Source organism: Dasypus novemcinctus, chromosome 22 (genome assembly GCF_030445035.2).
Source record: "Dasypus novemcinctus isolate mDasNov1 chromosome 22, mDasNov1.1.hap2, whole genome shotgun sequence".
NCBI lineage: Eukaryota > Metazoa > Chordata > Mammalia > Cingulata > Dasypodidae > Dasypus > Dasypus novemcinctus.
Window position 1 is genome coordinate 58957540 of NC_080694.1, and position 61069 is coordinate 59018608.

The following is a 61069-nucleotide window of genomic DNA, read 5'->3' on the forward strand; positions in this document are numbered from 1 at the left end:
AAAGAAAACTCCAGGATCAGATGGCTTCACAGGTAAATTCTTCCAAACATTTCAGAAGAAGAATTAATATTAATGCTGTTTAAACTCTTTCAAAAAATTGAAGCAGGAAAATTAGCCAACATGTTATGAAGCCAACATCACCATAGTACCAAAGCCAGATGAAGATACTACAAGAAAAGAAAATTACAGACCAATCTCTCTAATGACCATAGATGCAAAAATTCTCAAAAAATACTTGCAAATCAACAAGATGTCAATATCAGGAGGAAAAAAAAAACCACTTTACGATAAATGAAAGAAACCAAACACAAAGTACTACATACTGTATCATCTGTTTATACAAAATGTATATATAAATCAATATATAAAGATGGAATTAGATTAATGGTTATGTAGGGTTAGGGAAGGAGAGGGATTGAGTGGCAATTGCTAAGGGGTGTGGAGTTTTTCTTTTTGGAGTAATGAAAGATTTCTTAAATTTTTGGTGGTGCTGAAGGCACAACCCTATCATTATACTAAGATCCATTGCTTACACACTTCGGATAAATTGTATGTAATGTGAATATATCTCAATAAAACTGCTTTAAAAATACTGCAAATAGAATCCAAGAGCATATTAAAGGGATTATACAACACAAACAAGTGGGATTTATTCCTGGTATGCAAGGATGGTTTAACATAAGAAGATCAATTAACAAATTATGTCACATTAATAAAATGAAGGAATAAAACCACGTGATTATCTTGATTGACACAGAAAAGGAAATCAACAAAATCCAGCATCCTTTCTTGATAAAAGATAGGAATAGAAGGAAAGTTTCAATATGATAAAGGACATATATGAAATAGCCATAGCCAATATTGTACACTTTTATGAACTAAATATATTGTGTAAACTCATGGAGTTAATAACTAGAATTTAGGTCACCAGAAAATAGAATGAGGTTAGAGAATAGAAAGCTTAGGATTAACCTGTGCAGAATTGGTAAAAAGATTGTTGGTGAATCTTTGGAAATGAATAGAAATGGTGAAAGTACACTATAGTGTTTATAACAAGCAGTGCTAATATATGGGTATGGTGGTTGAAAGGGAAAGTCTAAGGTCATGTATATTACTAGAAGGAAGCTAAAAATGTATGATGGGACTGTATAGCATAGGAAGACCTCATATGAAATACGAGTATGGGTAATATTGCATATATAAGACTTTTTATTTGAAACAGAATGCAAGCTGATGTTACAAGAAGTTAATATAAGGCAAAATGACAACCTATGCAAACTATGGTCCATAGTGTAGAGTAATATACTAATAAATTTCCATTATGGGTAAAAAAAAAAAAGGAAATATACTAAGTGAAAGAAACTAGACAAAAGGTACTATGTATTGTTTGACTCCATCTATACAAAATATAAATACAAATGATTAGTAGGAAACAGAATAGCTGCTATATATGGCAGGGGAAGGATAGGGAGACTGAGAGGTGTTTAATAAGGTATAGAGTTTTTTTCTTGTCTGTTTTTTGTTTTTTACTACTATTATTGGACTAATGAAAATGCTCTAATATTGATTGAAATGATGACTACACAATTCTGTGATTATACCAAATATCATCGATTGAATATGTTGGATGGATTGTTGCTTTATGAATATGTACCAACAAAATAGATTTTTTTAAAACTCCATGGATTAATTTAAAGGCATATTATATTTAGTCGAAGAGATTTAGTGAAGTGAAATAGAGGTCAGAAGAAACTATCTGAGGTAAAGTTCAGAGAGACAAAGAAAAAGAAACAATAAAACAGAAGTGAAAAAACATGGAGAGTAGAAATAGTTTTAACATAATTGGGGTTTTAAAAAGAGAAGAGAAAGGAAATAAAAACGGTATTTGAAGTTTTCCAAAACACTTAAAAGTCATCAAACTATAGATTCAAGAAACCCAATAAATTCCAATAAGTAAATATACACCTTTAAGAGTCAGCCAGATTTTCTGGTATCCTTGCCAAATGTACCTGAGTCTGATCATGAAAACGTAGTAAGGCAATTTCAGGTTGTCTGTGTTCTATTTTATACAACTAGCCAGAACTCAACATGAGAACTGCTTAAAGGTAAAAGGAGTCTAAGAAGACATAATAACCAAATGAATGTCTGAGCCTGGATTGAATTGGAAACAACAAAACAAAGCAAAACATAAACAACAACATAAAAAGATAAAGGGCATGATTGGGACACTTAGGGATGTTTGGTTATAGGTGTGTATGTCATAATAACATTGTATGAATATTAACTATTGAATGGGGTTTTGTGGGATAATGTCTCTGTTCTTAGGAGGTAAATGTTGAAGTATTTAGGAAGGAAGTGGTTTGATGTCTACAACTTCTAAATGGTTCAGAAGAGAGAGAGACGGAGAGGGAGAGGGGCAAATAGAATAAAATATTTGCAAATTAATTCAGATGGGGTACATAAATATTCATTGTACTATTCTTTAAGCTTTTTCATGGAATTGAAATTTTTCAAAATAAAAAGTAAGGGAAAACAAAATAAAGTAAGGAAACAAACAAAAAGATGAGCAAGACTTCCTCACTGAAATCTACAAAATATAATAGTTAGAAATTTAAATCCTAAATATATATAGGGATGCAACTGTGAATAAGATTGTAAAATTATTCTTTCAAATCAGTGTGATCAAAAATTTAAAAACAAGCAATTTTTAAAAGATTATTTTTTGAGCAGTATTAGGTTTACAGGAAGTGTACAAAAGGTACAGAGGGGAGGGATTTTTTATTTTTCACACCCCCACAAACACACACCCCCACTTTCAATATTATCATCTTGAATTAGTGTGGTACATTTAATACAACTGATGAATTGATATTGATACATTAACTAAAGGCCATAGTTTACATTAGATCTCACTCTTTGTGTTGTACACATTTTGGCAAATGCCACCATGCCATGTATCCACCATTACAGTATCATAAAAAATAGCTTTTACTGCCCTAAAAATGTCCTCCACCTTCTCCCTCCTCCCCTTCACTCACCTCTCTTCCCTTCCCTTTGAGCCCCAGGCAACCACTGTACTTTTTACTGATGCTATAGTTTTGCCTTTTCAAGATGGCATAGAATCAGAATCATACAGCATATAGCTTTTTTCAGACAGGATTCCTTCACTTAGCAGTATGCATTTAAGGCTCTTCCGTAACTTTTCATTGCTTTAAAGCTCTTTTTTTTTTATCACTGAATAACACACCATTGTCTGGATGTACGATAGTTTGTTTATCCATTCACCTGTTGTAGAACGTCTTGTTTGCTTCCAATTTTTGGCAATTATGAATACAGCTGCTATAAACATTACTGTGCAGGTTTTTGGGTGGACATCAGTTCTCAAGTCATTTGGATAGAAGCATGATTACTGGATCGCACAGTGAGCTATGTTTAACTTTGTAAACAACCAGACTGTCTTCGAAAGTTGCTGTACCATTTTGCATTCCCACTAGCAATGAATGAGAGTTCCTGCCCGCACTCACCAATATTTAATGTTGTCAGTATTTTGGATTTTAGCCATTCTAATAGGAGTGTAGTGGTATCTCATTATTCTAATTTGCAATTCTCTAATGATATGTAATGCCAAGCATTTCTTCATACGCTTATTTGCCATCTGTGTAATTTCTTTGGTGAGCTGTCCATTCAGATCTTTTGCCCATTTTGTAATTGTGCTGCTTATTTTCTATTATTGAAAGAGTTCCTTGTATATTTGGATACAAATTGTCTATCCGGTATGTGTTCTACAAATATTTTCTTCTAATCTGTGCCTTACCTTTTCATTCTCTTAACAGGGTTGTTTGCAATGCAAACTTCTTTTCAAATGAAACTCAATTTATCATTTTTTTCCTTTCGTGGATCATGCATTCACTATTGAATCTAAAGAAGTCATTGCCAAACCCAAGGCACCTATGTTATCCTATAGAAGTCGTACAGTTCTGCATTTTACATTTAGGTCATTTTTTTCAAAAAAAATAAAATCTTATGTAACATATAGATAACATAAAATTTGCCATTATAATCTTTTTAAGTGTACGATTCAGTGGAATTATTTACATTTACAATGTTGTGCTACCATCACTACCACCGGTTACCAAAACCTTACCATCACCCCCAAACATAAATTCTGTACACATCAAGCAATAACTCCTCATTTCTGCCTTCCCCAGCTCCTGGTAACCTCTAATCTACTTTCTGTCTCTCTGAATGTGCTTATTCTACATATGATGGACCATTTGGACTTAATTTTTGTGAAAGAAGTAAGGTGTCTGGATTCATTTTCTTGCATGTGGATGTCTAGCTAATCTAGCACCATTTGATGAAAAGACTACCCTTTGTCCACAGAATTACCTTTGCTTTCTTGTCAAAAATCAGTTGATTATATTTGCCTTGGTCTATTTCTGAGCTCTCTACTCAGTTCCATTGATCTATTTGTCTGTTCTTTCATAAATACCACACTGTCTTGATCACTGTGGCTTTATAGTAAGTCTTGAGGTTGGGCAGTGTCAGACTTCTGATTTGCTCTTCTTCAGTATTAGGTTGGCTGTTCTGGATCTTTTGTCTTACCGTATAAACTTTAGAATCAGTTTATCAATATCTGCAAAATAATTTGCTGGGATTTTGATAGGGATTGCCTTGACTCTCTAGATAAAGTTGGGTAGAATTGACATCTTAATAGTGTTGAGTTTTCTTTTCCATGAACGTGAAATAAACCTCCATTTATTTGGATCTTCTTTGAATTCTTTCGTAAGAAGTCTGTGGTTTTCTCATATGGACCTTATTCATATTTGTTAGATTTATACCTAAATATTTCATTATTTTAGGTGCTAATGTAAATAATGTGGTATTTTCATTTCTGATTCCAATTGTTCATTGCTGGTATACAGGAAAGCAACTTACTTTTGTATATTAACCTTATATTCTACAATCTTGCCAACCTTGCTATAATCTGTTTGAATTTCCAGGAGATTTTGCCAACTTTGGGATTTTCTGTATAGACAATTATATAACACCTGTGAACAAAGACAATTTTATTTCTTCCTTCCTAATCTGTATACCTTTTATTTCCTTTTCTTGTCCTATTGAATTAGCTAGAACTTCCAGTATGATGTTGAATCGGACTATATGAGGTGAACGGCTCTGTAATCAAAAATTTAAAAATAAAAGGACAACCTTGTCTTGTTCCTGATCTTAGGAGGAAAGCATCTAGTTTCCCATCATTAAGTACGATGCTAGCTGGAAGGTTTTTTGTTGTTCTTTAACAAGATGAAGATGTTCTCCTGTCTTCCTAGTTTGCTGAGAGTTTGTATCACGAATGCATGTTGACGGGACAGTATTTTGCTTTCATTTTAGAACCACAGAAGCCAGAGCTGAGTCCCTAAGCTCTTGACCCCGACTCCAACTTCTCCAGAGTGCGGAGCCGGACAGCTGTCACGGCCCCAAGCCGAGGCTGCTCACTGTGGGCCATGGGAGCTATTTTCCCTGTCCGGGGCTGTGGTCTCTGGATTCTGAAGTGCGTCTGAGCCCCACAGAGGGCACTGAGGAGGAAGGGGTTGCATTTTGTGGCGCAGAGAAGCTGCCACCACCTTCTTGTCAGCCACAAACTTCAGAGCAGTCACAAAACAAGAAGCAACCTAAAGCAGCCAACCATAACCTCCTCCAGGAAGGCGCCTGCACTCCCCGTGGGGCTGGCTGTGCGCTGACCTCTGCAAGCTCCCCACTTTTAGATACTCTGTGCCAGCGTTGGCCAGGCGAGGTCCTGGGCGATTCACCTGCCCCTTCTTTGTATTGCTGCAAAAGAAGGCTATTTTTTCCTGCTGCCTTTCCTTCCTTCCAGAATGAGCTGAATACAGAAAATTGGGATCCCTCCTGCCTCCACTGCTGAGTGAAGAGGCCTTTGTGGAGACCCGGGGTTAAAAGGCAAAGGGCGGGCACCTCTGAGTGGCACAGGAGGGGACTGAGGACAGGAGGAAGTACTTGGCCTGAGGACCTCGCTGTTCTTGTTTTTCAGGAGTGGTAGAAATCCTGGTCCTGCCCTGGCCCCAGCGTGGAGCAGAGAGGGTGTCCGAAGTTCCTGGCAAAGGGTCAGGTCTGGGCTGTGCCTCATGGGCACTGGAGGTGGGGGCGAAGCCCTCTGCCTTGGAGGGGCCGCGCTGGCCTCAAGCTTCTCAGAAGAGTCCGTGCCCGTCAGAAGACATGACCCCAGATCAAGATGGGAGGCAGGTCCTCCAAACCTAAGCAAGATTGGTTTTATCCTCTTCAAAAAAAATTGTACATACTTACGGTTGCCAGATGAAATACGGGACACCCAGTTAAACTTGAGTTTCAGACAAACGATGAGTAATAGCACACGTGTGTCCCATGCAATATTTGGGACATCTACTAAAAAACTTATTTGTCATGATATTCGAATTCAACTGGGCCTCCTGTATGTTTGGGTGCCAAATCTGTCAATCCTATGTCTATTGAGCACTGCTGTATTCCAGGAATCTTCTAGGCATAGTGGTGCAGCCGTGAATAAGACATAGTACCCCTGGACAGAGCAGACTGCCAAGGTAAGTCAGGGAGTCAGGCAGGTGTGTGCTGGGCAGCAGGTGGGATGATGCTTTCAGCATCTCTAACAAGGTACAAGGTGGCATTTAAACAGAAATCTAAGGGAACTGAGGGAACCAGCTGGGCAAATACTCGGTGTTTGGGGGGTGGGGAGGTTGAGGGAGGGAAGCACCCCAGGCAGACAGAGGGCCAAGTGCAGAGGCCCTGGAGGAAGAGTTTAATTGGTCAGTTCCAGAACAGCAGGGAGAGGCCAGGGCGCCAGGGACAGAGTGAGCGAGCGGACAGGTGGAGGCCTGGCCTTCCGAGACCTCGGGTCAGAAGAACTGAAACTGCTCAGGAGCGCAGCTGTTTTCCCGCAGTTTTCTGAGAGCTGGTCTGAGTTTCAGGATGAAAAGGCAGGGACTGCGCCAAGCTGGACTCTAGTTTCTCAGGGGAAACTCTTTCCTGTCTCATCCCCTGGAAACTGGCCCTAGCCGCGTGGGCTCGTCCCACCTAAGTTCAGGAACCTGCAGGAGGAAATCGAGACCGCTGATGGAAGAAGCTGCTGGGATTCGGATGCTCCAGACGAAACAGCTCAGCGCTGCCTCCGAGGACGAGCTGCACTTTGGGCTGCCTTCTGGAACAGCCGGTGCCAGTGCGAGGGCCGGCGGCGCCGCCTCTGGGGCCCCGCGCGCACCCAGCCCCCCTGCGGCCGCCTGGGAAGCGTTCGGAGGCACTGACTCTGAAACCAGCTGCCGTCAGCCCTCCAGCTGCCCCGGCACCCCCGACCCCGAGCCCCACAGGCCGCCTCGCACGCACTTTCGCTTTTGAGTTCTCAGTTCACTTCCTGCCCCGCGCATCAGGAAGTGGCCGCTCAGGCGCGGGCTGGCGGCGCGCCCGTGGCTGCGTGGAAAGGGCCAGGTCCCGGCCCGCGGGTGCTCCCTGCGCGTGCAGGTGTGTGACGGCGGGGCAGGGGTGCTTCCCGGGGAGCCCACGCCGCCAGCTGGCAGCCGCCGCCGGACTCCGCCCGAGGCCGCTCGGCCCGGCTGCCTCCTCTCGCACCCGCAGGCGCTCCAGGGCGCCAGGTGAGTAGACGCCCAGGTCGGGGAGGCCCTTCTCCCGGGAGCTCAGCAGGTGCAAAATAACCTGCCACCCAACAGAAGTCTCCAGACGATTTAAAAGCCAGGGCACGCCGCAGCCTTCCCCCTCCTCCCTCCAGCCAGACCCCCAAGGTGGGAAGCGGGTTCCGGAAGGAGCCGCGGCTGGTGGCGCCCCCACCGCCGCTACCGCCCCTCTCCCCTTCCCACCCCCAACCTGCCAGCCGGGTTTGCCCCCGACTTCTGCCACCTCCCTACGTTCCTGTCACCATGGACTTCGGAGAGACTGGTCCTGGCCTGGGGAAGTGTGACTCCCTTGCCTGCTTCTGCTTTGGCTCCCCATAGCTCCTGCCGCCCACGCCCACCCTTCTTTCCAGTTATTTCTTCTGCCAAGTATGAAAAGGACAAACAGGTTATTGGGGGTCCTTTCACGCATCCTGGTTGGGTCTCCATTGAGGCTTTATTTATTTATTTTTTTAAGTATTTATTTATTTCTCTCCCTTCCCCCGCCCCCAGCCGTCTGTTCTCTGTCCACTTCTGTTGTCAGCCGCAGGGGAATCTGTGTTTCTTTTTTGTTGTTGTTGCATCATCTTGTTGTGTCAGCTCTCCTTGTGCGTGGCACCATTCCTGGGCAGGCTGCACTTTCTTTCACACTGGGCGGCTCCCCTTACGGGGTGCACTCCTTGTGCGTGGGGCTCCCCCACGCGGGGGCACCCCTGCGTAGTACAGCACTCCTTGTGCGCATCAGCGCTGCACACGGGCCAGCTGCACACAGGTCAAAGAGGCCCCGGGTTTGAACCGCGGGCCTCCCATGTGGTAGACGGACGCCCTAACCACTGGACCAAGTCTGCTGCTTCCATTGAGGCTTTATTAACCTGGTGTTTGTTCTTCACGGTTGGGGGTGGAGAGTCAAATTTGATTGTCTTGATGACAATCAAGATTATCTGATGCTTGGTAGGCCAAAGATCATCTGGTGCTGCCACCAGTTAGAGAGAGCTGTTCTGGTAATAGTTACCCTCAGTGTTCCTTAGAACATGAAAGAATTTTATACTCCGTCAAGAGTTTTCTCTCTTGGGACATCTTGGAAGACACCTACCTTGCTCCTATCTCCTCCAAAACAGCTTTCTGTGGTGATGCAATGCTCTATATCTGCGCTGTCGTGTAGTCACATGTGGCTAGAGGGATTAAGGAATTTAAATAGCCACATGTGCTAGTAGGTACCACATCAGACGACACAGCTAGATGTTTGTGCATCTTCTAGATTCCAGTCCATTTATTCTTCCTTGAGAGAGGACTTCAAGACCTGTGGGGGCCAGTAGCAGCCAACTCATACCACGGAGGTGCTGGTCACTTCCTCTTGGCCTCTAGATCCAATAGTGAAACCTTCCCCCAAACAACCATGGCCTCAGCCACACCCTCCAAGATGATGCGGGAGGAAGCCACCTGCTCCATCTGCCTGAACCTGATGGTGGACCCCATGAGCATCAGCTGCGGACACAGCTACTGCCACCTGTGCCTACTGAGCTTCATCAAGAACATGACCCCCCCCCAGCCGGAGGCTTTTGCCTGCCCCCAGTGCCGGGTCCCATTTCAGGTAGCCAGCATCCGGCCCAACAGGCAGCTAGGAGGCCTCATTGACATCATCAAGAACCTGCACCATGACATGTCATGTGAGGAGCACGGAGAGCAGCTGCAGCTGTTCTGCGAGGATGACGGCCAGCTCATCTGCTGGCGCTGTGAGCGGGCACCACGGCACAAGGGACACACTACGACTCCTGTCGAAGATGCATGTCCAGCCTACAAGGTGAGTGGAGTGGGTGGGGGGCAGAGGGACTGGTCTCTGCTGCTCCCCAAGACCTGAGATTGTTTCACCTGAAACCCAAGATTATGGTCCTGAAAGAGAGCTTTCATCACAGCTTCTACAAAGTAGTTGTATTGGGTTCTTGCTGAATTGATCCCAGACTGTCCTTCCTGACCTTCGGTGGGCTGGCTGGACCCTGGGCCCTTCCACTCTGGTTCTGACGGGCTTCTCTCTGTCCTAGAACACAGCGTGTTCAAACCCACATCTCCGTGTCTTATTGCTTCACACCACATCAGACTTCAAAAACCCACAATGAGACACTCATGTGGTAGAAGAAGAAAGACCTGCCCCCTCTTGGGTGCCCTGCAGTCCAGTAGGGAAGGCAATCCAGAAAAAAGACAGACTGTCTGGACCCTTGTGTTACGAGTGGGGAGAGGAGGGCAGCCAGGGGCTCGGGAGGGACACTGGAGAAGCCAATCCCAAAGTCGTGGCTCCTGGAGGACTCACAGGGAGTAGCACACAGAGATAGGCAGTAAGGGGGCATTCCAGGCAGAGGGGCTCCACGTTCAAGGCTCGGCTGGGAGAGCTTCCCTGAATCTGAGTGACCGGCCAGGGATTGTGTACAGGGAAAGGCAGGTGGTGGCCTGAGAAGGAGGCTGGAGCCCAGAACATTTGTGTCAGCTTGTGGCTCCAGCCTAGCCTCTAGCGGTAAAGGACCCGGGTACATTTCACTTGGGGGGTGTTATGTCAGGTTTATGTTGAAAGGATCACCCCAGGACCTGTAAAATGAATATCAAAGAATAAAATTCAAATGATCCCAGGAGTGGGTACAGCTCGAGCGGTTGAGCTCCCGCCTCCCATGTGGGAGGTCCTGGCTTCGGTTCCCAGTGTCTCCTAAAACAACAAAAATGAACGACAAGCAAAAGAAGCAAAAAAACCAACTCAGGGAAGCTGATGCGGCTCAGTGGTTGAGAACTGGCTTCCTACATACGAGGTGCCAGGTTCAATCCCTGGCCCCCAGTACCTTTAAAAAAAAATTCAAATGATCCCAACAAGAAGAGGGCAGAGGGGACAGTCTCAAGCAAGACTCCAGAAGAGTCATAGGTATTTGGAAATAATTGGCTACAGAGGATTAAGGGGAGGGAGAAGTTTTAGAAGGAGTGGCAGGAAGAGTCCTGCCCTGCCTGGATTTGAAGAAAACGATATTTCCACTGCGGGGCTCTTTGCCCCCTCCTTGGTGGCGGAAATGACCGTCCTCAAGACCGGTGAATCCTGCTACGACGCACCAGGCAGCCGCCCTCCTTCAACTCGCGGAGCAGCTATTCCTGTTTTCATAACAGTTGCAGCACAGGGTCGTGGTTACGGTGACAGCTCCAGGAGCCAGGCAGGCAGGCTGGAATCCTGGTTCTGCCCTTACTAGAGGGGGAATCTGGGGCAGGGTCTTTAAAGTCTTCTAGCCCCGGTTTCCCCATCTGGGCAAGGTGTGAAATAGCAGTTCCCATGCTCTCCCCCAACACACACACACACACCAGAGGGTTGTTGTGAGCCTGAAGGAGTTAATATATCTAAGGTTTAGGGGGGCACTTGGCATCTCGCAAGTGCAACACAGGCTTTTGCTAAACAGTTACGTAGCACCCCTCCTTGAGAGCACGTGAGAGTTAACATGTATGCTTGTTGGGTATTGGGTTAGTTTTCCAGAACTCTGCTCAGTTTGGCTCAGCTTCAAATGCTGTCTGTAAAAATAAGAGAAACGATTTTTTGAAAAATAACCTAAAAGCTTGATGTGGATATTATTTTAAATTGGTTTCAAGACACCATCCTTCAAAATGTACCAGGAGGGAGCAGATTGTGGATCAAGTGGTTGAGCTCCCACCTCCTATACGGGAAGGTCCTGGGTTCAGTTCCCAGTGCTTCCTGAAAAAGCAAAAACAAAGAACAAGTAAAACAAGCAAAACCAACAACTCAGGAAGCTAATGTGGCTCAGTGGTTGAGCGCCGGCATCCCACACACAAGGTCCCAGGTTCAATCCCCGGTTCCTGGTGCCTCAAAAATAAATAAATAAATATATGTATTTAATCTCAGGACTCCCCTCCTCCATTAACATTTTCTAATAACTCCAGTTGGCACCCACATCTTTCCTTCTTGACTCCCTCATAACACCTACAGAGTTCCACGCGTGCCAAACACTCTGGCACTGGTTATGTTTGGTTTAGCACATGATTTTGTAAAATCATCTTTTAGATGGTTATTATCTCGTCCCACATGCTGCACACCCCTGGCCAACTACAGGACAGTGGTGGATATAGCCTACACTCTTGAGTCAGCAAAGGGAGGTTGGAATCAGTTTTAGCCCCTTGGGCAAGTTCCTTAGCCTGTCCCTAAACCTCAGCTTCTACAGCACAGAGATGGCCTTAGGAACCCACCCGCCCCCTGCTCAGTACCTGCATATAGAGCCCCTGGCACGCTCCCTGCCAAAACATAAGGATTCAGTAAATACCCACTCTTAATCTAGTGCTTTGGGAGCACTGGGATTCCCCATGGGAATGGACACAATGAAGTGCCTACAGAAGAGCTGTCAAACTGAATCGACTTTACACACCCAATTTTGCTTTCAGGAAAAACTCCAGAAAGCTGTGACAAGATTGAAGCAAGTTGAAGCAGAATATAAGAATCTGATAGAGCTCACAACAAAGCAAGTAACCAAATGGAAGGTAAGAATCTTCAGTGAGCTCAACTTATTTTCGATCCTACAGCTTAGGCCCAAGGGAGGTTTGGGGCAAAGTACAATGATGGCTTATTCTCACTAAGCCACACCAAATAACTGACACCCGAAGAAGAAACCAGTATTTGTTTTTTATGTCTAGTGCCCCCCATTTGTCCATGTCAATCCTTCCACAGTAACTGGCTAGGATTCGTGATACCTCTTTCTGCAGAAGCAGAATTAGAGGGTCCATTTACACAGAACAGCCTGAACCGGGTTTCAAAGTTTATCTTTGCCAGCATACCTTTCACGGGTTCAGGCACCAACCTCCAGGAGCCCTCTAAAGCAGATGTACTTAACTGGCAATTCATAGTACTCAGGCCCATGAGACTGATAAAGAAAACCCACTTGATTTACAAAGAGGACATAAACAGTTTTAAGAACCTACAAATTGCAGCTGCAGAACTATTGGGTCTCCAGACCTTTTTCATGGTTCGCCATGTACCTCAGATACATTCCTTTATGGAAATGTGTGTGTAATCCTTTAGCTTATGCTCAGATCCCATGGACCTCAGAGCTGTTTTGCCTCTCTCAGGGGTCTTTTGTGATAGGAAAGTGCCTTGGAGGACCCTCTTACTTCCGTCCTTTCCAGGATCTTGGGCAGTGGGGAAAGGCTTCAGTGTAACTAACCTATCCAGGAACCCCCTCAGTGGAGGTGTTACAGCTACGTCTGTCTCATACGAAAGAGATCCTCTTCATCCTAAATCAGTGACCCTTTTCCCCAGCATCAAGGTCATTGAAACCTTGTAGGAATTGAGGAAGGGCTATTGGAAGTGACAGTTGCATATTCCCCACAATGAAAATGGAGCCCCATGTGCTATGTCGTTGAATTCCTGCCAGTCTTCCCCTGGATGGTTAAGTTGACAGTGGGCTGGTGGATGACCACTTTTCAGTGAACCCATGTGAAAAGCTTGCCAGGGCTATACCTTCCTTCTGGGAATTGTGGACTCTACTATCAGCCCCACTGTTTAAAAATCCAATCCTAGGGAGCAGATGTGGCTCAAGTGGTAGAGCACCTGCCTCCCACACAGGAGGCCCGGAATCTCCTAAAAACGAAGGAAAACAAGTAACAAACAAATGAGAAAACCAACTCAGGGGAGCCGATGTGCCTCGGTGCTTGACCACCAGCTTCCCATGTACGAGGTCCCACATTCACTCCCTGGTACCTCCTAAAGACAAACAGGTGAAAACCCCAGCTCTCATTGTGGGGCAGATGTGGCTCAGTGGTTGAGTACCTGCTTCCCATGTATGAGGTCTTAGGTTCAATTTCCGGTACCTCCTAAAAAAAAAATCCAGTCTTTATTGATGTTCAAGAAATTCCCTCAGATTCAGAGCTGGCTTGTTTTGTTTTGTTTTGCTTTCCAAATAAAATCTGTTTTTTAATCATCATAAGTAAGAAAGTGCTTGAACTGCACTCTAGTTCCACGATAAAATTATCTAGCACCCGCCCCGCCTTCTCCTGCATCTTGGCTGGAGAAGGTAGAAATTAGGTGTTAATGTGGAATCAGGATGTGTTCTCATTCCCCTGCATGCTGCCTCCCCAGCATGACTTGGCAGCTGGGAACCGGGGAATTCATGGGAAAATAATGCCACAATTGCTGAGCATATTTTCTTCTCTCTAGACGAAAATAAGGAATCAGAAGGAAAAAATCGATTCCGACTTTCAGAATCTCCACAACTTCCTGCATGAGGAGGAGAAGTCTTATCTGTGGAGGCTGGAAAAAGAAGAGGAACAGACTCTGAAGAAGCTGGGAGTCAATGAGGAAAATCTGCTCCAGAAGAGCTGTGCCCTCAGGAGCCACATCCTGGAGCTGGAGGAAAGGTGCCAGGGCTCAGACCAGGAAGTGCTACAGGTGGGGCCATAGCTCGGAGCAGGGAAGAGAGGGTCCATTACTGAGCTGTTAAAAAAAGAAATAACAAAAAAAGACCAAAAAAAAAAAAAAGAAGACTGCAAAGGGGGTGCTGGTGGGGCACAGTGGTTGAGCGCCTGCTTCCCATGTATGAGGTCCTGGGTTCAATGCCCGGTACCTCCTAAAAAAACGTGTGAAGGACGCATGGGAGGGTTGGCAAGGCCTTTGCTTGAAATGGGCACATTAGGCTAAAATAATGTTTCTTTTAGATATGCATCAATATCTTCTGGGTGGACTTCACTAGTCTTGGGGTGTCTTTGTGCTAATTAGACAAATATACCTTCCTCTGGGTGGACATAGCTCGGGGAGTCACACAGAGCCATGGGTGACTTTTGCCACCGTTTGCCCAATGGTGCTCTGCGCAAAATCCTGACTTTCTCGGAAATATTCTTCCAGGTGAGTAGTGGCTGACAAAGTGGGGCAGCCAACGTGAGTGAAGAGCTCTTCCTGGGATTGCTTGGCCTTGGAGAGCTCTTTTCATGACTGCAGGAAGGGTCCAGTCCGTGGAGGGGAACACCTCGGGCTGCTACCTTTGGCTCCCCCAGCAGAGTTGGCGCTAACTGTCAAGGTCAGGAGCGGACTTTGACTGATACCTGCTCCCACCACCTTAGCAGCCCGTGGAAGCGCCACAAAGGACCATGTGATAAGTGATCTCGGTGAGGGTTGCTCTGAAGGAAATGGTCAAAGGGGGCAGGGAACAGCTCCCGGCCCCTTGCCCAAGCAGCCCCCAGGGCTGTGCTTCATGAGCCCTGCAGGGGCCCACAGGCTCCACCAGGGAAGACAAGGGACTCAGCGGCTGAGAGCCCTGCGCAGACCCCGCGATACCCCAGGCTGGGGTCCTTCTCGGTCCCTCTTGGGAAGGAGGGATGTTAGAGAACGGCCCTGCAGGCCATGCCTCTTGGAAGATGATTGTTCCACTCTCACGTTTTGTCTTGTTTCTCTACAGGACGTGAAAGACGCTTTGAGCAAGTAAGTCTTGTTTGAATGCTGGAGGGAAGAGGTGGGCATGGAGAGCCGAAGGGGAGGCACCACTGAGGGCGTCTCTGGCTTCTGCTTATTCCAGGGTTTCGGCTGTGAAGCTGGAGACACCGGAGGCGGAGCCCTTGGAGCTTCAAACTGCGTGCAATGTTCCTGAACTTTACCTCGACGTGAAGAAAATGCTAAGGCGCTATCAAGGTGTGTAAACTCGAGAATTGCTGAATACCACTTACTGCCTGTGAGTCATGCTCAGATTTCAGCTGAGCAGATTGGTCCACTCATGTTTTTTTGCAGAAGGCATTATGACATGGTTCGGGCTAATCTGTTTCTTAAATGAGCTTATATTGTAACTGGAGGTTTCTCCTACTTCTTTTTTAAGCCTTCTTGCTTAAAAATGTTCTGATTACAAAAGTGATGCAAACAGGTTGTAAATAGCCAAACAATGTAGATGGACATAAAAGGAAAATGTTTCTTTCCCTCTTCTCCATTTCTACTTCTCCAGGAAGTGTGGCCAATATCTTTCTCTAAGCTTGTACACGTGTGTCAGACATTGAATGCCTCTTCCTGTGTCACTCACAGACACATTTTCCTTTACCGTTTGACTTTTTTACCTTTGGTGAGAAGCCTCTCTGCCCCAAGGTCGTACAAAGTTTTTCACTAAACGTTCTTTTAGAGTTTTAAAATATTACTTTTCAGTCTGTCTAAACTGCTAAATAAAAGGCTTAACTACAAAAAATAAAATAAAAAATAAAATAAAATATTATTTTTCACATTAGGACTTTAGTCCACCTTGATCAATTTGTGTTTTTGGTGGGAAGTATGGATAACCAATTTGTCCTGGCCCCACTTAAAGTTCGTCCTTTCCCCAGTGATTATTCCCCTATGTCACAGATTTATTTTCAAAATGTGTGTAGGTCCTATTTCTCGAGTGTCTCTTCAGTTTCATTGGTCCATGTGTTGATTCCTGTGCTAATACCACAATGTCATAAATTACTGACATTTTATAATAAATTATCATCCTGTTAGGACAAATTTCCTCATCTTTACTGGTCCCCTTTAAAGTTGTCTTGGCCTTTACACTTTCATGTAAATTTTCACATTGGCTTATCAATTTCTATGAAAAACTCTGTTGAGGTTGAGAGTGTAAGTGTATTAATTTTCAAAGTAATTGAGTGAGAATTGCATCTATCTCTCCATGAATATGAAATAGTTCTTCTTTTATTTAGATCTTTAACATCTTTCATGAAATAACTGCATTTAAAGATTTATCTTGGGAAAGGGACTTTGGCCCAGTGGTTAGGGCGTCCGTCTACCATATGGGAGGTCCGCGGTTCAAACCCCGGGCCTCCTTGACCCGTGTGGAGCTGGCCATGCGCAGTGCTGATGCGCGCAAGGAGTGCCGTGCCACGCAAGGGTGTCCCCCGCGTGAGAGCCCCACGCGCAAGGAGTGCGCCCGTGAGGAAAGCCGCCCAGCGTGAAAAGAAAGAGCAGCCTGCTGAGGAATGGCGCCGCCCATACTTCCCGAGCCGCTGACGACAACAGAAGCGGACAAAGAAACAAGACGCAGCAAATAGACACCAAGAAGAGACAACCAGGGGAGGGGGGGAAATTAAATAAATAAATAAATCTTTAAAAAAAAAAAAAAAAAAGATCTTAAATTTTGTATTGACATTGTAAATATAAAATATATATAATTTGGTCTGTTATTTATACCATTTTGTGCAGGATTTTTCCATTTATGTCCCTAAGTAAGAGAGATATGTAATTTCCTATTCTTTGGAAGATTTGCTATGAGATTTGCATTATCTAATGTCTCTCAGAAATATTCTTCCAGGTGAGTAGTGGCTGATAAAGTGGGGCAGCCAACATGAGTGAAGAGCTTTTCCCGGAATTACTTGGACTTGGAAAGCTCTTTTCACAGCTGTACCAAGGGTCCAGTCCATGTGGCCCCTGTTCCTTGACTATTTAATAGAACTTCCTGAAAAAGTTGATGAGATATATTTTTGTTGATTATGCATGTTTCGCTTTCTGTGGGGGAGATTGTTAAACTACTGAGTTCATTGTTTCTAATGCTAGGCCTACTCATGTTTTCTTTTTCTTTTGAATCCATTTTACTAAGAAATATTTTTCTAACAAACAATACATTTTGTCTAACTTATAAGTTAGTATAAGTTAATTAAATTCTCTTAATATTTAAAAAAATTCGATATTCATTGCAGTTTTACCTTCTCTCTCTTTTTTTTCCTTAGTAAACCTTGTCAGAGGTATGTCTATTTTATTAGCCTTTCAAAAAAGCTACTTTTGGCTATTTCTTCTCTATTACAATCTGGTTTTCTTTCATTTCATTGACTTAATGTTTAATTTTTATTTTCCCTTTTTAAAAATGTCTTTAGGGTTCTCTGTTCTCTGCTTGGCTCATTAAGTTTTAGCCTTTCTCCTTTTATAAAATAAGCATTTAAAGACCATAAATATTCCTCAAAATTCTGTTTTAGAGTCATTGTATAATTTTTATATGTAGCATTTTTTATTGTTTCATTCTATATACCTACTAATATTATGATTTAGAGGTGTTTTCTATTTCCTGATATTTAGTATATTTTAATTATTTTTAAATTATTGATTTCTAACCTAATTGTATTGAAGTCAGAGAAAATGGTCTGTGTGATGCAGATTCATTGAAATTTGTTTAGACTTACTTTCTGACTAGTGTTTACTTAATTTGTAAATGTCCCATCTATGCCTGAGAAAAGTGCTTATTCTCTGCATATTAATTGCTGGGCTTTATATATGACTAATGGATTGGGCTGTTAGGTTCAAAAGTTCAAATCTCCTATATCTTCACATTTTTTTTTGCCTGATCTTTCAATTATGGAAAGAAGAATGTTAAGATCTCTGATCATTATAGAGTTGTCTATTTCTCCTTATAATTCTGTAATTTTTGCTTTGCATGTCTTAAGGCTATTAATGCATGTATGTTGTGATCTCTTCTTAGTGAATTGTACTATTTGTCTTTATGAGGTGACTTCATCCATAATAACACTTTGACTTAATATCTTTTGATGTAATTACACAATTATATTATCCATCCTTCAACTTTCAACCTTTCTGCATCTTTTTGTAATATGTCACTTATCATTAATATATAGGTGGAATTTTAAAAATCCAATTGACATTTTATCTTTTAAGTGGCATTACCAACCTATAAACACTTTAATTTCTCAACTTGGATTATCCTAGATCATTCAGGTAATATATGCTGAAACCCCAAACTTTGGTGAGGGCAGGCTCATGATAAAAGTGACTGGCAAGAGTTTAATAAACAGGTCGTTTGCAAAGGCGAGGAGCAGGGTAGTCATCAAGGAGCCGTGGGGCCCCTGGGATTAAGAGCCGGTGGGCAGCCTTCACCTCTCTGGGGTCTCGGGAGGCAGGTGGAGGTGAGTACATCACCAGAGGCAAAGGCCTGGGGGCCAGATCCCATGCAATAGGGAGGGGCAGGGGTGACATATACCCCTAACTCTGGCCCTCCCTGCCGTGGGTTTCCTCTAGTGCTTCCCATTGGCTGAACCAAACAGAAGAGGGAAGGGAGACCCTTGCCATGTGCACAGAGGTCAGCCTTCCTGAGCACAGAGCAGGGTGGAGAGGGGTGGCCCTGGCCTGGAGGAGCTAATGGAGAGCATGCAGCCAGGGAGCATTTTGGAATACTTCGTTTCCCTTCTTGCCACCGTCCAGCTGACCAGTGATAACCCGGTAACCCAGTGGTTTCTTAATTCTTTGGCTAAAACATCTTATTACCGGTTTTCATTTGTAAAATTGTGTTGTTGACCAATATTTGGCTTTAGTTTATCACGTGTTCTTCTTGTCTTTCTTGACTGTGGCCAGATGGTCGGTCCTTGGTGTACTACTTTACGCTCATCCCTATTGGGCATTATCTGAAGCAAGAAATGAGAGGTTCTGGGGCCTGGCTAAGGTCCTGGGTCTTCCAGTAACAAGCTATGGCATTAGCTGTGTCTTTTTTCCTCTGATCCCCAGGGTTACTGGTTATTACAGGGCTCCTTTCTGCTCCAATATTCCATGATTCCTCTAAGTCCTGCAAGGGAGAGTGGGCTTTGGAGAGGAGAATAAACATACTGGCTCTGGTTAGTTCTGGCCTTGGGTTCTCTGAGTGACTAATGTGGTGATGATGAAGATGATGATGATATTATTACTACCATTTACCGACACTGACTACATGCCGGAAATTATACCAAGCACTGAACACACACTAGCTCATTCAATCCTCCCACCGCCACAGGTCTGATGATTTCCATTTTCTGCTTAACAAAATTGAGGCTCAGAGAGTTGAGTGACTTGCCTAAGTTCACAAGGCTCGTAAGAAACCTCGCTCACATTTGAATGCAGGGTGGCTTTATTGAAAATAAACTGTGTTCTCAGTGCCAAAAATGTCTTTCTCTGCAGTCAGCGTGACCCTGGATCCAGACACAGCTCATCCTGCGCTACTTGTATCTGAGGACTCCAGACAGGTGATCTACGGCTCCTTCAAGAATCTTGACATTTCTTCTAGGAGATTCAGTGCCCTCCCCTGTGTCCTGGGCTGTGAGGGCTTCACCTCGGGGAAGCACTATTTTGAAGTAGATGTGGGGGAAGGAACTGCTTGGGAAATAGGGGTGTGTCTGGAGAATGTGCAGAGGGGCCTAGACATGAAGCAGAAGCCTGAGTTTGGATGCTGGGCCATTAGGCTGTGCCGAGAGAAAGGCTTTGTAGCACTTACTTCTCCCCGGATTTACCTGCATCTGAAGGAGCATCCCCTGCTTATAGGGGTTTTCCTAGACTGTGAGGCTGGAGTCATATCCTTCTACAACATGACAACCGGCTCCCACATCTTCACCTTCCCAAAGGCCTCCTTCCCTGATATTCTTCGACCCTATTTCCGGGTTTATCAGTGTTCTCCTCTGTTCCTGCCTCCTCCAGATGAGTGAGGAAAGGAGCACAGTCTCCCTCTTAGTTTAACCAGCAGAGAGAACAAAATGTAAATCCTATGCTGGGTGGAAATTTGGTATGTCTTCTTCACTGCCATTTCCCCAGTGCCTAGAAGAATGCTGTGCTTATAGTGGATACTTATTAAATGTGCGCTGAATGAATAGCTACAAAGTTGTAAAAATGGCACAGGTCGGCAGCCAGTGCTGGGACACAGTGAGGCAGCAATGGTCCTTCTCTCCATCCCTCTTCAACGGGTCCAGGGCTGTGATTTCTAAGAGACCTTGGGCGATGAGCAAGAAAAGCCAGTGACGACCCCAGAGGCCAGGAGGCTTATGGTCTTTCAATACATTTTGAACTTAAGTGGGAGAGATGAAGGAAAGCTGCCTTGTCTCTGCCCACTGCATAAAAGAGCAGGAAAATCAAAATGGCAGGGGCTTTTCCAACCATGATGTGTTGATTAATATCCTGAGCTCTATCCTTAGATGAGGTAGTAGGTACAGACAGCTGCCATCCTAGCGGGCTCTGCCTGGGCAACAACCCAGAAAAGTGTGAGAGGAGAGGTAAAAGTGGCTTACAATGAGATGCTTCCAATGGGAAAGGGCTGAAGACTCTATACAAATTCTGATGGGAAACTCAGTGCTGGAAGATAATTTGACATTTTTCATACTGGGCTAGAGTCGGCTGTCTTGAAATATTTTTAAATCTCAATAAATACTTCTGGAATGGTTGTTGAAAGTCTCTATTATAACTCCTCAGTGGTTTATTCTGAAAACTGCATTCCACGTCAAACCTCAATTATCATATCAGAGTGAACCAATGGGAGGACAATAGTGAAAGGCAAGACACAAACAGTGCTAACAATGACAAGAAAGATCATTAGACGCTAAATTTCACATAAAGTGACAGGTGATATAAAACCGGTGTTTGCTGATGCTGAGGTCCTCTGACATCACCATTTGTATCATAATTCTTCTCAAGAGAAGTAAATGGGACAATTGTCCTTGGATTTTTTTAAGCTTTCCAGATGATAGAGTATATCCAGTGCCACAAGGAAACTGAAGATATAACAACTGCACATTGTCTTCAAGAAGCCTCTTTAGGGCTAGTGGAAATGAAGCAGCTGATGTCAGAGGCCTAGTCAGGCCTCTGTTTCTGCTCAGAGAAAGAAACAGGAAGGTAAGACCGTGGCCCACACGCCTGCCCTGCCTTTGGACAGACGTTCTCCTGTCCCCTGGAGAGGCTGGGCTGTAACGGGGAGGGAGTGGGGGGGAGGGCCCAGTCTTACCTGCTCTCTGTCCCACAGGCGGGGAGCACTGCCTCTGCTCTGGGGCCCCGAGTCCACGGGGAAACTCAATCTGAATAGTGCTAAGCTAATCACTTCTCGGGGACCTGCAGTCCCACCTTATGCAAGTGTGGGCTTCCCGGGGAGGAGAGGGGCTCTCTAGCATTGGCATTCCCCACATAGGGCACTGTGTTCAGAGGAAATTCTACGTGTTTAAATGCTCACACTGACAAGAAAGAATGACAATAAAGCATTCAACTAAAACTTTTTTTTTTTAATTAAGATGATAAACTTGTGGAAATCGTAAGGAAAAGACAGAAGTGGAACAATAATGAAGCAATAATCTTGTTGGTCCTTGGGCATGGGGGTGGAGGGAGACATTAGTCTAAGATAAAAAAAAAGCAAGAATGCAGAAATGTAAAAAAATTAGGAACACGAAAGAGCTCACACTGAAAATTAAATTTTATAATTGTAAGAGTACTTTACAGAAGTGTATAGATTTGGAAACCTTGATTAAATGATTTTTAAAGAAATAAGTATAAATTATCTAACTGACCTAAGAAGGGAAAGAAAATCTAAATGGACTAATAGATATAAATGAAATTGAGAAAGGTAAAGCACTCCAATTAAAATAAGAGCAAATAAAGTTTTATGGCCAAATTTTTAAGAGAATAGCAATGCATTGTACCCCTAAGGATTAGATGAAGTTCTTTATAGAGTAGAAAACCCAAAATAACAGTGGCTGAAACAAGTTCATTTCTCTCCCATGTATAGGAGTCCAGATATAGAAATCCAGGAAGTTCGAAAAGCCCGCCTGGTATGCCAACTTCACATAATCCCCAGGCTTCTTCCAGGAATCTCTCCAACATCCCTAGGACCCAAAAGAGCTTCTAAAGCTCCAACCATCACACCTGCAACCCAAGCTGTAGAATGGAGAAAGAACACAGAAGGGACAAAAGGCATACAACCACTATCTCTCCCTGTTATTTCCTAAAAACTCACATGCAACCTTCTGCTTACATCACCTTAGCCAGAACTTAGGCCATGGCCACACCTAGGGAGCCTGAGAAATGTCTTTGTTCAGGGCGGCCAGGTAAAAATCAAAGGTTCTCATATGAAGGGAGAAGACGTTGAGGTAGACCGCAAAAGTCTCCTCCACCATTAGATGTTATTTAACTGTTACTATCCATGGATAAACAGGAAAAGCCTAGAAAATCACTGATTCCAAAATTTGACAAACACCCCCCCCCAAAAAAAAGAAATTAAATCTAATCTACTTATGACTCCTGAAGCAAAAATATTAACTTTGATAACAGGTAATAGGATTTATTGGTGCATTAAAAGAATAATAATCTGGGACCAGAGGAAGCTCAAGAGATGGAACGCCCACCTCCCACGTGGGAGGTCCTGGGTTTGGTTCCCTATGCCTCCTGAAAAAACAAAACCAAGCAAAACAAATAAAAAACCAACTCAGAGGAGTCGATGTGGCTCAGTGGTTGAGCACTGGCTTCCCACATATGAGGTCCTGGGTTTAATCCCTGACCCCCAGAACCTCAAAAAATAATGTTCTACAGTGAGGAATAGAAGGGTGATTCCTTATTTTTTTAATTTTAAAAATATTTAGATTACATAAATGTTACATAAAAAATATAGGGGATTTCCATATGCCCACTCCCCACACTGTCCACATTTACCTACGTTACCAATATCCTTCATTAGTGTGTACATTCACTGCAACTGATGAACATTTTGGAGCATTGCCACTAAGCATGGATTAAAGTTTTCATTGTAGTTTACACTCTTTCCCACACAATTCTATAGGTTGATTCAATATTAAATGAGAAGAATATACAGTCATTTGAATGGATGCCAACAAGACATGTGACAAAATTCCACATGCCTTTCTGATTTAAAAACAGAATAAAGAAACCCTAATAGAATAGCAGTAGTTGGATATATCCTTTTCATGACAATATGTATGTATGTAAAATGTCTTAGAGGCATCCCAATGAAAATCAAGAACAATGTAGGGTTGCCCACCATCACTGCAATTATATTTCATAGTTCAGGAAATACTAGCTAATGAATAGGAAGAGGAGGGGCAGGGAAGAAAGAGGAAGTTCACATTTATCGAGTTTTTTATATACCAAAACCTTTGTAAGTATTTTGCTTGTATTCCTTCCTGCAACCTTCTAGATAGGTTACTGTTCTTCCCCTTTCTAAAGAAGAATGCAAGATACGCAAAGATTATAAGGAACTTGCCTAAAGTCACAGAGGTAAGATGTGGCAGATCCAATATAACATGATTAAAGCATTGGAAAATTGAAGATAATCTATGAAAATTAATAATAGAACTAAAAGTTGACTGATCACAGAATACACAAAAATCAATATCTTGGCTCTAATCAAAATGAAAAATTAATTGTATCTAAAATGCCTAGGATAAGGAGAAAAGCAGAGGGAAATATTGTATAACTTTACCAAGGAATTATAGTAGTTATCATTGTATAACAATAGTCCCACGATACAAGGGCTTAAAGCAGGCATGTTTAGTATTTCTCGGCTTCTGTGCGCCAGGCCAGGCGTGCTGAAGCTGGGGCCTCTGCAAGCCTACAATCAAGCTGTCAGACAAGGCTGTGTTCTCCTCCGAGGCTCCACTAGGGAAGGGTCTACTTCCAAGCACACAAGGGGGCTGGCAGCTTTGGGTTCCTTGCCAGCTGCTGGACGGAGCCCCTTAGCTTCCTGGTGACTGTCAGCGGGAGGCCACCCCGTTCATTGCCACGTGGCCCTCCCCACGTGGCGGCTCACAGCATCCCTCCAAGCCAGCAAGGGAGGGTCTCCCGGCAGGAGTGACGGCCTCGTAGAGCCTAATCACGTACACCCCATCTTCTTTGCTGGGTCCTACTGATGAGGAGCAAGTCACGTGTCCTGCCAACACGCACACGGAGGGACCACGCAAGCACGGACCTGGAGCGCGGCTCACGGGGCCACCTCAGAGTCCCTCTGCCACGGGGATGTCAGACAGCTTAAAGTGTGTTCGACTTTCTCAAGAAATAATCTTATTTTAGAAGAGAGGCTCAGCGCAACATAAAGATGTCTATTCTCCCAAACTTAATCTAGAAATTAAAATATGAGGATATTTATTTTTATTTTTTTTAACTTTACATCAGCTTAACAATTTATGGAATCATAACTTAAAAAATCCTGTCCAGGCACATTTAACCCTAAAAACATTCTCAATTGTTTCTCCAGTGTTCTAAAAGATGATTACATGAACACAGGTTGGTTAAAATGACAAGACTAAGGTCTCCTTGTGCATGAGGAAAATGAAAAAAAAAACTTGATCATATTCACTGCTCATAAAACCAAAGCCATATTTTTTTACCTTTAGCATTGATATAGTACCTCCTTTACTTTGCTACAAAATATTACAATATTACTGCTAACCATAGTCTATGAGTTACATTAGTTATATTTTTCCTATGTGTCACCATATTCTTAATACCTTGTAATAGAGGAACATTCTTGTATTTGTACTGCTAACCACAATCTTTATCTACCACTTCAATCATTTTGCCAAACAGTCCCCAGTTCATCCTCTAGCTGTCTTTCAATTAAAGTTAACCTCCCTTTAGCCACAATCACCTTTATAAATCAGCAGTGTTAGTTATACTCATTATAATGTGTTACCATCAACCCTAACCATTTCCACATATTTCTAATCAACTTTATTAAACATTTTACATATATTCAGCATCAGCTCCCCCTTCTCATCCACATTGTTTCTTAAACCTAAAGTCCATAGTTTAACTCACTGTATTTAGTTCATATCAGTGAGACCATGCAATATTTGTTCTTTACTTCTGACTTATTTACCTCAATGTAATATCGTCATGGTTCATCCATGTTGTCACATGCTTCCCCAGATCACTTCTTCTTACAGCTAAATAGTATTCCATCATGTGTATATACCACATTTTGTTTATCCATTCATCAGCTAATGGGCCCTTAGGTTGTTTCCATTTTTTAGCAATTGTGACTAGCACTGCTATGAACATCAGTGTGCCTGTCTGTTTACATCATTGCTTTCCATTCTTCTGAATATATTTCTAGTAGCAGGATTGCTGGATCATACAGCAATTCTATATTTAGCTTCCTGAAGAACTGCCAAATTGTCTTCCACAGAAGCTGTGCCATTTTATACTCCCTGTATTTTTACTTTATAACTTAAAATGTTACTAGGTGCTAAAGTTCATCTGAAAGAAAAATGTTTTAGAATAGCCAAGAAAATTCTGAGAGAATGAATTATGAGGATAGCCATAACAGATATTAAAATATTAATATAAATTCAGGAATCAATGATCCTGGCTTAGGAAGAGAAAAATGGATGTCTGAAAGAAAATTGTTGATTTTCATTGTAATATAGTGAATGATAAAAATGGTACTACGGGTCAGTGGGGAGATGAATTATTCCATCAATAGTAGTGGAACATTTGATTAGTAAAAAACTTTACAGCATAAAATTTCTAAGTAAAAAATGAATTTATTAAAATTACAAATGAAAAAGTGACTTACCTTAAGAAACCAAACCAAATGCAAACAAGACCAACAAAAACGTTAGCTTGCATATCAGAAAGGACAAGGACTGTAAAAATTAAAAATGAAAAGTCCAAGTTCTGTAGGGCAGTCCACAAGTTGGATACTCTGACAAACGTGACAAATTCCCCATGAGAAGCAGGCTTACTGAAGTAGAAATAGAAATTCTTCTTTTTTGACTGCTGAAATGCTCAGTTCTCACTTTAAGGCCTCCATCTGATTGAATGAGGAACCTCATTGCTGAGGGAAATCTCCTTTGTTGATTGTAGATGCGATCAGTTGCAGATGCAATCAACTGACTAATGATGTAAATGCCCTCACAGAAACAATCAGGCCAGTGCTTGCTTTACCAAACAACTGGACACCATGACATAGTCAAGGTGACACATGACATTAACCACCACACCTCCTTTAGTCTCTCTTTAATTCCTAGGATTGCAGAACCTCATTGGGGTGCAGTTTAGGGTTGCACAGTGGAAAGATTGGGGGCCACAACTTGGTAGACCAAAATAGGTTTTGGCACATACAGATCGACAACCTGGTTATACTTTCCTCTCCTTCTCACTAGCGGGATGCTAAGAAAGGTTCTTTCTCATGTGGATATCCCTCTCCTGGTGAAGCTTGCTGAAGTCACAAGTGGAACCCGATTTCAACATTCCTCGTGTGCACATTTTCTTGCCTTGGTGTCCTGTCTGATGCACCCCTCTCAGAGCACCCCGGGGCTCCCTGCTTGACCCCAGGTCCCATTCTATCCAGAAAGTCTCGTCAACTCTATCCTGGATTGCTGGGGCTGGTTCCTTAAATGGTCCCTATGATTTGAAGAACTGATGTGGCTCATGTAAGATGTCAGAAGTTTCTGGCTCCTTGCCTTCCCATATTTGCTTGATGCTGAGATATCACTGGAAGGGTAAGAAGGAAAGGGATTGGAAGGAAACACTGGGTGTTAGAACTCTGAGCTCCCAGTTCCACTGCTTAAAGTTCTGTCCCCTCTCATCCACCAGATTGTCCTGTTTTTGTAAAACAGGAGAGCTGTCTTTGTAAAGACTCACGCTGCAATGTATGTTCTCTGAAGTCTCTTCCTTTAGCTTGTGGTCAGCTACTGTTTTGATAAGAGATTTCTTTAAACACCTGGAGCCAAAAAAGAAGGGAAGAGGAAGAAAAAGAAGAAATAAAGTAAAACCATTTATCTTTACAGGCTGGCTCTGGGTAATGGGGCATTCCTTCAATGCTTAGCCAGGCCATTTACAACTCTGCCTAGGTTTTCACTTCCTGCCTGTACTGACTGTACAGGTAAAACCTTAGGCTCTTCTTGGGTCTTTGCTGAGCATGTGCCCTGCCCTAGGTATGTGTGTGGCTCTCTAAATTCCCTCATGTAGGCAGGAGCTTTCAAAGCCCTAACTTTCCAAACAATCTCTCTCCCAGCTTTTCCTCCCAGGTTTTTGGTGTCTTAGTGTAAACCTCACTTGTAATCTTTCACCCTAAGTGGCAGCAGGTTATTCATTTGCCTTCCAATGCTTTGGAGGAATGCCTCCAAAGCTGCTTTTCTGCCCTGAGAGAGTTCTGAGTTAGGCAAAAGAAAGGCAAGAACCTGCGTCAGTCCTTAGGCAGCCCCAGACAGGTCAAAACAGACAAATATGATTCTTTGAGCACAAGGTCTGCTTTGCTCTTTCCAGAATGTGGAGCCAGAGTCCCACGCTGGGAATGTGGACTGCCATCTTCACCAAGGCCACCGAGCCAGGAATGGGAACGGGCAGAGGCAAGTAAAAATGCCATAAAGCTCTCCTTCTGTTTACAAGTTGCCTTTCCCTTGATTTGGTATTCATTTGGTTCCTGTAAAATTCTGACTATTTTTCAGAGTTCTGACAAAGTTGATTCAGACAGTTTTTGCTCATTTTTTGATATTTCTGTGGCAGGATGGACCTTTGGAACTGAACTGTCTACTTGGATATTTTCATTGACATCTCCCCAAATTCACTAACTTTGGGATCAACCTAGTATTATTAACATTGAACTCAAAAGGGTTTTATATAAATTGAAAAGCAAGTCTAAATTTATCCATGTCAAACAGCAATCTCCAAAATTTTCTTTTAGGGTTTGCAGCCATTTTATACGATGCTGTTGATAATAATTAAAATGTTCTGCATATTGATTCATGTTAGAAAAATGTTTAAAATTATAATTGATTTGTATGATTAAAATTTTCAGTTTCAACAAATTCTCATGCTTCTTTACCTATGTCGCAAATAATTTTCCCTTTCTTTGAAGTTTCAAATTAAGCTTGTTCATATGCACTGTGATATTGGTGAGAGAACGTAAATGACACTGCCATGTTTTATCGTTGATTATTGAATATTTGGTAACCGTTCTTTCATTTCAAGAAACTACTGGGGTAAGCAGTATAGTAAATCTTAGTAAAATTTCACCACAGTTTAACCAAAGAGCATTTGCAAAATACACAAAATCATTAAATTCATTGCCATCAATGTTTTGTCAGCAGTTCTATAAACTGGCAATAATACTTAGCATTTGCCCAAATACAGTTCCATAGACATGACACATTTCATAGAGTTTGCTTAAGACAACTGAGCACAAGTTTTTCATGAGATACCAAACATTGGAATAAAACAAAAAGGGAAATATCTCTTACTTTAAAATTCAAAATAAACTGAAGCACTGTCCATCAAGATAGAAACTAACTTTTTCATATATAGCTGAAATTTTTCCTTGATGATATGAAAGACTGGAAATATCTATGCCAGAAATTAGATTTTTTTAGGCTGCAAATTGACAACTTTTTTTTTTTGGTAAATTTGTTAAGCCATTTGAGAAAAAAATATGTACCCAAAAGATACTGTGGTAATATATTTTATCCCACAGGAATGAATTTAAAGCTAAAAAAAGTAGTTGCCATTTTTCAATTTTGAATAAATTCATCTTTGTCATTAGAAAGGTATTGTATTATTTAACAATTGTTTGGTGATTAAAAGAAGATCTGCTTTTTGCAAAATATACTTTTTATCTTTTTTCCTGTACTTTCTAACAAAATTTGCATAACTGAAATATACCTTCTTCCTTATAACATTTATTTTCTTTGTTATGCAAGAATCTAAGCTCACTTTATAGCTAGCCAAAATTACAAGTTCAGATCCTGTGAAAAATCATTAATATTTTTTGTGGACATATAATTTTTATTTTAGATAACAAGTATTTGTTATCTTTTGCACCACTGAGAGAAAATTTCCTATCAAATCCACATTGTATTTGCTGAAAATGTCTCTTAATATTGTCCATTTTATCTTATTAAAACTTTTTTTGCCACAACAAACTGCCTTGTAGTTTTGTTCTTCATCAGCATATGCAAGTACCTTTCATGATGACATTTGTGACATACCTTCATCTGGTCTCTTTTTCAAAACTTACTGTTCTGATCATAGTACTAGCTTTGCATCTCCATTCAATTCTGCATTGTAGCATGCTTTCATTTAAAAAAAAATTTGTCCATATTTATTTTTAATTATACACCATATTAACAAATCAAAGGGGAAAAAAACACATGATCATCTCAATTGATGCAGAAAAGGCATTTAACAAAATCCAGTATCCTATCTTGATAAAAATACTTCAAAACCTAGGTATAGAAGGAAAGTCCTTCAATATGATAAAGGGGGCATACGAAAAGCCCGCAGCCAACATCGTACTCAATGGGGAAAGGTTGCAAGCTTCCCCTCTAAGATCAGGAACAACACAAGGATGACCACTGTCACCACTGTTAGTCACCATTGTGCTGGAAGTTCTAGTTAGAGCAATTAGAAAAGAAAAAGAAATAAAAGGCATCCAAATTGGAAAAGAGGAAGTAAAACTCTATTTACAGATGAATGACCCTATATTTAGAAAATCCCAAAATATCTACAACAAAGTTATTAGAACTAATAAATGAGTTCAGCAAAGTGCAGGACACAAGATCAACATGTAAAAATCAGCAGTGTAGAACTGAGAGCAGGGACACGAACAGTTTTATGCACACTGATGTTCATAGCAACATTATTTATAATTGCCAAAAGATGGAAACAATGCAGGTGTCCATCAACTGACAAATGGATAAACAAATTGTGGTATATACATACAATGGAATATTATGCAGCTTTAAGAAGAAATGAAGTCATGAAGCATATGACAACAGATGAACCTGGAGGACATTACAGTGAGTAAAGCAAGCCACGTGCAAAAGGACAAATACTGTATGATTTCATGACTCTGAACTAACTATAATGAGTAAAATCATGAAGTTAGCAGCTAGACCATAAGTCACCAGAGACTAGAATGTGGTTAAAGAATGGAATGCTGAGGTTTAATCTGTACAGAAATGGTAAAAAGTTGTTGGTAAAAGTTAGGAAATGACTAGAAATGGTGAAAGCATATCATAGGATTTGTTAGTAGTAGCACGAACATATGGGTATGATAGCAGTTTGTTTTTTGTTGGTTTTTTTGAGTAATGAAAATAGTCTAATACTGATTGATGAATGCACAACTCTATGATTATACCAAATGATAATGATTGTACACTTTAGATGAACTGTATAGTTTATGAACAAAAATAAAGGGTGGATTGGGGGAAAAACACACCAACTGTAAGATATGGGCTACAGTAAGTAATAATACTTTGACGATGCTCTTTCATAATTTGTTACAAATGTTCCACAACAATACAAGGTGTTGGTGATGGAGTGAAGTATGGGAGTCCTCTGTGATGTTTTATGTGTTTGTTTTGTAAGTTCACAACTTTTACTATATACCTACCATATGTATGTTCATGTATGGAATGATATACTTCAATAAAATTTTTAATGAGAAAAGTAACTTAATAAAATAACAATTTTATTTATCAAGTAAACATTGTTTCAATATTTATTAAATAAATTACATAATTAAAATAATCAGTGTTTCTCTTTAATTTCTAATTGCAATCCACAGTTTTCACTATAACTCATGACACCTGTATAAAATATTCAAAACATATATATATATTTTTTTAATTTTTTAATTTATTTAATTCCCCCCCTCCCCCGGTTGTCTGTTCTCGGTGTCTATTTGCTGCGTGTTGTTTCTTTGTCCGCTTCTGTTGTTGTCAGCGGCACGGGAAGTGTGGGCGGCGCCATTCCTGGGCAGGCTGCACTTTCTTTCGCGCTGGGCGGCTCTCCTTACGGGGCACACTCCTTGCGCGTGGGGCTCCCCTACGCGGGGGACACCCCTGCGTGGCAGGGCACTCCTTGCGCGCATCAGCACTGCGCATGGGCCAGCTCCACACAGGTCAAGGAGGCCCGGGGTTTGAACCGCGGACCTCCCATGTGGTAGACGGACGCCCTAACCACTGGGCCAAGTCTGTTTCCTTCAAAACACATTTTAATGTTATATCAATATAAGGAAGAAAAAAAATTTTTGAATGGAATCAATACGCTTATACGCATCAGTAACTTCATGAACATTTGGAGAATTTGCTCAGAACTTGGCTCCAGGATGTCGTGCACTAGGTAGAGGAAGGGAAGAACAAGGAATCTTCCTTTTCCACAGGCCTTACACCCCAACTCAGAGCCATGTGGACCTCCAATAGCATAGCAACTTCAGCACCGGGACATGCTACCTTCCTGGATGGCGGATGGGTAGAGAGGCTCACCACTGCCAAGTCAGCCGAGGTGGGACTAGCAGCTGCAGTGACTCACCCCGGAAGGCGTGGAGCCCGACCTTGACCTTGCCTGTGCCCATACTCCTCTCCAAGGCCCCATCAAGGGCAAAGGGCAGCTGTCATCACTCGGCAATAGGGAGGCTGGTTAGGGAAGAGCAATGACCGAGCATCCCTCAGAAGGTCGGGGGCAGCGATGGCAGGCTGGGACCCCACGTGAGATCAGTCTCCAAGTGTCCAGCACATGCTCCACTGTTCCATGACTTCATCTACAAAACGTGGATTCAAAGATAAAATGAGGAATTTCTGCATAGTGACCACAGAGCCTAGGTGTTCCATTGTGAATGGATTAACCCATCCACCATAATATGTGTGGGTCAGGTATAAGCCTTACATGAACTTTTGGAGATATTTAAATTTATAAAGGGTTTTCTATCCAATAAAGTGCTGTAGGTTTAGTACAGGTGTAAGAAATCTGAAACGGTGATTTGGTCACCTTTTAATTTTAACACATTTTGATTTGCTTTATAAACAACCTTTTGCAGAGTTTATTCAATCTTTGCTTAACTCCAGCAGTGCCTGAACTATGGCACTAACTCTTGAACAGGTTCCACAAACTATACTCTTGGAATGTGCACACAGTTATTGATTAATAATGTTATTCTGTATATCCAGGGCATTGAGGTCTGATGTACCAGGTTTCAGCATTGTTTAATGTTTTAAAAACCAAGAGTGATGCTGTGTATCTGGAATCGGTTTGGGGGTCATAAATTTCGGTTACCACACTACTCAAGTAAAACAACTGTGTTAAGTGATCCGATTCCTATGACAACTCTGGACTCTGAGACCTGAGCGGGCGTCTCTGGGCTGAGGATCTCACAGGTGTGCCTGCAGTTCCCAGGTGGAGAGAAAGCCTGACTTCTCTGGACTGTGTTGGCGATACTTATATTTTTCCTTCTGATTCTACACTGTGTCCTTCGTTCTAATATAGTTTTGCTCGGAGTTCACCTTGTTATTGAGACCTGTGAGTTGTCCTAGCAAATCATCAAACTTGAGTGTAGTCTAGTCATAGGACCTCTGAAACAGTATAAATACTAATACATTAGTGAAATAAGCGAGCCATGAGGTACAAGCTTGTTGGAGTATTAGCCAGCATAAAGCATGCTGGGATACTTGACATGACTGCTTTAAACAGAAATGTCTGCGGTTGGCATGGAAATACATGGCTTGGAAAGAAGTCAGTGAAAGGAGACGGTGACTTCTTGTTCCTCATTGTGTAGGTACATGTTGAGATCAACGTGCGTAGTGTTTGCCAAATTTTTAATTATAGCTTTGCTAGGGCCTCTTTGCTAAATAGAGCATTGTTTGGAATTGTACAAATACTATGACTTGGTAAAATAAACTTGTCAGGAGCATGTGGTCTGATCCCCTGAACCCCGGTCTGCATGATTTCTTCATTTCTTCTTGAGCCGCCTTTGACACAAGCTATTTTTTTCATAGTTTCTGGAGAAATGTTCCCAGTCAGCAGGTTGGTGCTTAATGAGTTATTGACTGAGGCTAGTTCTAGAACCCAGGTGTTCTGACTCCCAACTTCTTGGGTCAAGAAATCAAAGAAACAAGTTTAAAAAATTAACATAAGTTAATGAAACACTGAAACTGGGCAAATAGAAGTTATGCATCCTCCTAATTATCTGCAAAGGATCTTAATTAGAAAAGGATAAAGGAAAACATATTGAAAGTAAATATCCTGTTTACCCACAGCTATTAAGTATAGAATATTTACTAATGCACTAAAAATTCTAGGAAACTGTAAGAATGGAATTCGAGTCTCTTAAGAGATAAAGCCCTGCCTTAAAAAAAACAGAAAATGCAGATCAATGAACTACTAGGGAAGTTCTTCTGAAACTTCACAAGCCTATACATTTTGCACAGAATAACTGATACACATTATGTAAAGCTTTTCAAAGGAAAAAGGAAATATACTTGATCAGATTGCTAAACTTTAAGCAACTGCATGACATTTAAAACAAACATCAATAAATAGATAGAAAGAAATGAATAGGGAGTCCGGAGAAATATGCTCAAATCTCTAGGCATATAACATAACAGACAAGTGTATTTATATGTAGTATTAAAAATCTGAGTAGATTATTTGACTAACTGACAAATGGTGTTGGAAATATTAGGCATCCATAGTTGAAGCTCTGTGCCACATATCCTGTATGAAATTTATTTCGACTATCAAAAAGTAAACAAAAAAAGCCAACTTTAAAACAACTAGCAGAAAATATGCAGAAATGGATTTGAAATCTGAAGGAAGGGAAAGTCCTCCCTCAGCAGAGCACAAACCCTGAACGTCAGTGAAAATATGAAGCCAGGGTTGGGGACTCATCCTTGAGAAATTAAGCCAGGGTCTAGAGAGGGAAATGACTAAACTCAAGAGAGCCTAGAACCACCTTCACCACCTGGGTCTGTCCTCTGCAAGGTGGGGATACTTCTTCTGTCTCATGGTGGGGATAAGGGCCTGCTGCCAATAACAATATGGTGATTAAAACAAAAGAGGGGAGATTTTCAACAACTAATATAATCACAAGTATGGCATGGAGATAAGAAAAAAAATGTTGCAAAGGGCATGGGCAGACCATCCACAGAACAGGAAATGTTTGAGTAAGAAACCGAAAATTGTCGAAAATTGTTGAAATTCTTGAGCAAGATTTAGGAAGGGGAGGGGAAGGGAGGGGAAGAAAGGGGAGGGGTGGGGAGGGGAGGAAGCTATTCATACAAACATGAGCTTAGTTAATATATATTTTTATGCAAGTGGTGACAGATACTGCAGGAGAAACCAGCCTGAGTCTGTCACCAGTAAAGTGCTGTGATAAAAATGTAAATTGGAATATCCTTCCTGGTTAGAACAGAAATCTCACTTTTGTGATCAAAAAAAGGGAAAGTCCAAGCTGTCATATCTTGGAGCCAGGTGTTCCTTCTTCACTCTGACCAACAGGCAGGGTCTTCAGTCCTCAGCGCCCCCTCCCCTTTCCGGTTGCCTAGAGCTTCTGCCACCCATCCTTCTGAGTCTCTTTTCTCCACAAGAAAACTAACAGGTTTGTAAAAAAGGAATATGCATTTGCAAGAAATATTAAAGGGAGTTTTACAGCCTAAAAGAAAAAGACAGGAGAGAGAGGCTTGGAGGAGAGTGTAGAGGCAAGAATAGCCTTATTCAGACAAAAATAAGGTACATGAAGAGCGAAGAATAAAAATAGTGGAAATAAATAATACACCTACAGTAATATCATTAAATGTGAATGGATTCAACTCCCCAGTCAAAAGATATACATTCGACAGATGGATTTAAAAACATGAGCCATTCATATGCTGCTTACAAGAGATTTACCTTAGACCCAGGAACACAAACCAGTCGAAAGCGAAAGGCTGGAAAAAGATACTCCACGCAAATAGTAACCAGGAAAGAGCAGTAGTATCTATATTAATATCAGACAAAACAGACTTTAAATGAACTCCCTGAGGATGGGGCTGTGTTTTCCACATCTTTTTTTTTTTAAAGATTTATTTATTTATTTATTTCTCTCCTCTCCCCGCCCCGCCCCCGCCCCAGTTGTCTGTTCTGTGTGTCTATTTGCTGTGTCTTCTTCTTTGTCCACTTCTGTTGTTGTCAATGGCAAGGAAATCTGTGTTTCTTTTTATTGCGTCATCTTGTTGTGTCAGCTCTCCGTGTGTGTGGCACCATTCCTGGGCAGGCTGCACTTTCTTATGCACTGGGTGGCTCTCCTTACGGGGCGCACTCCTTGCACGTGGGGCTTCCCTACGTGGGGGACACCCCTGTGTGGCAGGGCACTCCTTGCACACATCAGCACTGTGCATGGGCCAGCTCCAAACAGGTCAAGGAGGCCCAGGGTTTGAACCGTGGACCTCCCATGTGGTAGATGGACGCCCTAACCACTGGGCCAAGTCCGCTGCCCTTTCACATCTTGATATCAACCCTGAGGGCCTGCCCCTGTGCCTTGTACACCGTGGGTCCATTAAAGATATTCAGTGAAGTTTAGAGATACTGGTAAAAATTTCCCCTGCTGTACTACAGCCGGCCCTATGGCCAATTTCTGATTTCACACTTTTATCAGCTGGGGGAAAGTGGACAAGTGACTCGCCCCTCTGGGCTTTGTTTTCAAATGTAACATCAGGGTTTTAATCCCAGTCTGTTGTATGAAGTAGAAGGCTCAAAGCTCTAGGCATATAACATAATAAATGGCCATTTGTGTTAATTTATAAATGATTAATTTATAAATTGCAAAGTGCATTCCTATATATGATCTGGAATTCTTGGGCCACCATCACTTAATCTTTGTAGGATATTGGATAGATGAGTTCCTTCTCTGAGCCTCCATTGCTTCAGAACTGCAGGCTCTCCATTTTAGAGGGTAATTAAAGAAAAGTATCCATTGCTGTGTAGGACTTGGCTCAGATGAGTGCTTGTCCCTCTGGCTGAGCACTCTGGTTACATGGAGAGCTTTAAATAACATGCTGAAGCCCAAATTTAAAAAGGATATGGGGAACATCTGAGAAGATGGCATATTAGAAAGACACAGGACTCTCTCCTCACCCAGAAAAATAGCTAGAGGACAGGCAGAAACCACCTGGGAAAAAGAAAGTTCTAGGGTATAGGATACTAGGGGAAGGCTGGGCACCACCCGGAAGAGAGAGGCACAGGAAAGGGACCTCAAAGTTAAGCCAATGAGTACAAACTGTGCTGCAGGGGCCAGTGCCCCTCCTGTCACCCTACAAGCAGATGGCTTTGAATTCTCCAGCCCCAGCCCTGCAGCTACAAAGGGGGCCCCAGGGCCCCACCTCCCCAAGCAATGAAAGAGAGAGTGACACAGCCTAAGGCTGATTCAGCTTTTGGCCCACAAAGTTGGTCTGCTGTGTCACGTATGTCCTTCCAGGTCAGGTGGGGCAGTGCCATTTTTTTGCCCTGGGAGCTGGCAAGGACTAAAGAGATCCAGCTCTCACAAACACACTCCTTACTGACTAAGACTGATTGTTGAGGATGCAGAGGGGAGTGAAATTATTTCCCACATTGGAAAAAAAGAGTGGGCAACCAGCAAAGGGTGAAGAACTGTGTCTGAGAAAGATTGAATTACACCTCCAGGCAAGAGCCTCTGTTACAGTAAGCCTGTATGTTTGTGCCAAGCCAACCAGGCTTTGAACTGAGAGTGCTGCCGAAGAGCGCCATCTGCTAGCTGAACAAGGATGTGCATTTGAGGGAATTAAAAGTAATAATGGGAGGCTTTTTCCCACCTTTACAACCTCCCTCCCCAAGGCCCTTGGAAGCAGGTCTGCAACCTATTACTGGGTCCAGGGCCCAGATTTGAACAACTCACAAGGACAATCTTAAAGACCCAGAACATGTTAAACCAAGAATCAAAGAACAGCAATAACACAGTCTCCATTCACCAAATCACTACTCAAGAGAAAAACTGAGCATCAGAGTATACTCTCCATCATTCATCAGATGATTAGACATCAGCAAAAAATTACAATCCATACTAGGAAATGGAAGAAATGGCCCAAGCAAAGGAATATACCAAAGCCCCAGATGAGACACAGGAATTGAGACAACTAATCAATGAGAATCATACAAATTTCCAAAATCAAATGAATTAGTTGAAAAACAATATGGCTAAAGAGATGAAGGACATCAAGAAGACGCTGAGTGGGTATAGAGAATTTGAAAACCTGAAGAGTAAAGTAATAGAGCTCATGGGAATGAAAGACACATTAGATGAGATAATAAAATAAATAAATAACATTAGAGGCATACAATAGCAGATTAGAAATGATAAAAGAAAGAATAAGTGATACAGAAGATGGAACAGCTGAAACTGAAGAGAAAGAACAGAGAGAGAAAAGAATGGAAAATTTAAGCAAGGGCTCAGAGAGTTGAATGATAAATATGCAATGCAATGATATACATGTCATGGGAATTTGAGAAGAATAAGAGAAGGTAAAAGGGGCAGACGGAGTATTTAAAGAAATAATGGCTGGAAATTTCCCAACTCTCATGAAAGAAATGAATTTACATGTCCAAGAAGCACATAGTATTCCAATCAGAATAAATCTGAATAGGCCTACTCCAAGACTCATATTACTCAGAAGTCAAACATCAAAGACAAAGAGAAAATTCTCAGAGCAGCAAGGGAAAAGTAAACCGTCACATACAAGGGATGCCCAGTAAAACTTAGTGAGGATTTCTCATCAGAAACCATGGAGGTAAGAAGACAGAGTTATGATATAATTAGGATACTGAAAGAGAAAAACAGCCAGCTGAGAATTCTTTATCCAGTCAAATTGTCTTTTGAATATGAAGGAGAGTTTAAAATATTCACAAATAAAAAGAAACTAACCGGTTTGGAAAAAAAGAATATGCCTTTGCAGGAAATATTAAAGGGAGTTTTACAGCCCAAAAGAAAAAGACAGGAGAGAGAGGCTTGGAGGAGAGTGTAGGAGGCAAGAATAGCAGAAAGGATAACCAGAAAAGTAAAAAGACAGACAAAAATAAGGTACATGAAGACCAAGGAATAAAAATAGTGGATATAAATAATACATTTACAGTAATATCATTGAATGTGAATGGATTCAACTCTCCAGTCAAAAGATACACATTGACAGATGGATTTAAAAACATGACCTGTTCATATGCTGCTTACAAGAGACTCACCTTAGACCCAGGGACACAAACCAGCTGAAAGTGAAAGGCTGGAAAAAGATACTCCACACAAATAGTAACCAGGAAAGAGCAGGGGTATCTATATTAATACCAGACAAAACAGACTTTAAATGCAAAAAAGTTATAAGAGATACAGAAGACCATTCTATATTAATAAATGGGACATTCCATCATGAAGAAATAACAGTAATAATTATCTATGCACCTAACCAAAACGCCCTAAAATACATGAAGCAAACTCTGGCAACAAAGAAGGAGAAAAGGCATATCTACAATAATCGTTGGAGACTTCAACACAACACTCACATCATTAGATAGAACAATGAGAAGATCAACAGAAATCAGAGAAAATGAACAATATGATAAATGAACTACACCTAACACGTATATAGAACATTCCATCCCAAATTATCAGGTTATACTTTCTTCTCAAGTGCTCATGAACCTTTCTCTTGTGACATGTTAGGTCACAAGGCATGTCTCAATAAACATAAGATTGAAATTACACAAAGCACCTTTTCAGATCATAGGAATGAAACTGGAAATCAATAATAGATGAGAAAGGGGAAAATACACAAATGTGTAGAGGTTAAACAACACACTCACTCCTAAACAATCAGTGGGTCAAAAGTGAAAAACTGAGACAAATGAAAACGAGAACACAACTTATGAAAACTTATCAGACACAGCGAAAGCTGTGCTGAGAGGGAAATTAAAGCCCTAAATGCCTATATTAAAAAAGAAGAGTGAAATTCAAAGATCTAACTGAACAACAGGAGAAACTAGAAAAAGAACAGCAAACCATTCCCATAGCAAGGAGAAGGAAAGAAATAATAAATTAGAGCATAAATAAATAAAACTGAGAAAAAAAAAACAATAGAGAAAATCAACAAAACCAAAAGCTGGTTTTTGAGAAGAGAAAAAAAATTGACAAACCGTTAGCTAGAGTAACAAAAAGAGAGAGAGAGAGAAGATGCAGATAAATAAAATCAGAAATGAAAGAGGGCAAGTTATAACTGATCCCATAAAAATAAAAAGGATCATAAGAGGATATTATGAAAAACCGTATGCAGACTAGACAACCTTGATGAAATGGACAAATTCCTAGCAATGAACGAACAACCTACATTAACTATACGAGAACTACAAGAACTTAACAAACCAATTCTATCTAAAGAGGATTGCCTCAGTCATCAAAAATCTTTTAACAAAGAAAAGTCCAGGACCAGATAACTTCACAGGTGAATTCTACCAAGCATTTTGAGAAGATTTAGCACCAATCCTGTTTAAAGTCTTCCAAAAAATTGAAGAGGAGGGAAAATTACCCAACATATTTTATGAAGCTTAATACCAAAGCCAAATAAAGTCACTAAAAGAAAGAAAATTACAGATCAATCTCTCAAGAATAGATGTGAAGATTCTCAACAAAATGTTGGAAATAGAATCCAACAGTATATCAAAAGAATTGTACACCACAACCAAGTGAGATTTATTCCTGGTATGCAATGGTGGTTCAACATAAGAAAATCAATTAGCGTAATATACCACATTAATAAACTGAAGTAAAAAAAAAACAAAACACGATCATTTCCATTGATGAAGAAAGGGCATTCGACAAAACCCAGCATCCTTTCTTGATAAAAACACTTTGAAAGATAGCTGTAGGAGGAAAATTCCTCAATGTGATAAGGCGCGTGTATGAAAAGCCCACAACCAACATCACAATCAATGGGGAAAGTTTGAAAGCTTTCTCTCTAAAATCGGGAACAAGACAAGGATGCCCATCATCACGACTGTTACTCAACATTGTGCTAGACGGTCTAGCTAGGGCAATTAGACAATAAATAAATAAATGGCATCCAAATAGGAAAAGAGTAAGTAAAACTCTATTTGTGAGGATCCTATATATAGAAAATTCTGAAATGTCCACAACAAAGCAACTTGAGCTCATAAACGAGTTCAATAAAGTGGAAGAATACAAAATCAACATGCAAAAATCAATATTGTTTCTATATACTAGCATAGAATACCTGAGGAGGAAATCAGGGAAAAAAAAAAACATTGTCAGTAGCAACAAAAAGACTCAAATACCTAGGAATCAATTTAATCAAAGAAATAAAGGAATTATATTCAGAAAACTACAAAACAATGCTAAAAGAAATCAATGAAGACCTAAACAAATGGAAAGAAATTCGTGTTCATGTTTTGGAAGACTAAATATGAAAATATCAATCCTGTTCAAACTAATTTATACATTAAATGCAATACCAATCAAAATTCCAACAGACTACTTCAAAAAATGAAAAAGGCAAGTACCAAATTTATTTGGAAGGGAAAGTGGACCTAGGTAAACAAAGCATTCTAAAAAAGAAGAGCAACCTCGAAACATATCACAAAGCTACAGTGGTCAAAACAGCATGATATTCACACAAAGATAGACACATGGATCAGCAGAATAGAATCAAGAGTTTAGAAATAAATCCTCACCTCTATAGCCAACTGGTTTTTGACAAACCTACCAAGTCCTACAAATGGTGCTGAGAGAACAAGATATCCGAAACCAAAAGAATGAAAAGGGACTACTATCTCACTCCCTATGCAACAATCAACTCAAAATGAATCAAAGACCTAAATATAAAAGTGAGGACCATAAAACTACTAAAAGAAAATGTAGGGGAACATCTTAAAGACATTGTGGTTGGTGGTGGTTTCTTGGACCTTACACCCAAAACATAAACAACAAAAGAAAAAATAAACAGAACCTCCTCAAAAGTAAACACTTTTGCATATCAAAGGACTCGGTCAAAAGGGTGATAAGGCAGCCCACTCAATGGGAGAAAATATTTGGAAATCACATATCTGATAAGGGTTTAACATCTATGATATATAGAGATACTGCAACCCAACAATAAAAAGACTAACGACCTGATTTAAATATGGGCAAAAGGCTTGAATAGACATTTGTCCAAAGAAGAAATAAAAAAGGTGAGGAAAAACACAGATGAAAAAATGCTCAATATCACTAGTGATTAGGGAAATGCAAGTCAAAGCAACAATGAGATTCCATTCCACTTATTAGAATGACCACTATTAAAAAGACAGAGAACTACAAGTATGAGAGAGGATGTAGAGAGACAGGAACACTTATTCACTGTTGGTAGGAATGTAGAATAGTACAGCTACTGTTGGGGACTGTTTGACAGTTCCTCATGAAGCTGACTATAGTTTTGCCACATGACCTGGCAATACCACTACTGGATATATAAACAGAAGAACTGAGCAGGGTGACATGAACAGACTTCTACGCACTGGTGTTCATAGTGGTGTTATCCACAATTGCCAAAAGATGGAAACAACCCAGGTGTCTGTCAACCTAAGAATGAATAAACAAACTGATGTATTCACACGATAGAATACTATGCAGCTGTAAGAAGAAATGACGTCATGAAGCATATGACAACATGGATGAAGCTGCAGGACATTATGTTGAATGTGAAGCAAGCCAGGTACAAAAGGACAAATATGGTATCATCGTGCTATTGTGAACTAAATATATTGTGTAATCTCATGGGTTAATAACCTGAATATGGGTCACCAGAAAGCAGCATGAAGTTAGAGAATGGAAAGCTGAGAGTTAATCTGCAGAATTGGTAAAAAGGTTGTTTGTAAATCTTTGGAAATGAACAGAAAAGGTGAAAGCACAAAACAGTGTTTGTAACTAGCAATGCTGTTATATGGGTATGACAGTGGTTGAAAGGGAAAGTTAAGGTCCTGTATATTACTAAAAGAAAAGATAAAAAATGTAGCATGGGACTGTTTAGCATAGTAAAACTTTATGTAAAATACAAGAATGGATACTATAGCATATATGATTTTCTTTGAAACTGAACATATGTATGTTAATGTTACAAGAGGTTAATAACAGACAAAAGGGAAGCGAACTTGGCCCAACAGATAAGGTGCCTGCCTACCACATGGGAGGTTCCAGGTTCAAACCCCCGGCCTCCTTGAACCCTGTGGAGCTGTCCCATGCGCGGTGCTCATGCACCTAAGGAATGCCCCGCCACGCAGGGGTGTCCCCCGCATAGGGGAGCCCCATGCGCAAGGAGTGCACCCCATAAGAAGAGCCGCCCAGCGCAAAAGAAAGTGCAGCCTGCCCAAGAAGGGTGCCCCCCACACGGAGACCTAACAGAACAAGATGACACAACAACAACAAAAGAAACACAGATTCCCAGTACCGCTGATAAGGATAGAAGCAATCACAGAAAAACACACAGCAAATGGACACAGAGTTGTGTGTGTGGGGGTAATAAATAAAAAATAAATCTTTAAAAAAAGACAAAAAACAAACATTATTATAAGCAGAAGAAACCAAACACAAAGAACTACATAATTGTATGATTCCATTTGTATAATATGTAAACATAAATTCATTTATAAAGATGAAATTAGATTAGTGGCTATGTAGAGTTCGGGAAGGATAGATTGAGCGGTGATAGCTAAGAGGTGTGGGGTTTTTCTTTTTGGAGTAATGAAATTGACCTAAAATTATTGTGGTGATGAATGCACAACATTCTGATTATACTAAAAGCCAATGATTATACACGTTGGATAGATTGCGTGGTATGTGAATATATCTCAATAAAACTGCTTTAAAATAAGTAAGCAAGAATAGTCAGAAACAGCAGCTATCTTCCACAGGGAAAGCAGAGGGAATAGGAGCTGATGACTCTGCCTCTTTAAAATTCTTATTACTGAAATAATAAAAATACTCTAATAATGATTAAAGTGATGACTGTCCAACCATGTGATTATACCAAATGCCAAAAAACACTTTGGATGACTTGTATGCTTTATTAGCATATATCAATAAAATTGATTTCTTTTTAAGGATGTGAGTGAGGGGGTTCCCGATGAGGGGATGACAGCCTGCTCTGAAGTGGGATTGAAGGAGCTTCCCGCTCGGAGGTGTCACCAGGTCCACCACCCCCCACCCAAAAACGTACCCCGCCCCTTCTGATGCGAGGCCCTGGGGGCGTTACAAGTCCCCTCCGCGCCCGCCACTCCCGCCTCCAATTCAGCGCCGGGAACTCCCCCATCTCCGCAAGGCCACGGTTGGAGAACGGAATCCAGGCCTCGGTCCCTCGGGTCCGCAAACCCAGAATTTGGGGGGGGCTTGGGACCCAGCGGCCTGGCGGGACGCTGTCCTTTGAGGTTCCAGGGAATTTAAGTTACACACCCTTTCTCGGTCATTGTCATTGACGTGACGTCTGTTTAAAGTTCCGAAGGGACATGGTCACGAGTTTATTACTTACAAAGATATTTCCCAAGTTTGTAATCCTCAGGATGGCAGCCGCCCACCCGACGTACAAAGCGCTGGCGCAAAGCATACCGGAACTGGGGAAGGGGAGATGGACCGCCTCACGCCCGCGACGTAGAGCACGACTCTCGGACCCTTGCGCCAGCCGGGGCTGATTTCCCGCAGCTGCTGCTTGCGTCGCAGAGGCCCCGCCCACAGCGCTGGCTCCGCCCCCAGCCTATGCGGCCTCAGGCCCTTGCGGCCAATTGCAGGTCGCGCGCCCCACATACGTGACCGATGGCGCCTCTGATTGGCTCTTCCCGCAGACACCGCCTCCTAGCGTCCTTTCACCAGTTTGGCCGTCCTTTCTCGCTCACCAAATCTAAGAGCCTGCGGGGTCCTTCTCGCCGCCCGAAGGTCTGAGGCCTGAACGCTGCACCCTGAGGAACCTCTGGCTGTCCTCCGTGGACGCTTCTCGTTTCTCTCTAAGGGCGAGAGGGCTGGGAACCGAGCTGCTCCTGGCGATGGAGAGGAGCGAGGTAAAAGACCGCGGCGGGGGTCGAGGGGAGGGCGGGGCCGGGGGACGAGCGTGGGTCCCGGGCTGCACGGGGGTGGGGCTGGGAGGCGAGGGGGCGGGGCCAGGAGGCAGCCCGGGGATGGGGCCGGAAGCACTGGGAACGCGAGGGAGCCCCCTAGGTCGCTGCGGAGCTCGTCCCAGCCCTGGCCTCGAAGTGTCCTCTGCAGTTTCTGAGCTTCCCTGCCAAAGACTTCAAATGGAAAAATACAAAAAATAACGTAAAGAAAGCCTGCTTGCTCCACCCCCAGATTTTTAAAGGTTAACGTTTGACTGTATTTGCTTCAGGTTTTGTTTAAAGAGCTAAAGGGGGGAAAGCTCAACCGAAGCAAGAACTTGTCCCTCAAACCCAGCAGAGGCGATGCAGCCAGTGACTGTTTTTTATTAAAAATACTTATATTCTCCAAAATGTTAGACTGAGCATGACATCACTCAAATGAATTTTTAAGCGCAGGCAAAGCAGTATCAAGCGCTGCCTGCTACACTGACCCTTTGTACCTAGCCTGCTTTCACGTCGTCCTGGTCTCCTTTTATCTGTGTAGAGTCCTGTAGTTGAGTCCAATCATAATGTGTTCACATGCTCCCCTGTTGATGAACATTCAATACAGTGTGGATTTGGAGGAGAGCTGGCAAGGGCTCTTCCACAACTAGAGATCTCAGGCTGTTTTTTCCTTTGATTAAGTGCGTTTTTAAGACCCTTCTCTGTGGCTGTGTGTAACTTAGCCATTTCTTCTAATGACTGCAGTTTTTCTCTGTGGCGTGTATCCCGCACCCCACCCCCGTTGTACCTTTTCACCCTCCCTGTGAAGGACTCGAAATTCCAACAACTGCTGATGCTGCCAGTTCCTCTTCGAGTGGCTTCTGCAGCAGCACAGGAGAGTTTTAATGTCCGTCATCTTCACTTGAGAGCTTTCTAATTTGTGATATTTTGTTTGTTTGTTTTTTAACTAATGAGCTGTAAATCTCTTTACGTAATTGTTAGCATTTTCAGTTTCCTCGTCTGTATAATTCCATATCATAGTCTTTGTCCATTTTTCCATCGAAGCTATTATATATTGTTTTTGATTTTTCAGATAGCAATACAGTTCAAATATTCATCATTTATTGGTTTTCCATATTTTCAGTATCTTCTCACAAATATACTCTTTATTTAGCTTCCTTATTTGAACAGAAAACCTTATATTTAATGTTATCAAAAACATAATTTTTGCCTTATGGCTTGTCCTTATGAGGTTTAGTTGAAATACTTCCCAACCTCTAGTATGTCAGGTTATCTTTGATAAACCTTAGAGTTTTATCATACACTTTTAGATCCTTTTTGATTCCATCTTTATAAAGGATGGTAAGTCAGGGTCCAGTTTAATGTTTGTCATACAGTAAGCTGGTTTTCCTGGCATCATTTACAAACTATCTGTCCTTTCCCCTTGATATGTGTTGCCTCCTTTTCATATATTATCCCTATATCCACCTGAATCTGTCTCTGAGCTCTCTATTATATTCCAGTGTTCTCTTTGTTCTTTTTCAATACGACACTCATTACTATTGTAGTAGAGAAATCGGGTGTGCGCGGTATCGAAGGCCAGGACACGAGAATACCAAGAAGGAAGTTGGTTTATTTCGACTGGCCGGGCTCGGCGGACTCTTGTCCTAATAAAAATCGAGTCCCAAGCATCCTTTTCCAGACCCTTTTATACAGAGGATATAGGATTAGGAAGACTAACAGTGATGGTAAACAGACCTTTGGTTAGGTTCTTCAGTGTTTGATCTTAGTATCAGATAGGTTATTTCTTCCAGGTGAGTTACATATTCTCCACATCCAAGCCAGTTTGGATTAGCATATCTTCCACATCGTCTGGAGGCAGCCCTGAATACACACTCAGTCTCACATCCCTTCTGAACATTCAAAGACTGTAGGGCCTATATTACTTATTTGGCCATCTTGGAGACTAGGTACTCTTGGAAATAATTTTGATTTAATGCACAGGCTATATCACTATGACATTGTAATTTGGGAGGGCTGGTCCCTGTCTTATCCTGTGATTTTTTTTTTTTTAATTTTTTATTAGAGAACTTCTAAGTTTACAGAAAAATCATGCGGAAAATACAGAATTCCCATATACCACTCCCACAGTTTCCCTACTAACATTTTGCATTAGCTGTAATTGATGAAAGAGTATTATTATAATTGTACTACTAGCTATAGTCCATAGTTTATATTAGGGTTCACTGTGTTTTACAGCTTAGATATTGTTGTGTTTTTAATTTTTATTCTAGTAACATATATGGCCTAAAATTTTCCCTTTTAATCACATTCAAATATATAATTCAGTAGTGTAACATTCACAGTGTTCTGCTACCATCACACCATCCATTACCATAATTTTCCCATCATGGCAAACAGAAATTCTGTACCAATTCCCTGTTTCCTACCCTCATCCTTGTAAACTGTATTCTAGTTTCTTATGCTATGAATTTGCTTATTCTAATTATTTCATATAACTTAGATCATACAATATTTGTCCTTTTTTGTCTGACCTGTTTCACTCAGCATGATTTTTTCAAGGTTCATCCATGTTGTCACAAGTATTAGAACTTCATTCCATTTTACCTGAATATATTCCATTGTACGTATATACCACATTTTGTTTATCCATCCATTTGCTGTTTATAGACATAAACATAAACATGTTTAGGTTGCTTCCATCTTTTGGCTATTATGAATGCTGCTGCTATGAACACTGGTGTATTATCCTATATTTTGAAGTTGATTTAAACATCTGTAGGCTTTTTCTTTCTGTGTAAATTTTAAAATGTTTTTATTCTCAAAAACAGTTCCTCTAGAATTTTGTTTGGGATTGCATCAAATACAGATTTTGCCACATTTTAAAAAATTTTATTCCCCCTTTTTTCTTTTGTTCATTTTGCCAGAGATCTATTTTACCAATTTTGAAATAAATGGCTATTGATTTTGTTAATCTCTTTTGTTATCATTAGGGTTGTTTGTTGTCACAATGATGTCTAGTTTAATCATCTCTTTCCTCCTCCTTTTGCTCATTTTTTACTTTTGAAAGTTGAATAATTAGCTCATTTAATGTTCTCTTTTCATGTTTCCTGATAATATATTTAGGGAAACACATTTCCTTCCAGATATCTTTTCATCTGAGTCACAGAAGTTTTGACTTTCTTCATCCAGTATGATTTTTTCCCTTTAATTATTTTAATATGGTGAATTACACTAACAGTTATTCTAATATTAAGCCATCCTGACTCTTTTTATATCTTGCATGATGGGATAAAATATTTGTATAAAGATGTGCATTTTTATACATATACATATGTTTACAAATTATTATTTTATAACCTTAATTCTTTGCTGATTTGGTTGGTTTTAAGGTGGCTATTTATCTCATACCCTTCCTTCAGAAATTGTTCGCCATCACCTCAGTTCTAAGAGGGAGATCCTCTCCTTTCCTGCCAAACACCACCGCTTCAGGATATGGCTGTAGGAGGTTTTAGTCTACCTAGATAAACAGAAAAAGCAAATACAAATGATTTTAAGAACATAGTAAGCATAGTACCTATACAAAACCCTCAATAAATGTTAGTGTTTGTTATTATCATTAAAAAAATGTTAGCTGTAAATGGTATCATAGTGCCTGAAGAATGTTTTAGAGCATGTTTTGGAGATGAGGAGAACCCCTAGAGGAGGCACTTCATGGAAAGGTGGAAACAGATCTGGTTCTTGGGAAAAAAACCCAAAAAACTGATAGAACTTTTGAAAACAGGATATTTGCAATTATTCTCATAAAATACACTAACAGGAAAATGAAGAAAAGTAATAATTAAAAGGAAAACAAGTCACCCTAATCCCACTGATAGACAACTGTGGGAATAAATGAAAAACACCCAAAAGATACTAGACAAAGGCTATTTTAGAGCTTGTTCTTGCAAGGGAGTCAGCCACCCTCATTTACTTTTGGTAGAGACTAAAAAGCAAGCAGAGAAGTGGGAAAGCTTTATAGTAGAAGAAAGAGAGGACTTTGGGTATGCCCTGTGAGAGGCAGTTGGCATGGGGGGGCTGGAGGTGAGCTAATTAGAAGTGGGACAGCCTACAGGAATGGTTAGGGGAGCATTTTTTGTATTCTATGGTTCGTCCTACATTGGAAGTGGGGGCAAAAATTAGGAAGCTATGTATTTGCTAGACTATATAAGGTTATATATAGCTCTGCTACAAAGACCAGAAAAAAAAACAGTGGTTGGGATCCATAAGAAGGGTTAAGCATAGACTGTAAGTGTACTAGTAGTTTCAGAAATATAAGCAAAACTCGTAGGTTGTGTTAGGTAGAGGATGAATATACACTAGCTTGTGAAACAGGCAGAATTCCTAACTTGTGACACCAGAGCAAGTAAGTTTATAACCTGTAGAACATACCAAAGATAGGTACAATCAGTAGATTATATAATGGAACAAGGAAGTGTGTTACTTATACTCAGAAGGGGATAAAGCTATCACCTCTTGGCTCATAGCTCCTGTTGTTCACTTATTAGTGACACTCTGTGTGGCTCTTTTTGGCTCTACATGTGGTCTGCACAGGTCTGCAGTTGAAACCTAAACCTGGTTAGCAGACAATATGATGAGCTATCGGTATTGGCCAGACTGACTTCCCCTTGTTTCTCTGTGCCGTCAGTCTGCTGAAACCCCTGGCTCATCCTCAGCTCTGGCCTTCATAACACACCATCCACGGGGAGGGCTAATTGGCACAGTGAGGAGTAGGGCATAGCAGTACTGCATAACCCAGGATTCAGGTAGTATAGTCCCTACACCATGTTCAGCTGCTTAGCAACAGCATTAATTAGACCAGGTGACCAGAGTTGGTGGCAGTGTTTGTATGAAGGCCCAGTGTGTATGGGGAGTGGAGACCCAAAAAGGGCCTACTCTCCAGATCTTCCCATTAAACTGTACCACTTTGTGGGATGTTCCCAGTAAGTGCTGATTTTTTGGAGTTTTGTTTGTGTGCTTGTTTCTTTAAACAGTATCTTCTTTAGAAATTAAAATGTTCCTGCTAAGCTTAACATATAATATGTTTAAGTCCACCTATAAATGAGTTTATCTCACAGCTTTTTGGCAACAGATAAAATAGGACATTATGAAGCAACCAGAATTATGGAACATGGAAGGAAGGTTCTAGGGTGCTCTTGGTTAAGGAAGGCAGCTTTTGAAATTATGGGCTAAAATAAAATTTAGAAGTTTTTTATTCTCATTAATCATGCCATTATTTCCCCCCTTATATTTCCATATATAATTAAGAGGGGGTTTGCATTTCCCTTGTAACTAATGATGGCGAGTGTCTTCGTGGGCTTATTGGCAAATCATGTTTTTTTGTGTGAAATCCACCTATTGAAAACTTACCATTTTTTTACTGGCTTGTCTTATTGAAATTAAGATTTTTGGATGCAAGTCTTTTGTCAGATATATGTATTGCAAATATTTGCTCTCAGTCTGTGATATCCCTTTTCATTTTCTTTCCTGTGTTTTTTGAAGAACAGAAATTTATAATTTTGATGAAGTTCAATTTGTAATTTGACCATTTATATTTCTGAAGTTTTGCGGTTTTATATTTTACATTTAAGCCTGTGTTCCATGTGTTGGCTTGCGATAAGGGTTGAGGGTTTTTGTTTGTTTATTTTTGGCAATGAGGCTATCTAGTTGTTCCAGAACCATTAGTTAGAAGGACTATTCTTTCCCCCAGTTGAATAAACTTGTATTTTTGTAGAAAATCACTTTGTCATAAACGTGTAGGTAAGTCTATTTTTGGGTTCTCTTCTGTTCCATTGAAGTATATGTCTGTCCTTTTGCCAATACATACTGTCTTGATTACAGTAGCTTCTTAAGGTCTTTGGGCTATAGGTTCTCAGACTTTTTCTTCTTTTAAAGATTGCTTTGTCTTTCCTTTGTCTTTGGCATTTCTATATAAATTTAGAATTATTTTGCCAATTTCTACCAGAAGAAAAAAAAAAAAAGCCAGCTGAATTTTGGGGGGAAGGGGTTGCATTAAAATCATATATCAATTTCTGGGAGGATTGGTATCATAACTTTTAAACCTTCTAATCTATGCAGATGGTATATCTCTCCATTTATTTAGGTGTTACTGAATTTACTTCATAGAGTCATAAGGAAATGTTTTGGGACCATTGAAATATTTCGTATCTTGATTAGGGTGGTAGTAAAATGGACGTGTACATTTTTCAAAATTCACCAAACTAGAAAATTAAATTTTGTGCATTTACTGTAAGTTATATTTCAATGAAGTTGACTTTAAAAATCCAAAAATTACCTGTTATTACATTTCTTTTTTTTCATTAACATGTTTCATGATCATCAGAATCATCTGACTTGGGCATCATTTCATCAGTCAGTTGTGTGCTTAAGATGCTGCACTGGCTCAGTATTGTCTCAAATCCCCATCATTGCAGTCCAGGGATCTGTGTTGGCCCCTGGGAGGAGCAGGAGCAGGCCAGAGCCAGACAAAGCGTTAGTCCACGCCTGTGGTGAGACTGTCCCATTTTGCTGCAGTTCTTCCTCTTCCTTCCAGGCAGGGTTTGCCCCTGCTGAGCCCGACCTGTCCGTGTGTGTGTGTGTGTGTGGCTGCATACTGAGTTCTGGTTAGCAAGCTCGGCAAAAGCGACCCATGTCCTTCTAGGCCTGGCCTGTAACGACCTACCACTCACAGTGTTCCAAACCTTCTTTCTCCTCAGACTCCCTGGACTAGAGACCATCGCCAAAGCCACTTAGGCGCCCTGTGCTAAAGGCAGGCAATCGCAGATGGAAGGAGCTGCATTCCCAGGTCACCGCTGGAGAACAGTCCCCCAGTGGATTTGGAGATGTGTCCTCTCTAGTGTCCACTTTTAACTTGTTGTGACTTGGGGAAATTGTAGATTCTCATCGTACCTTAGTCATGGGTAAATTGACATATATGAGGACAAGTGTAGCAGCCTGAGAGCAACAAGACACTCGAAACTAGGGAAGGCCCTGCAGAGGAGTGAAGCCGAGGTAGAGGCTGGCGGCTGACGGAGGTGGGCAGCACTGGGAAGTCCCAGTGCAAAGCATGTGAGACATGCTCTATGGTTCCACTTTGGTAAAAATCAAGAAAAAACAAATTTGCAGAGTTAGAAAGTAGATTAGAGACTACCAGGGGATGGGATAGAGAGAGAAAGGGGGCATGTTGCTTGGTGGGTATATAGTGTTTGTAAATTGGTGGAGGAGGGAGTGCAGGTTCTGGTGCAGTAAGTAAGGTGTGAGGTGGGGCCCATGAATCTGGGTTTTACCAGGAACTTAATGTGACTATTTTGCACAGTAGAGTTTGAGAATGGATCTCTTAGACAGTGATTTCCCTGTCCCTCAGCTTTGGTGATCCAGTCCATCCACAGCCATGATTTTCAGTACCATGGGAATCCAGCCATCGTCTAAACAAGTCCTACCTAATATCTCTGAAACAGTAAATCTAACATTGCATTTTCTTCTCCAGTCTCCTCCTTGTCCACCTCTCACTCGAGCCCCATCTTTTCTCTCTCCTGTCCTCAGTTCCCAACTTGTTCTGCAGAGATGCCCAGTCCATTTGTCCAGTGGATCTTGCATTTCACCAGCTGAACAGAAGTGTACATTTTAGTTAGCCCTACCATCCTCTTTGTCTGTTCCCTATGCCTGGGCTCTGCTGGAGGATTGCCATTCAGTGTCCCAGATTCAGGATCTGCAACCAGGACTTCAGCTCTGCCTGGAAACCTGCTGGGTTTCTGTAGTCAATTCTCTCCCTATTTTCCATACCAGATATTGCAAACCTCCTCCCCTTTCCTTATTTCTGTTTTGACACCATGTCATCCATTACCTTCACCAAAGGACTTTTGCCTTCTTCATGGAAAAAATCCAAGCCATTGGTAAAAACTCTACAAACTTGTAATGAGATTTATTTCTTGTTGGGCTCAGCTGAAATACAGGAGGCGAGGCAGTGAAAGTTTGATCTTAACAACTGTGTTTAGGTAACTAGAAGATGGGAAGACAGAAACGTAAGAATCTTAGGTTTGCTGCTGTTAAACTGATCATATGTGAGGTGTCAGTATTTCAGATTAGTCACTGTCTTGTGACTTAATGTAATAATTCAAACACTATTTCACAAACCTGAAAATCATTTTAACCTTAAGGGATTGTTAATGTGTTGTAATTGATAATGAGAGCAAAAAACACATTTATAGCATAGCATATGGATGGTGCTTATGTTTTCTTTGAATGTCAGGAATTTAGAGAACATTCAATAAAGTATAATAGAAAAATGTACTTGCTTTAGTACTTTTAAATATTTAGCCTAAGAAATCTAGTCAACACAGAAAGCTATTGATTAAATTCTGGTTCTGCTAAAGTCTAAACTTGCATTTCTGGAAAAAAAAAATGGGGGGAGAGTATCTTAGATATTTTGCTTTTACACTTGCATACAATAAATAAAAATTTAAACAAGCTTGAGTGGAACGTTTTATTTCTACTTTAAAGTTGTAAAGTTATAGCAAGTATATCAATCTTCTAAATCAAATAGTTTATTGTTCTATAAATTAAATTCTGATAAAATCAGTATTAAAAACATGATGCAAACTTCATAAATGCCCATTACCTTGGAACATATTTTTAAAACATTATCTCATGGAATGGCATTTGGGAAAGAAATTACCTATTTCTTTATTTATATTATTTAATTTGTTTAAGAAATGTATAGCTTTTGTTAGTTATAATTTCAGTAGTAGTTGTAACATTATAGCTGCCAAATTATTCTGCAATTCTAACAAACCAAATGAGTGACTGTAAATTTAATATATCAATGAGTTTGAAGAATTATGCAATGTTTAAATGATTATTAGAATATAGAGAAACCTATTAAAATGCTTATTTAAGTTAAAAAAAGTAAAATGTAAACTTGAATAGATACTATGATAAAGTATGAAAAAAAATACACAGCCTGTAGAAAAGTAATCATTTTGTTCTGAATATTTTAAAAAATACTTCAAATGGATAATCTTTTCCCTGAACACTTAGGCAGGGCAGACGTGATGGTTGGTGTTTGAAGGCCACTAACAGCCTTTTCTGACTCTATGCTCAGACTGGCATCAGCCTCCCTCTGCTAGGAAAATCTGGAAACTGAAAAATCCCAATTCCTACTCTCCTACTTCCCTCTTGGGAGATATATGCACCCTGATTTTGCCTATCCTTGTTTCACTTGTAGTCTAGAGCTATTACTGATGGTCTCTAAGAAAACTCCCATTAGCTGCAAATCTCATCCTGAGTATTACCTTTTAGAAACATTCTGTCCTGGAGTGGACCAGAGGTGCCTGGGTTCAGGCTCGGTTTGTCTGATGGAGATAGAATGAGAGCTATATGGAATGGACAAAGGGGGTATCTAGTTGGAAGAAACTGATGGAAAACTGGGGAGAAAGGAGATTGAAAAAAATCAACATGTACTGAATCTGCACAAATGTTTTTTTTTTTCTTTTTAATTTAAAAAATGTATTTGTATCAGTGTTACAAGTTACTCAACAACTGCAGTAACATATCTGCTTTGGTCAGTGGTTAAACCCCCACCCCCACCCCACTTCCTTACCTTTTTTCTTCATTCCACAATCTTGTGGGCTTTGGGACCATGTCTGCACTGGCTGCATCAGGCTGAGAAGTGACATAGATATAATGGGGCAGAGGAAGGGAATTGTTTTGCTTGCAGTTGAAGATCCTCATTTGGGGGGTGGGCCTGGTCCACTCTCATCATTTAGTTGGTTGTCCAGGGCAGACCCGAAGAACTAGAGTATAGGAATTGACTGCATCTCTGCTAGGTTTCAGGCTCAGCCGGTAGAGGAGCAATCCAATGCCTTTTAGTCTCTGAGAACTATACTTAACAGGTAAATTGAAAATAAAAGTAGAAGAATCATGATTAGGACATTTATAAATGGGTATATCTGTGTTATCTTGGGGAAATAGATGTGCATATATTATTCCCAGTTAAGGCCCACTTAATTTCATGAGGCCCTGTGGCTTGCCTATGGTGTCTGGACATCCCTAAGGCCCTCCCCCTCAGGAACACTTTGGTTTGAGGCTTTCTTTACTTGCACAAAAGGCTTTTCATCTATCCTATAATACTATATACTCCCACCAGCTGTTAAGAGTCTCTTTCCCTAAAATAGTTTCTCTTTTGGGGAATCTCCATCCTTGAGCGCATTCCCTGCACCCAGAGCTGCCTTATCATCCAACTGAAATTATTTCAATGGATTCCTTTTATTGTTTTGACTTTGCATGTCAATGTGACAGTGAGAGCCAAGAGGTGGGCAAGGCAAACTGAGGAAAAGAACTGTCCAGGATCTCCTTACTCCTGCTTTATGAGGGTCTTCAGGTCTGCATCTCTCTTCACCAAAGGTAAAACTAAGAAATCTTTAGATAACTGCAGAATGGCAGGCTGAAGAATTGTCACATAATCTGGTCTTCAGTATCACAGATGATCCAGGCAGGCTGAGGACTTGGCGCAGACTTCTGTAAAGGAGGTCAGGCATCCTGTGGTGAGCCACGAGAGCACCCAACATGTGGACTCTGGTCCCAGCTCCACCACTGTCCAGGAGAGAGGTCCTGGGCCAGTCACCACATTTCTTTGGGATTTGCTTTCCTCATTTACAAAGTGGCACCAAGCTAAATGACTTAAGCTCCTCCAACTCTAAATATTGAGACTTGAAAAATACAGTATGGTATAAAAAAGACAGAGGAAAAAAAAAACGCAACTTGTAATCATTCCTCCCTTCTCAATATTTACCTTTTTTACTTTGGCTGCACAAGAGACAATAAGGCCAGTGGCATTAAAGATGAAAAATTTTATTTTATGATTTAATTAGCAAAACCTATTGTTTGTAGCCTATAGGTCTCTGCCCCTCCCTCTTGCCTTTATAAGAGTCCCCACAGGGATAATCAAAACAAGTAGTAAAGAGCAGGACTTTAAATCACTTGTCACCTACTTTCTCAAGAAGATCCCTGAGACAAGGAGATTGATTTCAAGGTTTTTTTTCTTTTGTATAATGTTAGATCTGATATAATTCTGTGGTCAGAACTTCTAGGAGTTAGAAAAACCATAGCATCAGACTTGGTTTTCAGACTTTTTTTTTACTGTAATACCCAATAAGAAATGTGTGACCCAGCACATTTCATACATATGCCTATTAATTTAGGATCTCACAGCTTTACTGAGCAAGTCATAAATTGGTTAACTTCCCATTCAGAAGTAGATGGGAGCTCCACCAAGGGTGTGGATGAGGGGAGCTTATAAAGCAAACGCAGAAGCAAGTGAGGAAATGTTCTGATTGGCCGGCATTAAGTTTCCATTTTACATAGGGGGGTCTTGCAAAGTGGAGAGCAGATATACATTGATCAGTATGGTATGTTTGTTCATTCGGAAAAGCTGTCTCTACTGGACTGAAACTGGCTTATCACCAGATGTTACTTACCCTGTTGAGTGCATTCCATATGCTCAAAGCCCCTGCTGGTCAATCTTTTTTTGTCTTCTGGAAAATCCCAGAAAGGGGTCCCTCCCAGCAATGCCCAATGCAGGCAGTCATTTTATTTTATTTAACAGACCTAACAGCAAAACTGCCTGAAACATGAGTTCCAAGAAGATATATTTACCTTTAGAACACACTATGTTCTAATCCTAACAGGCCATCACATACAGTTTGAAAATCACTGCTCTAATCCAGCCTTTTGACTTCAAAATAAGCAAATGTGAGCACAGATTTGTCCATGAGAAACGGTCAGAGCCTGGTTTCCCAACCTTTGATGCCAAATGCCTCAGGACTCAGACTCTTCTCATCTCGGTCACATCGTCTCTACCTCAGTGGCCCCTTGGTGACCTCATCCAAGCTCTTGGTTTGAAATACCATCCATATGCCAATGACTCCCAAGTTTGTAATTCCATCTCACTAAAACTACTCTCGTCAAGCCCACCAGTGGCCCCAAGAGGCTAAACTGTGTACCATCCTCAGGCTTTACTCCCTTTGATCTATCAGCAGTGTTTGACCTCAGTCACTCCTCCACCTGGTCATCTCACAGACTCCGCAAATTTAACATAGCTGATCCTCTCTTGTAGGTGAGTCATCTTAGGAAAACATCTCTCATCCTTCTTATTCTGCTGTATTGAGTTTGAGGGCTTAACATCTAAAAAAGCACTGAAATAAAAGTAGAAAAGCTATATGATCACATCATACATAAGGAAAATCTAGCAGCCATTCAATTTTTTAAAAAGTAAAATAGGAATAGAAGGAAACTATTTAAATATAATGGATATGCAAACTTAATAAATGTTATCCTGAAGGACAAAACACTTAATACCAAGTAATTAAAACCAGGAACTAAAGTGGGTTGCCTGTTAAAATTAAATTTATTCAACTCTTCTTTAAGGTTTTGTAAGTGCAACGTGAAAAAATGAAATGCTCGGTATTCACATTAAGGAAAGCAAAAGAGACATAGAATTATTTTATTTGCTCATGACTAAGAAAACCCAAGGTGTTCTTGTTTAAAGAGTAAAGTAAGAAGAGGAAACCAGAATTAACTTCAGAAACTAACTATACATTTCTTCCCTCTTAGCAGTAAGATCTAAAAAGAAATGTGAAGAGTATTCCATTCACAAGAGAAGCCTATAAACTAAGAAGGACTAGAATACAAAGGACATATGAAGAAACAAAACATAAAATAAGATCTGAACAAAAGGAAAAAAATACATAAATATGTACTTTGGATGGAAAGAAACTAATGTAAGGTTCACAAAAATAAATTTAAATACAATGACAAGAACCAATAGGGATCTTTTGAATATTGGCTAGAGTGATTTTATTTAACATTCATATAGAAGTATAGAAGTCGAAGAATAGCCAAGAAATTTTATACAATTGAGTGGAACTTGCTTACTCTGACATCAGAGTCACTGTGATCAAATTAATAGGGTATTAACAAAGGAGCAACAAGATCAGTAGAAAAGAATACAGAAATAAATGCCTTTATATGAGAATTTAATAAATAGCAATGGTACTTTTCAGTTCAATGGGGAAATGGGTGGATTTTAAAATAAATGATGCTAAAACAGACCCTCCATCTGGGAAAATGTAAATTTGAAATCTTAGATTTTTTAAAATTCTAGACAAATTAAGACTTTTTTTTCTATTTAGAAGAAAATCTAGGGGACTGCGTGAACAATGGAGAGTGGGGACAGCTTAACCAAGAGAAAAAATCAAGAAACTATAAAAGAAACAATCTATTTGTGACTAAGACATTTTAGTTAAAAATATATATTGTATATACATGGTTGAAATCTAGTATGTGGAAATTACACAATACACAAAAAGATGCCAAAATTAGAAAATTGTCTGCAACACAGATGGTAAATATAAAGTTAATATCTAACACATAAAAACCACAAAATGATATGAAAAAGGGAAACTGAACAGTGAAAAATAATATGAGCAGGCAAGCAGGCAATTCCCTAAGGCAAGCAGGCAATTCCCTAAAGCACATATTCAAACCATGATCAACAGTGGTAACTAGAAATATTGTGAATGCCTATCAATAGGAAAAGGATGGATAAAATGATAGTTCATGTGAAAGACTTGGGAGCGGGGGAGATAAGTCAATTTGAAAGGATTTCCATAAGGTTCTGTTGAGAGAGAAAAGCAAGTGTGTGCATGACCACTTTGATTGAGAGGGGAGGGGCTAGTAAGAAAAATAAATAAATCAGGTACATGTATAATTTGGTGCATATAGAAGACCAAGTTCAAAGGAAAACATACCAGATTGTTTTTACATGGGTTGGGCCGGGGGAAGTAGGCTGTGAAATGGCTGAACTGGGGATGAGAGGGGCTGGAGGTAGCCAAACATAAGAGGAAAAAATATACCACTGGAAAAATAAAGCAACTGATTAAAGAATATTATGTGCATATGTAAAAATATAGTTCCATAACTTACTGAGCTGTGTTAAGCAAGTGAGCAACCTTGCTCATAATTCTTCATGTATGAACAAAGAGGTCAATAAGATGTGAACCCCAGAGTTAAAACTGCAAAAGCTTAAAAGGGACAATTCTGCCAAAGGGTTTCCAGTACTTATTGTAAGATGGTACCTCCAGTGTGGAAAATCCTGCAGATGAAATAATGACCCAGTTGGACCTAGAGTGGGATTTTCAGTTATCACCCAACCAGGGCAGTTGTTTCTAAAAACACTCAAGGAACCCCAGTGAGGGCGTTTGGCCTTCAACTCTAAACACCACTGCAGCCCAGCGCCTCTTTCCGAATCCACACCATGTCCCCCGACAGCTCGTCCGCATCCGCAGAGGACATAGCTAAGGCATCAGACCCATCCGATTTCGGAAAGGACAGCTTTAGCAGAATTGCACCCAAGGACTCAGCCTTCCCTCCCTGATCAAGTACGGGGGGGAAAGGTTTGACTAATCAGACCTCAAAGAAGCGAGCCGGGGTGGTTCACGGTTGCTGCCTGGGCCAGGGGCTGTTTTTTTACCAAGCTGGGGCTTGGGACCTCTGGCTAAAGTTACCCCGGGCATTCTAATGCAGAATTAACCTCCAGAGTAAGGAAACAGCTGCCACTTTGCCGCACACCTGAAACCACCTAAGGAAGCGCCGGCTCAGCCTAAATTGGCAGGACTGAATGAGCCGGCAGAGTCCGACCCAGGTGCGGGCACCCGTCACTGCTAGCAGGGAGCAAAGCTCGCAACCCACCGCGCGTGTGGCAGCCGAACCCCGGCTTAGCAAGCCGCAGAGAAGCCAGCGTACGAGAGCTCTTTTTGAAGGGTGTAGGTGGCTCTTAAAAGAGCCGTTGGTTTAGCTGGAGAAGTTTCCAACCAGAACTCTTACTTTTTCTTGGGCGCCGCCTTCTTAGGCTTGACGGCGGCCTTCGGCTTGGTCACCTTGGCCTTGGGAGCTTTGGGCTTCACAGCCTTGGCTTTGGCGGGGCTCTTTGCTACCTTCTTCGCTTTCACGGCTTTGGGCTTTTTGGGGCTCTTGGAGGGTCTTCTCGTCACCGCAGGCTTTTTAGCCTTCTTCGGAGTCTTGACCCCTTTCTTGGCGGCGGCCCCCGTGGCTTTCTTAGGCTTTTTGGGCGCGCCCGCTACCTTAGCCTTGGCTGCTGCCTTCGTGGCGCTGGGCTTGGCCTCCCCGGGCGCCTTCTTGCCGAGCTTGAAGGAGCCGGAGGCGCCGGTGCCCTTGGTCTGCACCAGGGTGCCCTTGCTCACCAGGCTCTTGAGGCCCAGCTTGATGCGGCTGTTGTTCTTCTCCACGTCGTAGCCGGCGGCCGCCAGCGCCTTCTTGAGCGCCGCCAGGGACACGCCGCTGCGCTCCTTGGAGGAGGAAACCGCCTGCACGATCAGCTCCGACACCGAGGGCCCGGCGGGCTTCCTCTTGGCGGCTGCTGCAGCCTTGGCAGGCTTCTTCGCCTTCTTGCCAGCTGGCGCCTTCTCCAGGGCCGCCGAGGCAGCCGGGGCAGGCGGGCCGGCCTCGGACATGACGGCAGTGGAACCAAGAAACGTAATCAGCTCGAGCCTGACGCGGCGGGAGGACGCCAGAGGCGCCGGCGCCGAGTATTTATAGGCCGAGGTCGCCCGGTGATTGGTGCGCGCGGACGACCTCCCCCTGCACCTCTAGCGCCCTCTGCGTCGTCGCCCGCTTACCTACCCCGGCCGCTGGGGCCTGCGGGCCTGCTGCTCTCAGCGCGCAAGCGCCCCAGACACCGCCCCAGTCGCCCCAGGGCTCTGCCCGGTGGATACCGGGTGGGTGGTGCAGGGTGGAGCAGTGGGGGGGGCTCTCAGCCGCCCACTAACCTCAGAGAAGGCTCCTTGCCGCTCAGAAGCAGGCCTTTATATTTTACATTTATATAGCGGCAGGCCACCTAAAATCCATTCACATTAGAATCCTAGGGGTTTCCTCTCAACTCCTAGAAGTGGTGGGGAACACGGGGCTCGTTTCTGACTTGTAAGAAATGATAAAGATCGTGTCCTGATCTGTTCGAATTGGCGGGGAAGGGGGAGAGGAAAGCGTGGGGATCTGCCTCCTGCAGCTCTCGGAAGCAGTTCTCTTCAGTGTCCTTACCTATTTCAACAATGTTGAAGAGCAAGATCTGGCGATGTCCTTTCATGTATTTTGGTTAAAGAAATCAATCCTAGAACCAGAAGTCACCTGCACTCAAACCAAAGTGGAGACAGCTTCTGTGATTGCAAGTTATCTCCGTGGTCCAACTGGTACCTCATTTTCAATGCTCTTGACAGTGACTTCTAGCCTTGCATCTACGCCAAACGGACCCTAACGTTGCATCCGTGTGTTTTCCCTGTTAACACACACTACCACTTTAGTGACAGGGTCGGTTCATTATCGACTTGAACAGCTTTTGAACGCCCAGTGTTGAAGATAAAAGAGGCGTTAAGTAAGCGATGGGGGCACAAAACAGTCCCCTGCCAGGCATTGTGCCCTGGGTCTATCTCGCCTTAGTGAAAAAGCGAGAGGGCAGAGCCTCGGGTACAGTTTTAGGGCACTTGTTCTTTAACTTGTGATTGTAAAGAACATTTGTAAGGACCAAAGTGCTATAACGATTTCACCTTGCGAACCAGAAACTAAAACTGCGGTATAAAATGCCTTTAAACCTGCCTTGCTGCCACGATCAGGTTGGGGATGAACGCCTCGCGCCCTGGAACGAAGCTGTGACGTCATTCCCGCCCACGGTTGCGGTGCTCAAACAAGTCCGCTCGTCGGC

General features: G+C 41.6%; 2 protein-coding genes and 1 long non-coding RNA gene across 3 annotated transcripts; 1 reads left to right on the forward strand and 2 right to left on the reverse strand.

The window, feature by feature from the left end:
• The first annotated feature begins 7428 nt into the window (after nt 1-7428).
• On the forward strand, nt 7429-20822 carry TRIM38 (tripartite motif containing 38). The gene is made up of 7 exons (XM_004463489.5): nt 7429-7655; nt 8929-9471; nt 12084-12179; nt 13852-14082; nt 15086-15108; nt 15203-15315; nt 19573-20822. Exons 2-7 carry the CDS (start codon nt 9067-9069, stop codon nt 20091-20093), a joined length of 1389 nt encoding a protein of 462 aa, XP_004463546.1. The 5' UTR covers nt 7429-7655; nt 8929-9066; the 3' UTR covers nt 20094-20822.
• Nucleotides 20823-21820: 998 nt separating this feature from the next.
• LOC131275349 (uncharacterized) lies at nt 21821-43875 on the reverse strand. Its single transcript, XR_011647068.1, has 4 exons — nt 43704-43875; nt 27022-27100; nt 25952-26871; nt 21821-24492 (listed from the first exon to the last, which is right to left on the reverse strand). It is a non-coding gene; the product is annotated as an uncharacterized lncRNA (long non-coding RNA).
• A 15246-nt stretch (nt 43876-59121) lies between these two features.
• Nucleotides 59122-59870, reverse strand: H1-1 (H1.1 linker histone, cluster member). Its single transcript, XM_071211004.1, has one exon. The coding sequence runs from the start codon at nt 59826-59828 to the stop codon at nt 59178-59180; it is 651 nt and encodes a 216-aa protein (XP_071067105.1). The 5' UTR covers nt 59829-59870; the 3' UTR covers nt 59122-59177.
• Between the last annotated feature and the right edge of the window lie 1199 nt (nt 59871-61069).

Bases quoted from the DNA above. Each gene is read 5' to 3' on its own strand.
- TRIM38 (XM_004463489.5), top strand. From the start codon at position 9,067: ATGGCCTCAGCCACACCCTCCAAGATGATGCGGGAGGAAGCCACCTGC. The intron at 14,083-15,085 runs GTGGGGCCATAG...GTTTCTCTACAG, and splicing joins CAGACCAGGAAGTGCTACAG to GACGTGAAAGACGCTTTGAG. The intron at 15,109-15,202 runs GTAAGTCTTGTT...TGCTTATTCCAG, and splicing joins GTGAAAGACGCTTTGAGCAA to GGTTTCGGCTGTGAAGCTGG.
- H1-1 (XM_071211004.1), bottom strand. From the start codon at position 59,828: ATGTCCGAGGCCGGCCCGCCTGCCCCGGCTGCCTCGGCGGCCCTGGAG.